This window comes from Triturus cristatus, chromosome 11 (genome assembly GCF_964204655.1).
Source record: "Triturus cristatus chromosome 11, aTriCri1.1, whole genome shotgun sequence".
Classification (NCBI taxonomy): Eukaryota; Metazoa; Chordata; class Amphibia; order Caudata; family Salamandridae; genus Triturus; species Triturus cristatus.
This window is the reverse complement of record NC_140594.1, coordinates 433,500,220-433,571,794: the sequence shown is the minus strand read 5'-3', so window position 1 is coordinate 433,571,794 and position 71,575 is coordinate 433,500,220. Positions and strand designations below refer to the sequence as shown.

Below are 71,575 nucleotides of genomic sequence, written 5' to 3'. Positions count from 1 at the left end.
ACATTGCCATCTGCCGTCAACTTCCTACTGAAGCCGCAAGTGATCACCAAACTGGCAAAATGTTTGGAGAGTATTGAGAAACAACTAAGAATTAACCCAGAAGCCCAAAATGAAGAAGGGGAGGAACCTTGAATTTCAGAAGCCTCAAATACTGCCTTCAAATAGACAGACAGTACTGCTTTTAAAAAAAAATATATATTAAGTACTGTTTTTTATCGGAACAGGCAGAACAGTAATAGCAAGCTAGACACAGCGAAATTTTAACCAAAGACTATTTTACCAAGTTATTAGTTGTCTATCGAATTGTATTTAAAAAAATGTAACCATTGAGGAAACCTGCGGATGAACTATGGGTTATCTATTGCATTATTGACACTCATGAAAAATTGTGACACTATCCATCATTTTTAATCTATTTGACACTAATGCACATTGACAGACTTAATTATCTAAATAAAGTTTTTTCGAATGAATGTATAGGTTTGCTAGGTTTCCCTGGGTGCCGGCTGAGCTAGGGTCCAAAGTACACGGCCAGGCAGATTGCAAAAAAAGGCTCAGTTTTCACTGGAAAAATGTGATGTGTCCATGCTGCGTGTTGGGTCGTTTCCTGTTGCAGGTGCTAGGCCTACCCCCACACAAGTGACGTACCATTTTTATTAGGTGACATAGAGGAACATAGAATAGTAGAACAAGTGTTATTACCAGTTGACTTCCTTTGCATTGCTGCCTTCCAAATATAAGACAATGTGTAAAAAAGAAGTCATTTTGAAAAATGTCCTCTAATTCACATGCGTGTATGGGTACCCACAATTTTGGAGATGTGCAAATAACCACTGCTTCTGTACGCTATAGTTTGTTCCTATTTCGGAAATATATAGGTGTCCTTGGTTCCTATTTTTCACTCTTTATATTTCACCAAATGAATTGCTATATACCCGGTAAACAATGAAAAACCATTGCTATATGCAGCTCAGTTATTGGCTCTGGGTACCATGGGGTTCTTGGTGAACCTACAAATCCTATATATCCCCTCCACCAGAAGGGGCCAACAGAGGTAATGTTATATTGCTTTAAAAAATCTGCCATGTTTAGAAGTTACAGGTGAAAATGTTGGCACAAATGGCTGTTTTTTCCAACTCAATTTCAATATTTTTCTATTTCAATTGTTAGTTTCTATAGAAAAACTTTGAACGACCTACACAAATGACCCCTTGCTGAATTCAGAATTTTGTCTACTTTTAGAAATGTATAGTTCTCCGGGGTCCATTATTGGTTTCAGATCCATTTCTACCACTAACTGAAAGGAGGTTGAAAGCACAAAAAATAGGAAAAATAGGCAATGCCCCAGTAAAATGCCAAAACTGTGTAGAATTTTGGTTTTCTGACAAAAGTCTGCCTGTTCCTGAAAGCTGTGAAGATGGTGATTTTAGTACCATAAACCCTTTGTTGATACCGTATGCAGGGGAGAAACAGATATTTTTTTCTGCAGCACTTTTCCCCATTTATTCTAAAAAACCAAAAATTTGCTGTATTTTGGCTAATTTCTTGGCCCCTCTGGGGAAATCCACAAACCCTGCACACCTTAAAATCCTCACGATGTTGGAAGAAAAGGATGCAAATTTGGCATGGATATCCTATGCGGACAAAAATTTAAAGGCGCCTAAGCATGAACTACCCCAAATAGCTTAATAAGAACCCAACCCAAAATTGTACTTATCATCCTGGACGCCCTGAAATAATTGCTGTTTCTTTAAAATTAAGTCCTTAGCCTGATGGCAGCTACTGATCTTTGCCTACAGAGAAGATTCAGATGTCGTTGGCAAATTACAAATACCAAGATTAATATGATCATCACTTTATAATCTATTTGGCACTAATGCACTTTGACAGACTTCATTATCTAAATAAAGTTTTTGGGAATGAATGTATAGGTTTGCTAAGTTTCCCTGGGTGCCGGCTGAGCTAGGGTCCAAAGTTCACAGCTAGGCAGATTGCAAAAAAAAAGGCCCAGTTTTCACTGGAAAAATGTGATGTGTCCATGCTGTGTGTTGGGCCGTTTCTTGTTGCAGGCGCTAGGCCTACCCCCACACAAGTGACGTTCCATTTTTATTAGGAGACATGGAGGAACATAGAATAGTAGAACAAGTGTTATTACCAATTGACTTCCTTTGCATTTCTGCCTTCCAAATATAAGACAATGTGTAAAAAAGAAGTCATTTTGAAACATTTCCTCTAATTCACATGCGTGTATGGGAACCCACAATTTTGGAGATGTGCAAATAACCACTGCTTCTGAACTCTATATTTTGTTCCCATTTCGGAAATATATAGGTTTACTTGGTTCCTATTTTTTACTCTTTATATTTTACCAAATGACTTGCTATATACCCGGTAAACAATGAAAATCCATTGCTAGATGCAGCTCCGTTATTGGCTCTGGGTACAATGGGGTTCTTGGTGAACCTACAAGTCCTATATATCCCCTCCACCAGAAGGGGCCAATAGACGTAATGTTATATTGCTTTAAAAAATCTGCCATGCTTAGAAGTTACAGGTGAAAATGTTGGCACAAATGGCTGTTGTTTCCAACTCAATTTCAATATTTTTCTATTTCAATTGTTAGTTTCTATAGAAAAACTTTGAAGGATCTACACAAATGACCCCCTGCTAAATTTACAATTTTATCTTCTTTCAGAAATGTATAGTTCTCCAGGATCCATTATTGGTTTCCCACCCATTACTACCACTAACTGAAAGGAGGTTGAAAGCACAAAAAATAGGCAAAATAGGCAATGCCCCAGTAAAATGCCCAAACTGTGTAGAATTTTGGTATTCTGACAAAAGTCTGCCTGGTCCTGAAAGCTGTGAAGATAGTGATTTTAGCACCATATAACCTTTGTTGATACCTTATGCAGGGGCAAAACAGACTCTTTCTCATGTCATACTTAGAATCTTCCCAAGTACCATAAGAGTACGCAATGTTAAGAAATAATATGTGTGTTAATAAGATGATGTGAATGTGCAATTTGACATCAGGCCATTTTCAGATCTCGTCTAAGACAGAGCATATACCGTCGCTTGTGCGATCTTTCATTTTTTCTATAGTGGACTTAAAGTCCCCCCATCGCTTCCATTGGTTGGCTAATTGTCACTCGTATTGCCTTGCTTCTTATTGGTCAATGGCTGTAGGCTTCCTTTCTCTTCATGTGTTTGTCCCTCCCTTGGAGCATAGAGGCATTACTTGTGTCCTTCCACTGCTCGCTTTTTTAGGTGATAATTACTTTCTTCTTTGTGTTTGTATACTCTACCAGAGTGAGTCTCTTTTTTAGCTGGCTCCCTTGTGTTCTTCTCCCCACTCTGTGTTCCCCACCTCTCTGTGTTGGCTTGCCCACACCAGTCCTCCCTCCTCCTGTCATTCATGTTTGCTTTGCCCCCCTCCTCCCACTGCCCATGCTGCCTTTGACCCCTCCCTCCTTCCCTTCGACTGTCCATACTACCTTTGCCTCCTCCCTCCCACTGTTTGTGCTGCCTTTGTCCCCTCCCTGCCTACCTCTCTTCGAATGCTCTCTGCCTCCATCTGTCTGTGTTGCTTTCTTCCTCCCTCCCAATGTGTGTGTTGCCACCCACCCACCATAGTAAAGTGCTATGACGCGAACAAGACTGGCGACGTGATAATGCTCCTCCCAACCCTCCATGTCGCCTTTTGCCTCACTCCGTGTTGCCTCCGCCTGCCCTCCCACCTGCAATAAAGAAAAAATGCAATTCAATACAGACATGAATGAGCTATTGAAAAATCATCATCTGGTATTCCAGAGACAATCTGATAGACATTATGTATTTGTTTTACCCTAAAAACATCATATATATTGTAACAACAAATAACAATGTATACCTTGTCAGTTAATAGGTGCTACATTTGCACCCCTTTTCCCTTCTCCCTTTCTCCTGTTGTCTGTGTTGCTCTCACCCCTTCATCCCTCCCACTGCGTTACCTTTGATCTTCCTCCTCTCCCTCCCTCGTACTGTACGTGTTGCTTTACCCCCTTCGTCCCTCCCGCTATCCATGTTCCCTTGCCCCATCCATTCTCTCTCCCACACATTCGCATTGCACCCCACCCGTCTTTAAAAGAGTGCTATGGTGTAGACGCTGCTAGCTTATTTCCCCAGTTCTCTCAGTCCATGTTGCCTCCTGCCTCACCCTCCCTCATTAAGGAAAAAAAACACTATGACATTTCCAGCGGTGCCCATGTCATAGCGCTTTTTATTTTTCTAACCCTCAGCTCTGCTACACAGCAGCAGTGCTGCTCTACAACATGGCTACAAAAAAACATTGACAAAGCCAATACTTCACATAGACCTATTGGCTTTTGCCAATGCTTTTTGAGATTGGAGTCAGATGACTGTGATCTCCAGGTGGTAAGAGAAGGCTCAGGGGGGGGCATGGCTTGCCGGGCCACGATGGTGGACGCACTTTAAGAGTGCTCTGGGACCCCTCCACCATCCACCCGTAATCCTTACCTGAACCGAGCCATCTGGTGGTGAATCTTGCTGTGTGTGTGGCGGATTGGCCCTGGCTGTGCCCTCTGGACTCCTGGGCCTTCTCAGAGCCATCCAGCCACTGCGAGCCAGAGCATCTCACCTCGCCCGCAAAATGGCGGCCCCTCTCCGGTGACTGCAGCGCTAGCAGCCCCCATGGTGCCCTTCCTGGCTCTGCGTGCGCTCTGCTGTGAGAGGGGGGGGCCTGGCCACACGTCCGGACAAGGAGCGGCTGCCAGCCTGAAAGACTCTTCCCCTCGCCGCCTGGCTCTCCCTCATTGGTGCTGGCGGAGGCGGGCCTGGAGTGTGTGGAGCCTTGGCGGCCCAGATACGACACGCGGCCGGAGGCCCTCCTATCAAAACTGCTGCTGCCACAGCTGCCACATCAGGCAGCGTGGACGAGAAACAAAGGCTGCACTCCCATCGAGGCCGGGAGATCAGAGGAGGACTCGGAGGTCACTGTTTGAGAGGCTATGGAGCGGGTGAGTCCCAGTAGCGGTGGGGGTCTGGGACGGTTGCTGGGGGCCCCCATGTGCCTCTTCTCCCTGTCTCCTGGCTTTCCCCCCCACTGGCGCTGGTGGAGGTGTGCCGAGTGCGTGGCGTCCGAGCGACCGGGCCTTGAATCGTGCCCCTGTGATCCTCCAAGGGGGGGGCGCCCGCAACGGCGGCTGCCACATCGGGCAGCAGAGGAGGCTTTAATCGCTTTGGCGCTGGAGGGGCCTGGGAGAGTCCTGGGGTCGCTGAGCAGGGGACGGCAGTGCGAGTGAGTCCCGCCGGCAGCAGTGGGGGTCCGGGACAGTGGCTGGGGGCCCCCCTGCGTGCGCACGAAGCCAGCGGGGGTGGGGCCGGCCTCGTGGGGCTGTATACTGTGCTTGAGATCCCGCCTGACTGGGGGAGGCATGGGCTGGCCCCCCCTTTTGACATTGCCGGAAGCGGAGGGAGTCGCTGGGGCAGCGCAGCGCTCCCTGGGCTGGGGTGTCCTGGTGGAAATTCTCGGCTGCATTTGTCGAGCGGCAGGGGGGTCTTTTGTGGGCCCCTAGCCCCCCCTGGTTGGCCCCGGCCTCTCCCCTCTGCAGATTGTACTGGAGCGGGGACGATTGGGGGTCCCTCCAGAGTTCAGTATTCAATGTGGTTTCCACCCATCGCCGCGCCATCATCCGGCGAGTTATCACCTGGGGCTGTCAGCAGCGCACATTGAGCAGCGCCCGGTGGTGTTTAAGGACCTCTGCCGGGGGTTCCACTGTCTCTCCCGCAGGGCCGGGGCTTGGGACGCTCCCCCCTTCCCAGCCAGTGTCTTTGCCTGCTGCATTGTTGGCCTGGAGGGAGTGGGGCCTCGTGCTGAGTTACCGGGGTGTGGCACTGCCAGGGGCATGGGGGCATGGGGGCCTTTGTGGGTGGGGGCCCACTCGCTGTCCTGGTGCTGAAATTTCTTCCCTCCTGCTTCCCATCACCTGCTCCTCTGGGGCCGCCTCGGCTGGCGCAGGGTCTCGGCTGCACATACCGGGCAGAGGCGAACTGGTTCGAGCCTTGTCTGAGCACTGGTAGTGTTACCCACCTAAACCCGGCCTGCCTGTCTGCATTTGCTGGTCCTCTGCTGTGGGATCCACCTCTGGCTCCCCGGGTGCCATCATGGGCAGAACGGACAGGTCAGCAAAGCCCCCTGTCACCCAGACAAAAATGGATCGTTTCACTACCTCGGAAGGTGGGGCGACCGGGGGAACCGCAGAGCAAGAGCCTCCCTCATCCGCGGACCTGTCCACTATTCTACAGGCCATCCAGGCCTCACAAACCTCGGTCGAAGGAAAGATTGCGGAGGTACGCGCAGACATGACCCTCAACCGGCAGGACCTCTGGAACGCCGCGGCCCGGATCAAGGAAACTGAGAGCCGGATCTCCACCGTTGTGGACGAGGTCCAACAACTCAAGGGGCAGGTGGCCAGTCCCCAGTCGCGTACGCAAGAACTGCATCGCCGGGCGGAGGACGCAAAAAACAGGTCCCGGCGCAACAATCTCCGCCTGGTGGGCTTCCCGGAGGGGGCGGAGCGGGGTCACCCGGCGGATTTCCTGGAGAGGTGGTTAAGATTGTGGGTCCCCGAGGGCTCTCTTTCTCCATGGTTCGCAATTGAGCGGGCCCACCGGTCTCTCACTCCCAAACCACCGTCAGGCGCGGCCCCCCGACTAGTCATAATGAGGGTCCTTCATTTCAGAGAACGTGATGCCATCCTGTCTGAAGCTCGTAAACAGCAGCGGCTCCACTATGAAAACCATACAATCATGATCTTCCCGGACTACACCCGCGATGTCCAGGGTCAACGAGGTTCCTTTGGCGAAGTTAAACAAAAGCTGAGGACCCTCAACATCCAGTATAGGCTCCTTTTCCTGTCACGCCTGCGAGTGGTGTTCTCTAATAAGATCACGTTCTTTGACAATCCTATGGAGGCTTGGGCCTGGGTGAGGGAGGAGAGCCCTCTGCGTATTGCTGACCAGCCATTCCTTGGGGGGGGGGGGGGGGGGGGGTGGGCGAGGAACCTATTCGGCCTGCACTCTTCACTCCCCAACCTCAGTGTCACCGCTCACGCAGCCAATACTGCTCTCTGATGGAACCTCAGTTGGGAGGTGCTGTGGCTCTTCTGGACACCTGGACCGGGGTGGTGCCTTGCCTCGGCCTTCTCTGATCGATCTCCCAGACACAGATCTCTCCCGCAGCCCGATGCTCTTGAAGGACCTTGCTTGAGGGGGTCTCTGCCTGCCGGGCTTGGCTCTGCGCCCGGAGACTGTGCTCACAAATTTGAAACATTTCTTCTTTCCCGATGGACTCGTTCAAGCACATCCTGACAAGAGCTGGGGTCCTCCACGCTTTCCCATTTCGAAGCGTTGTAGTTTGGGTGTTCATTCACTAGTTTATTGTTGGGGCGACAGCTGCTTCCAATCCTGAAGTGTAGGGTGGGGGGCGGGGCCATTGTCCCGAATTTTTTCCTTACCTTTTTTTTTCTTGTTTTTTGGTTTTGTCACACCACCACTCGCACAGCACTCTAATTGGCGCATACTGGGACATGCAGAATCCACTCCTGACACCTTGTTAAACCCAGTGATGTCCGTCTCGACTGCCACACTCCCCCCTTGGAGGCTCACTACCACACAACTAGGGGTGGGCGGAATTTGCAAAATTCACTTTCGCAAATTATCGCGAAAATGTAAAAAATCTACGCAAACACGGGGAATTATCGCGAAGATGCGGAAGTTTTTTTCCCGCCCGTTTGCGGTATTTTCTGCGTGGTCGCGGCTCGCCAACTTACCCATGCGGTTGCTCGCGGGCACGGCCATCTTGTTTTCACTTGTCTCGCGGTGCATGATAGCGAGAAGAAAGACATGGTCACGCGACGAATGACGTTACTGCGGGCGCAAACTGTCGCGAGACAGCGCAAATGGCTACCGACAATCCAATATCTCGTGGGGAACGTGACCAGATCGGGAAAACTTGTCGGCGAACGCGGGGATTCAGGTAAGGAAATCGCGCGCACGCGAGAATGTATTATTTTACAGCGCGAGCAAGCAAAACATTTCCGGTAAAATGCGGATTGCGGAAATTTTGACATTTTTGCGCTCTCCGCGGAACGCAAAAATGTCAAATTATCGCAATTTCTGCGAGCGTAACGGAATTTTAGCCCAGGCCTACACACAACTACAACCGTGATGCCTGACATGCTATCGTTAAGCAACTCCCTGTGCATCATGTCTTGGAATGTTAACGGTCTCTTGGATCGTTTCAAATGCATGGCTGTCTTACGATACGCACAGCGCTTAGGGGTGGACATTTTGTTGCTGCAGGAAACACATTTGCTGGGGAATCTTTGCCCCTTTTTGGTGCGATACGGGTACGATAGAGCTTGGCATTCGGGGTTCACTCGGGGCTCCCACGGGGTGGCGATTATGGTGAAGCGCTCCCTTCCCTTTGTGACAGTCCAGACGACCCTCGATGCCCACGGCACCTTGGTGGCCCTTAGTGGCACGCTGAATGGTCATCCCCTCAACCTCATATCACTCTATTCTTCCCCCTCACAGCTGACGGCTACCCTAACCAAATCTGCCGACCTTATGGCATCCTTGCCTCTGGGTCCCACTTTCCTTGGGGGCGACTTTAATGCAGTCTCGCACCTGATCTTGACACAACCGGCACACCTTCCCCTAGTAGGATTGCGTAAGCAAAACAGCTGGAGGCTTGGGCTGAATCCCTGGGTATATGTGATGCTTGGCGTGTTTGGCACCCACACTCTAAAAAATTTACACACACCTCAGCGGCGCACCACACTCAGGCACACATCAACGCCATCTTCGTTCCTTTGACGGACTGCCTCCTGATTCAAGACGTCTCACTTCTCCCAAGAGGCATCTCTGATCATTCGCCAGTGAAGCTCCGTACGGGTCCCCCCCACTTTTGCTCGACAGACATGGAGGCTAAACGCCTGGTTCCTTCAGGAGAAAGAATTTCGGAAGGTGGTGGGCGGGAACTCAAGCACTACTTCCTTGCTAACAAAGGGTCTGTTTCCTCACCAGGTACCCTATTGGAGGCGGGCAAGGCCACGATTAGAGGGGTCGCCAAGGGCCAGCTCAAGATCCAATGGCAGGCCCAAATAGAACAAATTACGACACGGGAGGAGCAGGCTGTACGCCTGGAGTGTACCCCGGCCCGATCCCTTGACGTTTCCGACACAAGACTTCTAGCCCGGCTTTGCTCGGAGATCAGGCAGTTGTCGCTGGACGCAGCCAAACTCCTTTGGCGCTCATCCGTGGCCAGGGTGTACGGTTGGGGTGACAAGAATGGGTCACTCCTTCACAGCCTTGCTACGTACCCCAGGGCGAATCGCATAATTCATGAGATTGTTGCACGGGACGACTCGCTGTGCCGCTCCCCATTGGATATGGCCCAGGCCTTTGCCTTCTATTATCGTCAGCTCTATGAGGCCAGACCTCCCACCCTCTCTCTCTCTGAGCTGCTGCTGGATGGAGGTGGCAGCCTCTCATGTATAGACCCCACCACTCAAGCTGACCTTGATCGCCCTATCACCCGTGAGGAGATCGGGGAAGCGATCGGCCTTATTTCTTCCGGCAAGACACCGGGACCAGACTGTCTTCCCAGGAATACTATGCACACTATTGGGACATGCTGGTACCACACCTGGTGGGAGTGTATCAGGAGGTGGTGGAGAAGGGCTCCTTCCCTCATGAGACAGACATGGCACCATTGTGGTTCTGCCTAAATCCCAGCCGCCCTCGTCCTGTTGTGCCGATTACTGCCCGATCTCACTCATTAACTCCGAGATCAAAGTGTATGCCAGAATACTCGCCCAGCGGCTTAAACCCCACTTGTCCACGCTGGTTCATCCCCACCAGTGTGGGTTCATGCCCTCATGCAGAACCCGACACTGTCTTCATAGATTGCAATCCGCTCTGGCTCACCGTCACCTCCTAACCCCGTATCTGGCGAGTCTCCTTGCAAACTTCGAGAAGGCCTTTGACTCGGTGGATTGGGGGTTTCTGGGAGACGTTTTGGAGAGGATGGGCCTCGGTTCCCAGTTCCGAGCCATGGTCAAGGTTCTGTACGCCTTCTTGAGAGCTCGAGTCCTTGTAAATGGGGTCCTATCGGAACCCTTCTCTATTCGCAGGGGAACGAGGCAGGGCTGTCCACTCTCCCCTCTGCTCTTCGCTTTAGTGATGGAACCCTTGGCATGCCTGATGTGGTCGTGTGAGCACGTGCAGGGGTCGGAATGGCCCAACACCGAGCCAGACAAAATTGCCCTATATGCGGACGACGTCCTCGTCTACTTAGCAGACCCTGCCCAGTCAGGTCCACATTGTCTTCGCATTTTGCATTCCTTCGAACGGGCCTTCGGCCTCCGGCTGAACCCTGATAAATTGGTTCTGGTCCCCTTCCATTTGTCTAGAGAATGCTTTGACTGGCAATCTCAAATACCCCTTCACCGTCAATCCTTTAAATATATGGGGATGGTCGGACGCGGCCTATAGGCTTGAGCTGGGAGAGTTAGGCCTTGCTAAGATTCAGTCTATGCCATACGGGGCCCCTATTTCCACTTGCCTTCCCGAGGTGACGCGCTCGGTGTTGCTGGCCTGGCGGGCTGCACTGCGGCACACCAAGTGGACACACACATTGACTCAGTGTACTCCATTGGGGAATGGGACCTGGCTGAAAGAAGTGAACGAGCTGCAGGGCTTCAGGGCTTGGGACCTCATAGATATCTCACAGCTGGGAGACGTATGGGTGGGGGACCATATGCGTTCCTTTGGAGACCTCCAAAACAGATTCTCACTGCACCAATCACAATTCTATAGGTACCTGCAACTGCGACATGCCCTCCGCTCACACCTTGCAATGGGTACACCGCTTCCCGATCACAGCCCACCTGAAGCCCAGATAATGTTTGGGGACCTGGGGAAGGGTGGCATGTCACGTATCTATCGTACACTGATTAACAATACTCCCACCTCCTTAGATCGATTGCGGGCTCAGTGGGAGGACTGGGTTGGCCCACTAGAGGAACAGGACTGGCGTCATGCTCTTATGGCTCCGAGAACAGTCACTGCATCCACTAGGCTGCACCTGGTCCTGCTATATTTCTTACACGCAGCATATCTCACCTCGGCGCGCCTCCATCGGACGGGGTTTAGTCCAGCCCCAACCTGTACTAGATGCGGTCATGACCCGGCTGACTTCCTTCACATGGTGTGGGCCTGTCCCGAACTGGCGCGGTTCTGAAGGGGAATAGATGAAGAGCTTACTGAACTCTTGGGGTGGGAGGTCCCTCATGACCCGAAGCACACACTCCTGGGCATTAATGACGGGTTAGATGGGTCTAGGAACGAGAATGTATTTCTAACTACAGCACTGGTGGTCGCTAAGAGAGACATCACGGCCTCATGGAAATGCCCTGAGTCCCCGAGCGTTGGACGATGGCGGGCTGGGGTGGACTGGTGCGCTACGCAGGAGAAAGTTATGTATGAAGCGCGTGGGTGCCCCAAGAAATATCACAGAGTGTGGGGGAAATGTTTGGGAGAGGTGGGGTGATCATTGGGGGGACTGTCCATTTGTCAAATAATTGTATTTTAATAGTATCTGTCTGGTGGGTTGCGCAGAGTCTTATATGTAATCCAAGACTTTCATGGGTTTGTGATGCAATGCTGGTGTAGTGTCTTTGTAAAATCAATAAAAAATTGTTTATAAAAAAAAAGAGAAGGCTCAGGGCCTAATTCACAAATGGCCTACATGCTCGTGTTGACGCCCCCTCAACTCCCTTGTGGCAGGGGCTGCGCCCTTGTGGCAGGACCTCCACAACCAGTAACTGCAGTGCTGAGGTCTGCCAGGAGTGGGTCCCCATGCAGCGACTGCAAGGCCTCCGCAGGGCCAGACTCGGAACAGCAACCAGCCCTGGCAGGTTGCTGCTCGCCGTCCCTGTGAGCCGCAGTGGGGGTGGTGCTGGGAGGGTGGTGGTAACAAGAAGGACTCCTCCCGCTTTTCTTACAGGGGGCCTATATTTCAGCCCTGTAAGAAAAGCGGCCCTCCGGCCACAAAACTGCCCTCCAGCCCAACGGGGGAAATTCCGGGTTCCGCTACAGGCAGTCCGGGCCCTGGGCCTCTCCACGAGCTCAGAGGCCCTTTGTGAGTCGGCCCTCAATAATTTAGTGCTCTACTCCTGACCTGCTTAAATGATTGCTGAGGTCGTTGATCCCAAGCTAAATGTTGAGTCAAGTTTCTACAGCAATAGATGCCGGTTGTGGCCTGTGATGCAGGAGTCTTCCTCCCAGCTGGCATCAAGCAGGTGATTGGTCGCTGCTCGCCAGTTTGCCCCGTCCAATCACAAGGCCTGTTCTCATGGAGGGCAGGGAGGACATGTTAATCCTTGGCCATAACTTATGGACTTGTCATAATATCCCACTGAATCAGCAGTTCGCAAACACTGGGACTGATAAGCCGAATCAATACCGCAACTTGACATGTCCTGACAATATTTATGGCTATTTCGTCATTAAAGGCCGATTATAATCTTACTTTATAGAAACGTGCCGACTTTCCGAGACATTCTCTGTGCGTGGCAGCCGGTTCTCAGAGCAGTCCTTCCTTCGGCGTAGTGTTCATCCCAGAGTCTAAAATGACGGCCCCTGTAAGTATATCTACATGTATTAATCTATCAATGTAATGTGAATTAAACCAGGGAATATGTATCAGTAGTGAAGGCTGCTATATTTTTGCGCCTCTAGCCCTCGGGAGGAGACCTCTGTGCAGAGATGTTTTAAGGCATGGGCAAAGTGGGCTCTGGCCCAGGGCCCCAGCCTTTCAGTAGGGCCCCCTAATAGAGCCAGCTCTGTTCTGCAGAGAGCCTTGCCCTAATGACCTTGAGTAATTCTTAAACAGATTTTTTAAAATACCATTTTCCTTTAATGTGGGTGATATGTGTGAGTCTCTTGCAAACAGAATGTTGTGTTTATGTTTCATGCAATATACATTTTTTACTTAGATCAAAACAGGACCTCGCATATGAGAAATTGGAGGATGTCTCAGAGATTATTTTCAGTAACATTAGTGAGCTGCTGCTGAGTTACAATATTGAAAACAAACATCACTAGCGCTGAATATTAGTTGGAAACACATTTATAAATTGGACAAGTGTTCTTGTGCACTATCAGTGACCTGGCAAAGAGGGTATGAAAGAGCTGAAATTGGATCATTAAATCAAAGCTCTTTGGAACAGGGGCCCCCAAAATACGTTTGGCCCAGGGCCCCCAAAATCCTTAAAATGTCCCTGCCTCTGTGTGCTCTGCTCCATAGCCTGCGGTTTGCAGCAGTGTTTTGGTTGCATCGAGGGTGCGGGATGGGGTTGTGCACTGTCACCGGGGGCATCCGTCCTCGCATTGCTGTCAGTCTGAGCTCAGGGTTACCACTAAAAGCACCTCAATGAATGCCCAAACTTGGCTGACACCACAGTAGTGTTTTCTGTTTCTTTTCCATAATTTTGGCTTCTTGTTGTCCTTATGCTCTTTTCTGTCACTGTACTTCCTGTGATGTCATAAGGTTCCATTTCAGGATCCTTAGGGGCATGAGTAAGCATCCGATCAAGCGCTTGTAGGGGAACATTAATCCTAGCATCTCAACTGCCTATCTTGGTGTCATCCGATGCTCCAATAACCATTTTACTAAGTCTATCTGCCCAATTTCTTACTTGTGGCTACGATCACTTTGTCACATTGTTGTTCTCAGCAGAATTAGAAGAGAGTTGGTGGTTTGCTGTTCCTAATTGATGGTGATGTTGTAGCTGTCCACAGTCTCGTCACACACAGTGCTGGTCACATGTGTGTTGCTATATAAAGGGAAGTGGAAACTTAGAAATGGAAGCACAGAAGTTAATATATCCTTCGCGGGCAGTGAGAGGGAGTGTTGAAGGAGTCTGGTATTCTTTATGGAACATCAGGGTGACTGGTGTTAAATGTTAAAACTGTTTTGGCCCTTAATTTTTAATTGGTGTAATTATTTTTAACACCATCCAACCAAGCGATAAAATTAATTTGTTTACACTGGAAGAGGGGCTGGGCACCTTCCATCAAGAGATTTACTTTCAAGTGACACAGTGAACATATTGGAAGAATGGATAGCAAAGGAAGAAGTAAGAGAAGAAAGACGTATTTATGTATTGAAAATTGATGATTTCAAGACTTGCGTCGTTATATTTAGAAGATAATTGCGCATTGTAGTTATGTGTAGTCACAATAAAAAATATTTAGTTAGGGGGTGTAGTTAGGTAACACAGTTGTTGAACTTATATAATGGAAACCCCAACTCTATTGTCCAATCCCGGCTTCCCGTTACACTAATTTATGTGATCCTGAGTAAATCTCTGAAACACCCATGCTTCAATTGCCTTGTCCGCCAAAATTATAAGCACCTACAAATGGTTGGAAATCTACTGTTAGATGGTACATGAAAAAGAACTCCATATTGAAGTAAGTTTATATAACTTAAAGAATTGGGGAACAACACGTTGCCATACCGAATTAATAAGGTAGTGTAAATGCCTGAAACAATAAAATATTATAAAACCAGAGACAAATACGTTGCTTTAAAAAAAATAATAATCTGCAAGTAACATAGATCGTACCCATTTGCCACCACGGTCTGCTTAGTCACTTTCCTGTTTGCTAATGGGGACGTCAACAAGTCGGCAGATCACCTTGTGTCACCATATCTAACAGTGTCTCATTTTATCGCTTTCTTCGCAGATGTTGGTTGCAGCCCTGCTGGGTATCTGCCTGACCCAAGCATTCGCTGTTCAGGTAAGGGGTACTTCAATTCAACATTTATATATGGCATCATCCACGTTCATTAAATTGCTTTCCTAAAGTGGGTGCTAAGTAATCCAGCACTGGAGTACCTGACATAGCAAACAATCATTGGTAAATGCTTTAGGTTTCACCTATGTGATTAATAATAAGCTGTTTTTTGTTGTAAGTTATAGCATGCGGATTAGTTGCACAATATAAGTTACAAAAAGTCTGCTAAAGTGTTTATGTACAATAAGGCAATATATTGTGCTGTTACTAGTGGTATAGTGTGGGTAAGTAATAGCAACATTAAAAAAAATTAAATGAAAGAGAGAAATAATAGGATTAATTGATGTAATAGCAATATTATATGTTTACAGGAATTCTGACAACTTTTGGGCCTGGTGCCAGTGCACCTGCTGCACCATTTCAATCATGACCCTATTGTCTGTAAGGTAACTGCACTTGTTACTGCCTGTTTAGTAGTAAAATATTGCAATATTTGGTGTTTAGAGGGGTTCCTAAAGCTTTTGGCCCCAGTGCCACTGCACCTGCTGCACCATTCAAATCATGCCCCTTTTAACTGCAACAACAAACAAATGATGGACGGAATGCTGACAATGCAGACATTCTCCCCCAGTCAAGAGATCTGGGTTAAATCCATCGTTCTTTTGCCCACTACGCCACCCCAGTTCAGACATGGCCATATGCAAATCAGTCTTGACCCTGTGCCTCATGGGAACAGTCCAGCCCGAACTGCCAAGCCATGTCTTCCCTGGACCGGAATCAAGCATCCTAGGACCGGTTTCTGGCTATCAGCCGTCATCAGCCAGGATAGCTTGACTCCAGTGGCGTAGTGAGCATGGGTCCCACGTCTGGGAATACCCATCCCACTTAGGGCGAAAAGCGGTACAACAAACAAATGATGGACGGAATGCTGACAATGCAGACATTCTCCCCCAGTCAAGAGATCTGGGTTAAATCCATCGTTCTTTTGCCCACTACGCCACCCCAGTTCAGACATGGCCATATGCAAATCAGTCTTGACCCTGTGCCTCATGGGAACAGTCCAGCCCGAACTGCCAAGCCATGTCTTCCCTGGACCGGAATCAAGCATCCTAGGACCGGTTTCTGGCTATCAGCCGTCATCAGCCAGGATAGCTTGACTCCAGTGGCGTAGTGAGCACGGGTCCCACGTCTGGGAATACCCATCCCACTTAGGGCGAAAAGCGTTACAACAAACAAATGATGGACGGAATGCTGACAATGCAGACATTCTCCCCCAGTCAAGAGATCTGGGTTAAATCCATCGTTCTTTTGCCCACTCCGTCCATCATTTCCTTTGGTTTTTGCTTTGTCCGCCATAAGTTGGCAGGGTATGCTCAGACGTGAGTCCCTTGCTCACTTTGCCACTGGATTCAAGCAAGCCTGGCTGATGACGGCTGAAATGCCAGAAACCGGTCCTAGGAAGCTTGTTTCCGGTCCAGGGAAGACATGGCTTGGCAGTTCGGGCTGGACTGTTCCCATGAGGCACAGGGTCAGACTGATTTGCATATGGCCATGTCTGAACTGGGGTGGCAGAGTGGGCTAAAGAACGGTGATGGATTAAACCCAGATCAGTTGACTGGGGGTGAGTGCTTGCAATGTTCAACACTCCGTCCATCATTTCCTTTGGTTTTTGCTTTGTCCGCCATAAGTTGGCAGGGTATGCTCAGACGTGAGTCCCTTGCTCACTTTGCCACTGGATTCAAGCAAGCCTGGCTGATGACGGCTGAAATGCCAGAAACCGGTCCTAGGAAGCTTGTTTCCGGTCCAGGGAAGACATGGCTTGGCAGTTCGGGCTGGACTGTTCCCATGAGGCACAGGGTCAGACTGATTTGCATATGGCCATGTCTGAACTGGGGTGGCAGAGTGGGCTAAAGAACGGTGATGGATTAAACCCAGATCAGTTGACTGGGGGTGAGTGCTTGCAATGTTCAACACTCCGTCCATCATTTCCTTTGGTTTTTGCTTTGTCCGCCATAAGTTGGCAGGGTATGCTCAGACGTGAGTCCCTTGCTCACTTTGCCACTGGATTCAAGCAAGCCTGGCTGATGACGGCTGAAATGCCAGAAACCGGTCCTAGGATGCTTGTTTCCGGTCCAGGGAAGACATGGCTTGGCAGTTCGGGCTGGACTGTTCCCATGAGGCACAGGGTCAGACTGATTTGCATATGGCCATGTCTGAACTGGGGTGGCAGAGTGGGCTAAAGAACGGTGATGGATTAAACCCAGATCAGTTGACTGGGGGTGAGTGCATGCAATGTTCAACACTCCGTCCATCATTTCCTTTGGTTTTTGCTTTGTCCGCCATAAGTTGGCAGGGTATGCTCAGACGTGAGTCCCTTGCTCACTTTGCCACTGGATTCAAGCAAGCCTGGCTGATGACGGCTGAAATGCCAGAAACCGGTCCTAGGAAGCTTGTTTCCGGTCCAGGGAAGACATGGCTTGGCAGTTCGGGCTGGACTGTTCCCATGAGGCACAGGGTCAGACTGATTTGCATATGGCCATGTCTGAACTGGGGTGGCAGAGTGGGCTAAAGAACGGTGATGGATTAAACCCAGATCAGTTGACTGGGGGTGAGTGCTTGCAATGTTCAACACTCCGTCCATCATTTCCTTTGGTTTTTGCTTTGTCCGCCATAAGTTGGCAGGGTATGCTCAGACGTGAGTCCCTTGCTCACTTTGCCACTGGATTCAAGCAAGCCTGGCTGATGACGGCTGAAATGCCAGAGACCGGTCCTAGGAAGCTTGTTTCCGGTCCAGGGAAGACATGGCTTGGCAGTTCGGGCTGGACTGTTCCCATGAGGCACAGGGTCAGACTGATTTGCATATGGCCATGTCTGAACTGGGGTGGCAGAGTGGGCTAAAGAACGGTGATGGATTAAACCCAGATCAGTTGACTGGGGGTGAGTGCTTGCAATGTCCAACACTCCGTCCATCATTTCCTTTGGATTTTGCTTTGTCCGCCATAAGTTGGCAGGGTATGCTCAGACGTGAGTCCCTTGCTCACTTTGCCACTGGATTCAAGCAAGCCTGGCTGATGACGGCTGAAATGCCAGAAACCGGTCCTAGGAAGCTTGTTTCCGGTCCAGGGAAGACATGGCTTGGCAGTTCGGGCTGGACTGTTCCCATGAGGCACAGGGTCAGACTGATTTGCATATGGCCATGTCTGAACTGGGGTGGCAGAGTGGGCTAAAGAACGGTGATGGATTAAACCCAGATCAGTTGACTGGGGGTGAGTGCTTGCAATGTTCAACACTCCGTCCATCATTTCCTTTGGTTTTTGCTTTGTCCGCCATAAGTTGGCAGGGTATGCTCAGACGTGAGTCCCTTGCTCACTTTGCCACTGGATTCAAGCAAGCCTGGCTGATGACGGCTGAAATGCCAGAAACCGGTCCTAGGAAGCTTGTTTCCGGTCCAGGGAAGACATGGCTTGGCAGTTCGGGCTGGACTGTTCCCATGAGGCACAGGGTCAGACTGATTTGCATATGGCCATGTCTGAACTGGGGTGGCAGAGTGGGCTAAAGAACGGTGATGGATTAAACCCAGATCAGTTGACTGGGGGTGAGTGCTTGCAATGTTCAACACTCCGTCCATCATTTCCTTTGGTTTTTGCTTTGTCCGCCATAAGTTGGCAGGGTATGCTCAGACGTGAGTCCCTTGCTCACTTTGCCACTGGATTCAAGCAAGCCTGGCTGATGACGGCTGAAATGCCAGAAACCGGTCCTAGGATGCTTGTTTCCGGTCCAGGGAAGACATGGCTTGGCAGTTCGGGCTGGACTGTTCCCATGAGGCACAGGGTCAGACTGATTTGCATATGGCCATGTCTGAACTGGGGTGGCAGAGTGGGCTAAAGAACGGTGATGGATTAAACCCAGATCAGTTGACTGGGGGTGAGTGCATGCAATGTTCAACACTCCGTCCATCATTTCCTTTGGTTTTTGCTTTGTCCGCCATAAGTTGGCAGGGTATGCTCAGACGTGAGTCCCTTGCTCACTTTGCCACTGGATTCAAGCAAGCCTGGCTGATGACGGCTGAAATGCCAGAAACCGGTCCTAGGAAGCTTGTTTCCGGTCCAGGGAAGACATGGCTTGGCAGTTCGGGCTGGACTGTTCCCATGAGGCACAGGGTCAGACTGATTTGCATATGGCCATGTCTGAACTGGGGTGGCAGAGTGGGCTAAAGAACGGTGATGGATTAAACCCAGATCAGTTGACTGGGGGTGAGTGCTTGCAATGTTCAACACTCCGTCCATCATTTCCTTTGGTTTTTGCTTTGTCCGCCATAAGTTGGCAGGGTATGCTCAGACGTGAGTCCCTTGCTCACTTTGCCACTGGATTCAAGCAAGCCTGGCTGATGACGGCTGAAATGCCAGAGACCGGTCCTAGGAAGCTTGTTTCCGGTCCAGGGAAGACATGGCTTGGCAGTTCGGGCTGGACTGTTCCCATGAGGCACAGGGTCAGACTGATTTGCATATGGCCATGTCTGAACTGGGGTGGCAGAGTGGGCTAAAGAACGGTGATGGATTAAACCCAGATCAGTTGACTGGGGGTGAGTGCTTGCAATGTCCAACACTCCGTCCATCATTTCCTTTGGATTTTGCTTTGTCCGCCATAAGTTGGCAGGGTATGCTCAGACGTGAGTCCCTTGCTCACTTTGCCACTGGATTCAAGCAAGCCTGGCTGATGACGGCTGAAATGCCAGAAACCGGTCCTAGGAAGCTTGTTTCCGGTCCAGGGAAGACATGGCTTGGCAGTTCGGGCTGGACTGTTCCCATGAGGCACAGGGTCAGACTGATTTGCATATGGCCATGTCTGAACTGGGGTGGCAGAGTGGGCTAAAGAACGGTGATGGATTAAACCCAGATCAGTTGACTGGGGGTGAGTGCTTGCAATGTTCAACACTCCGTCCATCATTTCCTTTGGTTTTTGCCTTTTAACTGCAAGACAACTGTCTGTTTAGTAGTTAGATATTTCAATATTTGGTGTTTAGAGAGGCTTCTCGAGCTTTTGGCCCCGGTGTCACTGCACCTGCTTCACCATTGAATTCATGACCCTGGTGCCTACAAGGTAACTGCACTTGTGCATTCATATTTAGTAGTTAAATATAGCAATATTTGTTGCTTAGAGGAGTTCTGACAACCTTTGACCACAGTACCACTGCACCTGCAGCAGCATTAAAATCATGGCCCTAGTGCCTGCCTGCTAGAATACTGCACTTGCGACTACCTGTTAAGTAGTAAAGCTTAGCAATATTCTGCGTTTAGTGGGGTCCCCAGAGCTTTTGGCCCCGGTGCCACTGCACCTGCTGCACCATTCAAATCATGGTGTCTGCAAGGTAAATGCACTTGTGACTGTTTGGTAGTAACAGATAGCAATATAATCTGTTTCGTGGGGTGCCTAGAGCTTTTGGTCTTGGTGCTACTACACCTGCTGCACCATTTAAATTATGACCCTATTGCCTGCTAGATAAATGCACTTGTGATTGTCTTGTTTAGTAATAACATTTTGCAATAATCTGGGTTTAGTGGGGTCCTGGGAGCTTTTGGCCCCAGTGTCACTGCACCTGTGCCCCATTCAGATCAAGTCCCTTTTAGCTGCAGGGTAACTACAATTGTGACTGCCTGTATAGTAGTAAAATATAGAAATATTACATGTTTAGAGAAGTTCTGACAACTTTTTGGCCTGATGCTACTGCATCTGCTGCACCATTCAAATGGTGACCCTGTTGACTGCAAAGAAACTGCACTTGTGGTTGCCTGTTTAAGAATAAAATATAGCAATATTAGGTATTTAGTGGAGTGCTGGGGCTTTTTGTCCCGGTGCCACTGCACCTGCTGCACTATTGAAATCATGACTCCAGTGCTCACTAGATAACTGCTCTTATGACTGCCTGTTTAGTAGTAAAATATAGCAATATTATGTGTACAGAGGATTTCTGACAACTTTTGGCCCCGGTGCCACTGCACCTGCTGCACAATTTCAATCACACCTCTTTCAACGGCAAGGTAACTGCAATTGTGACTACCTGTATAGTAGTAAAATATAGCAATATTAGGTCTTTAGAGTCAGTCTGGGCGGTGAACTCCGCTCAGCTCTTTGAGTTTGCAGAGTTTTCTGCACTTCGCGTTACGCGGAGCTCGCTGAGTTCTGAAAAACTCTGCTTTGCATTACGGAGCGGAGTTTTTTTCCTCGCTCGCATTCATCAACGTCAAGTTGGCAAGCAAGGAAAATCCACCTGCGGGCGAGACTTTTCCTTTTTCGCGATCATCAACATCAAGTTGGCCAGCGCGAGCATGGAAAATTTACCTCCCTGTGAGATTTCTCAATTAAGGCAGTCAGATTTCTCATTGTGAGTGGTTGGGTATGCTTGTGACTGCTCATGTTGAAAAACCGTCCGTTGGCATTGAGAAAGCTGCCACTTCGAGTAAAAATATAGTCGAGCGGCAGAAAGGAAGCAGCGCCTGCTTGCGCTGTGCATGGTGCAGTTTGTGATGATTGCACAGTGCGAACAAGCACCTTGAACTGAAAATCAACGCAAACGGCATTTATACAACGCACTCCGCTGCTTGCAGAGCTCCGTAAAGCACGGCAGAGGTTTTTTTGGCACCGCGGAACTCCGCAAACTCCGCCTAGGCTTAGTTTAGAGGAGTTTTGACAACTTTTTGGCCCTGTGCCACTGTACTTTCTGAACCATTCAAATCATTACCCTGTTGTCTGCAAGGTAACTGCATTTGTGACTGCCTGTTTAGAAGTAAAATAGAGCAACATTAAGTGTTTATTGGGGTGCCTGGAGCTTTTGGTCCCTGTGCCACTGCACCTGCTGCCCTATTGTAATCATGACCATAGTGCTTAGAAGAGTTCTGACAACTTTTTGGCCCGGTACCACTGCATTTGCTGCACCATTCAATTCATGACCCTGTTGTCTGCAAGGTAACTGCACTTGTGACTGCCTGTTTGGTAGTAAAATATAGCAATAATGTGGGTTTAGTGGGGTCCCTGGAGCTATTTTCCCCAGTACCACTGCACCTGCTGCACCATTTAAATCATCTGTTTTACTGCATGGTAACTGCAATTGTGACTGCCTGTTTAGTAGTCAAATATAGCAATATTATGTGTTCAGAGGAGTTCTGACTTATGGGGCTGGTGCTACTGCACCTGCTGCACCATTTAGGTCATGACCCTGCACTTGTGGCTACTTGTTTAGTTGTAAAATATAGCATAGCTCTTGTATATAACTTTATTTTTATCATGCAATATTTATCACATCATTTAGAATTTGATCATACTGACCAAATAAATTAAATTGAAAAAATCAATCCGATTATGCCTACAAAGTTCAAAGAAGTGTACTGAGGCATGTATAGGAAATGCCACAAATATTCTAAGGCTAAAACATTTGCTTTACACAACTAAGTAATAAAAAGCCAGCATACTCTTTGAAACTGTCTGCCTTTTCTGTGGGAAGAGGTCTTATAATGACAGAAGAGATCTTATCAGGACTGTGAATGGGGCTTAAACTGTGTGATTAGCTTTAGTAGAAGTATCGTAAATGTGCGCAGCCAGGGAAAGTTAAAAAAAAAGTTCCACACGAAAGCGACTGAACACAGTAATTCGCCATTGGGAACTGATAAACGCCCCCTTTTAAGATATATGAAATACAAGAGATTTCACAAGCGCTGTGCAGGCAAAACCTAAAAACTGGCATTGCCCCAGCAAATCCGGGACCCTCGGTCTCCCTGTCACAAGGGGGTCTATGAGTACTTGTACAGAGGGAGTGAACTTACGGATACATTCCTTGTCACTTCCTGGCAGACTGCTTCACCTGAAAGGCTAATAAGGCTGGGGCCAAGTCAGTCACAGGTCAAGCTAATGCCTGACCTGCGAGTGACTCTTCTCAGAATACACGCTTTTCATGTCAGTGCCTAAGAAACAGAACCAAGAAGCTGTAGAGAAGAGGCCAATGTGCGCTTACACCTGGAATGTGGAGAAGCACTAGATTCACATTTCCTAATGCATGTTCTTTTCAGGTACTGTGAGGAGACCAGGGAAAACTCAACGGCAGGGGATGTCCAAAGTAGGTTGAGAAGCGGTGCATCCAAGATGGATTGTGAGGTCAGCTGCTGACTATTCTAAGGAGTTCACTTAAATTAATGTAATTGTTGTAGATGCATATTATGTGCACATTGTCACTAAACCCTGCCCATGGGTCTGACATTTTCTGACATGTGTTGCTCCCTCCCCCCCACTCTACAATACTTTGATCCTAGTGTTTGACAAATGAAAATAACTCTATGGTAATTAAATTATAATTGCAGTGTTTCCATTCTAAATAATGAAAGAAGGATTACCATTTGGATGCATGGGGCGGGGCAAGGGGTGCATACAGATCCTACACAAATTTAGGATAACAAGGTCAATGATGTTGATGATTTCGGAATATGCCTTTAGAAACTTGATTTGCATTTCAACCCAAAAATTAGCATGATCATGGAAAGGCACAATTTTTACATTCCTTTTATTTCAAATGCAGAAGTTTGGCAAAAGAGAAAGTTACTTCAGGGAGCAAACCACGTTGGCCAGAGGTGGAAACTGGGCATCAATTGAAAGGGACCATCAACGCATATAATTGTGCATTGCTGTTACAGGTCTAAATCATGAATGGTGGGTCTTTTGGGACCCCTAGGGTCTCATTACAAAGACCACAATATTTTTCTCAGCATTCCCACTTCTTAGATTACCCAGTACTAGAGGCATGGGTAACTTTCCTGAGGGGGGTTGATGGGCCTTACAAGTGGTACCCTGGGTGTTCCCTTAGAAATATGAATTACTGCAAGAATCAGTAACACCACTCGTATTACTCCTGGTAATTAATCATAATTCACTGGTATTTCAGCTGAAGACTCCCAGTGAAACACCACAGATCCGGTGAGCTGCTCATCCACCCTCTCCAATAAACCAGACTCAGTACTCTTAATTTGGGATTACTCGTATGGCTTACTGTGATATCTGTTAAAGATGCTACCTGCTTAGGAAGTAAATTTCTCACACTTTTAAGATGGCCGTGTCATTTTTGTATAGTACCAGGAGTTTGTGGCCTAAACATTGTACAATAAAAACATAGGGAAAATTTAGCAAAGAACTCATGCAACTCAGCACAGCGCATCAGCCAGAGTTGATTCACTGCATGAAAGGGAGAGAGCAGGACAGCACACGCATATCTTGCGGGCATGGTGCTGTATTCCCACTGCACTGGCACATTTTAGGCTGCCCTGCGTTACACACATACCCATGCATCATAGTGAAAAGGTGTGAGCATGATGTCTAGAATATAGGTTTTGTACTGGAAGGGTATCCTTCCATTACAAAATACTATGCTTTGAAATAGTATTCACATGTAAAGGCAAAAAAGTTTTGAGAAAAGAAAACGTATCTCAAATGTTACACCTGCCTTGAGTAGGCATGCATTTTTGGTACAAAGCATCTACCTTTAGCAGATAGGCCTTTGCATCAAAAACAATGGATGGTTGTATGGGAAAACCCATGTACTACACATGAGATGCACCCTTGATGCAAGGTACTGTAAAGTAGTGCGGAGCATCGCATAGCGCTTCTTGGCATTACTTCAGGGACACTTTCCAGTGGTAGATAGTGAATAGTTTACAAAAACTGTGTAACACTTTGTATCACATTTTCTCACTTTGGGCAAATGCAAAGCCTTGACAAACCTGGCTCATAGTGTCCTAAATATCATACACAAAGTTGTCGCTTATTTGGCGTTAGCAATAGAAAATCTACACCAATTATAGCAGTATTTTTATAAAGTATATGCATTTTTATTATCGATCCTTGTACTTACAAATGTCATTTTGCCCTTTACTCCTTTTGTTGCTGACCCTGTCTGGTGCCCCCTGCCCCCCGGTGAAATCAACATTTTCATTCCCACTGGAGTAGCTCTGTCTGTTTTGTTATTGTAAACTAGCAGAGCACAAAGGTCCACTGGATTATGCACATTCACAGTGCATATGCAACCACAGTAATGGTGACTACTAATCCATACCAGGGTATTGGGAGAAATGATGGACAGTGAGTGGTGTGCGAATGGTGTTCTCTGAGGGGACTCAATATGTGTGGTATTAGACGCCGGTTCTCTGCGTTGGGGTTAAGGCTACTGCATCATCTTTGTACTTCAAACAAGCTCTGCAGGCTCCATTTTGGATACCCCTTAGTAGTTTTGGCCATGTCTAGATTCCAGACTAAAACTTAGATTCAGTCCAGATATCTACTGTGCAACATGAGCTGGTTAACACTCATCTGGGTGTCTTCAAAAGCAAGTTCCGAAGCACCAACTCCAATAATGACACACCATTAACAGGAGACCTCCTTGCTCCTTCTCCCAGACTGAAACTAAGCCAATTAACAGCAGATAAATCCCAAGTAGCTGCTCTTGCATGTGGGAGGAGTAGTTGGACTACCTGGTATGGAAAGTACTTATCCTAACCACCAGGAAGATGTAGTCAAGATATAGCTGGCTAAGGCAGGCATGGAGCTCCAACTCATGGAAGGACCTTACCCTGGCCCAACCAGGTTCTGCAGCCTAGCTGGACTGGACCAAATCTAAAGCAAGATCAACACCTGCATTAGGACAGGTCCCAAACATCCTATAGACACTAAAGGACTGCTCCAGCTGTTGAACCTGCCCTACCTCTCAAGAAGCAGTTTCTTGGTCCATGGTTTCTACAGTCCATTAGTGTGCACTGGTGACCCTATGATGGACTGAGAGTCTAGCATAAAGAAGGCTGCCACACCACTATGATTTCGTAGATTCACTGTGTTTCAATGTCTGCGGAACAGTAGGGTTTCATTTCTTATCTAGCATGCAACTAATCTTGGTGGGAATCATCCCGTCTAGTAGGTGCCCTCAGCCTAGTCACTCAGATTTGTGGACTTTATTAAAAACATTAGCTACAGCCAACCACTTCCAAGATATATCTTTAAATATTTTGAATACCTTTTTGAGATAAAAGACAAGACACATTTAGTTTTGTGAGGCTCGACAATAATTTGGAGACCATAACACGGATAAACCCCTGTTACAGTCCACTAAGATACTGGATACTACATTATTGGGAAATGTCATCCAGATTTTTAACCAGGAGTTGCCCTTTCAGTAGATTTTGTATCCACAGTTAACTTTTGGAGTATGGATCTTTGAAAATTGGCACAGATACCACAGTATTTTCTCAGACCCACCAGAGTATCCTTCAGTAGCCCAACATTATGGATGAAACTAAAGCAAAAGAGAGATGTATTATATCCACTTCATTTCAACTCCACATCTACCTACGTTGAAGACATATATCATCAAGTTACTTTGAAGTATAAATAAGATTAATATAAGTAATCTTACCAACTTGACCTTACCTTGATGATGGTAGTTGATATTCTGTAGATGATAGTTTTAGAGGATGATAATAAAACTTGATACTTAGGTAGTACACTAAAACCTCTCACCTATTCAATATTCAATATTTAGGTCCCTTAGCTGTGCAAGTCTCTAGGTTCCATGAACATATTTATTCTATGCCAATTGTGAAGAAATGAAAAGTTCACGTCTCCCATCACGTACAAACTGCTCTTTTCAGATACATTTTCAGATGTTTACACCTCATTGGTCATGGGATTACTTATATGTACTTTAGATAAATGTAAAATTTCAGTCGCATTTTATTTTCGTCAGTAGAGTATTTACTACAGTGAACCTGCAACCTCAAAGAAGCTAAATATGCTATCCTATTTTCTCCCTTTATTGGTGTCATTGCTTTGGATAGGATCGGTGATGTCATAAAAAGTGTCTTCACTTGGAGAAACTAGTTGATGTGGCTAAGTGAAAGTTTTTAAATTAATAATATGAAGATCAAAGTAAGAGTGACTTGAAGCACTTTACTATGATAGCGCCCTCAGGACATTGTCTTGCCTGAACAAGTAATCAAATACGTCTATCAAAATAAGGAATTTTAGGTTTTTTCGAAAGAACAGGTGCATTTTCCATATGAATGTCTACAGAGAATGTGTTCCTTGTTCCGGGACCATAGATTGGAAATCAGCTGACACTTTTTGAACTCCACTATTCAGTGAGGATGTATAGTAGCGTTTAGGGCTTTGAGTGTGAGTTTGATTCTCTGGTGTTTAGGGGATCTTTCTTTTATGGTGTGATTGGGGAGGTTTTTCAATTGAAGGGTAGTTTTTGACCAAACACTGTTGTTTGGAAGTTGAAGCCCCAGTACTTTGCTTCTCAACTACTAGCTTTGGCTTGGGCCATTTAGGAAATTTATAGGTGAGGAGGATGGATTGAATGGCTAAACAGAGGGAGCTGACTTAGTCAATATGGGTTTTGTTGAACATAGAGACTAATACTCGTTGGTCTGTTAAGGGAGGGAGAATTTATTAGAAGGAGACATAATATGCAGAGGGGATATAGTTATGGGCAGTGGTGATTATTCATCCAATGTTGGCATTAGTGTACAGAGTGAAATGTCTTGACCTTTGTCTTACTTTCTTGAAGTGGATTTATGTTCTTGTAGGAGTGGTAGAGGTACCACCATGAGGAGGTTAATGGAGGAGATACTGTTGAGCGACGTTTAATCTCTTTATAAAGGGTTCAAAGCAGCATGTGCCCTTAAGAAGAGGTATGCTCTTAACAGTCACTGCCTCCAGCATATTGTTTAACTTATGTTTCAGTTCTTCCTCTCTTGTCAACACTCATTTTCTACATTGACTTGTCTTAATGCATGTGGTGTTTCTGCAGACAGTGGACATTGATGCATTGCAGAAAGTGGCCTACTTGAAGACCGAAGATGGCTTGAACTCTAGGGTTACTGTTTTGGACTACAACTTGGTAAGCAGTTTTATGTAAACTATTTGTGTGTACAATTTTTATCTTTGGTTCTTCTGTTCTTTTCTTACGGAAAAGTTGACTTCATACTGATTCTCAGGTGGTTAGAATGACTAAATTTGATTGAAGACTAGAAAGGCCAATATTTTGTACTCAGTTTCATTGAATCACATGAACTACATGTCTTTGAAGGATGGTTGGAACTTGCAAAGTTACTATAAATAGGGTGCAGTTTACCTTCTCCTCCCTAGCCCCAGCCCTAATTTATTTAAAGACTCCCTACCATTTGTTTTAAAACCCGCATCTCTGGAACATTCATTGTAACATTCTGTTTTTGTGTGTGTTTTTTAAAAAATTGTAAACACATATGGTAATTACATTCCCAAGAAAAGCAAAACAACAATTTTATTCCAGTCAGATGCAAGAAACTGTCAAAAAGAAAGAATCACACTAAAATTACTATTTGTGAAAATACTACAATACACCAGAGGTCTTTGGAGGGTATACTACTTGATTCTTATGAAATCTTGAATATTTCTAAACAAAAAGTAGAAGATAACTGTATCAAAATATCCAACTTTACGTTCTCTATAAAGTCTCTTTACATAATCACCAAATGCATGGTTCAGTGAGGTTGGCCTTTAAGTAGAAAGTGCAAGGCAGACCAGTGATTTTAGTGCATCTATGCTTGGCCGTAAAGAAAATGAAGACAGCTCTGCACCTGCCTAGCCCAGTTAGCCAACTGGAGCTGAGGAGACACTTGCATTTTAAGCAACCCAGGGTTTGAATGAACACTTTGTGCATCAGGATCATATATATATATATATATATATATATATATATATATATATATATATATATATATATATATATATGCGTCTCATGATAACGCAGCACTCCTCTTGGCAACAATGTTGTTTTATTTCATTTCAAGTCGTAATCCTTCCTATGCGTTTCGAACCGTAGTTCCTGGTCACGGTAGATTATTACATCGATCGCATGCTTCAATTTATAAAATTGTATTTAATGCCCTCCTGTCACTAATGACCGGCGCGATGAACAGGCATTTATTTAGGATCATAACACATTATCCGTGAAGCATGCTGCTGCAAATTAAAACACTCACAAAGTAAAAACTAATAAAGTTTTGTGACCTTGAAAGAAGACCAAACTACTATACCCACAATGCACCATAATAATGACATACATGTATATAAGTAAAAATTGAAGTAGGACCAATGTAATAATCTACCGTGACCAGGAACTACGGTTCGAAACGCGTAGGAAGGATTACGACTTGAAATGAAATAAAACAACATTGTTGCCAAGAGGAGTGCCGCGTTATCATTACTTTGAGACGGATTTAAGTACGAGACCTGTCCTGATCTCGACGCGAGCACCGACTGTGAGAAGTGCTCCCTCCATACCAGGACGTTTGAGGAATGATATATATATATATACATATATATATATATATATATTTTTTTATCTGGAAATATTTTGTGCACTCAAGTAGCGGACTCTCAATATATACCTCAGTCACAAAATTTAATATACAGATATTTATGTCAGTTGATCACATGAAGGCATAAAGCTGCACCACACTGATCGAATCAGTGCTTTACATGAGCCCAGATTGACTAGCTCAATACTTTGCAGATTTATTGTATGCGCCTCCAGTGGTCTATTTGCCAAAACGATAGTGTGTCGTATGGTGGATATGCTACTGATTAAGGTCTTCCAGCTCCGCCATTCAGTCTTTAAAAGTGAAGAAGAAGTAATTTGATCAGGAACGGTGGCTGATCAACCACCCTATCTAGAGCAACTGATTCAACCCCATGTCTGGCAAAGATTTGCAGCCGAGGAGGAAACCCCTCTTCAATATTGAATGGAAAATTCACTGTCAGAGCTCCAAAACTGACCCTAAACTTTTGCTGATGGCTCAGCGAAGAGCTGAACGAGAACCATTCCAACTGTTAATGTTGTTCACTTTTTTCTGTCTTGATGGAATTTTCCTTTTTTAGTTAAAAAAAATTAGGTTACAGGTGCACAGCGACAATACATAAATAATATTGGAGAGTGGAATGGGGGAACAAGATAGATACCTTCAACCATCCTAGTTCCAAATCCCAACTCGAGAAACCATGGTTTCTGTGACCATTTTTAATTGTACTCATTTACTAATGCTCGGAAGGGTGAAAGTCTAGGTTACTTATCTAGGTGTTAAGATCTTGGATCTGGCAATGAGAGACAGATCTATGCAGCACGCTAAACCTCTGTGCTTAGTTCCTGAGACTGGAGGTAGTTACAGACAGGTTACAAGTTTATCTATCCACCAGGCACAATAATTCCTTTGAAGTCCTACATTGCCAGGAACTAAACCTGTAATTTATATGTGTGATTTCTTCTGAAGCATCTTTCTGAGGGAGACTCGAGCTGGTTACAGAAAACATGTCCACTGTGGACACTGCCATCCCCTTAATTACCCTAATGCCATTGAAAAGTGCTACCCACAGTTAGTCCAACAACTTGCTAGTCCATTTATCCATCCATGCACTTACCAACTCATTCATATATACACGCCCAGTCCTCCAACTTCCATCCATTCACTCACTTATCCATTCACTCATCTGTTCTTCCATGCACTCAGTCAATTACCCAATAACTATTCATGCACTCTTTCATTCATCCATTTATCCAAGTACTGACACATTTTCTTGTTTATTTACCCATCAACATAAACACACACACACATACACGCACACACATACACACACACACATTCGTCAATCAATGAAGAAACACTTGCACTATGTCAGAGTTTGCTACATTCATTAAACGGATCTCTTTTTTACAGCTATTGTAGAATACACATTAAATTTACGCTGTCAAAGTAGACAAACCAAATACAGATTGCAATTTCTCACGTGAACATTTATTAAGCATTTAAGCATTTGTAAGTAGACGACAAAGCTAGTGTAGTGCTTTGAAATATGTGGTTACATCATAGTGATGATCCAAAAATTCTTATTACAAGTGAAGTAGTGATATCTCACTTAGAATAACATGGAAAATAAGCACAAAGGGTACAGAGGGATTTCAGTCTTATATGTATTTTACATTTTATGATAACACATGTTTTGGTACTACCTGCATGGCCCTGAATGTGCTCAGCAATTAAAGAGTTCAGCTATGCAAGATCACTTTATATATAATTATTTTAAATTTATAAAGGATCTGGGAATGTATCATCTGTTGACTTTACAACACTAGAGCAATGCCATGTCGTGTAGGAAACTTTCCACTAACTTATTGAACCCAGTGCAGAAACACATTCACAATTCACAAACAAATGGTGAAAAATGTATATTCCAGACTTGCAAAGCGGGCAAGGTTGAAATCAGGAGAGAGGTGAAACTATCAAAGTAGCTTTTTTACATTTACATATCTGGACGAGGAGATCTTTCAATGCACAGAAAGTCAATGGGTGATCTGCATCTATTTTATTTCATAGGGAGTGGTTGCGACCCGGCTGCTGTCCAATCAGAACTGCGTTGTGATGATGATGAATAGGGAAGTAGTTCCCACCTTGGAGCAGCTCACAGAGGAGACCCAGGTAAGGTCCTTGGAGGATCAGCTACTTTTCATTTGGATCAGGGGCTGACTAGGACCCAAAAGCAGCCCTTGCAAAAAAATATATAATAGCCCCCTACTGCAGTGAGCAAGTGAGCACGGCGGGCCAGTAAGACCCTCTCAATGGTGCCTTGGGTGGTTCTTCACCCAAAGAAATTAGTGGAAATATTAATGCCACATGGAAATGAAAGACGCGTTCCTATGATTCTCTTATAAACTCTATGAGGGTGAGCATTATATAATGCAGGAAGAGTTGGAACCTATTGACCCTTTGGCTCATTTAAGGTATAAATAGGATAACGAGGAAGCAGCACAGGTCAGTCCTTGTAAACCAGTAACACTAGAAGGACTAAGTGAGGTCATGTGATCAAGCCCCCTCAATAAACCTGCAGAAGATTATGCCATTCCAAAATTAGCTCCATTAGGTGTTATAGGATTTGTTAGATGTGGTTTACTATGAAGTACCCAGAATGTATTTAAATATTCAGTTATTCCGGAATTTTGGTTTTGGACAAACATAAGAGATAAAAAGAACCATACGTCACTCATCCTACAGACATAGTTCTCTTCTCAGTAGCATTTAGCTAACCTTATTACAATATTAGTACTAGATTTGGTGTTTGCTGAGCAGCATGGCACTGGCAGGAAGATCTACTTTTGATCATACTAATCTAATGATGACTCGATTTGACACTGCTGCGACATATAAGACTCCATTAAAGGCCATCTTTCTTGATGTTGAAAAGAAGTTAGATAGAGGAGCATATTTACAAGGGCATTGCGCCACAGGAACGGCGCTTTTAACGAAGTTCTGGTGGCACTATGCCCTGCTTCATATTTACAAAGTGGCATTTTTGGGCTAAATGCCTCTTTGTACATATGGTACCCTTTCACACAGGCGTCTGCGTGAAAGGTGCGTGCAATGGGTGTTGCTGTGGGAGTTTCACCACAGCACTCCTTGCTTTTTGACCCTGCCCCAGGTTTACAGGATATCTAAATCCAAGGCAGTGCCAATAACTAATGCCATGCAAGAGAAGGCATTAGAATGGCGAAATGAGGAGAAATGCTTTTATTTCTTCTAATTTTTGCTTTTTCTACATGTGCTGCATTCTGCAGCACACTAAGAAAGAGCAAAACACCATGAAATATTGCCTGTGTGCAGGAAGGTGTCCATTCCTGCACATAAACAATCATTAAATAATGACGATTTGCTACTTCTATATGGGCTGCATTCTGCAGCACACATAGAGGTAATACATCGCCATTATTGATTGTTTATGTGCAGAAAAAGAACACCTTACTGCACATAAACAATCATTACCTGCAACACAGGCACCCTTGCCTATAGGGCAAGGGTGCCTGTAGGTAATGATTGTTTATGTGCAGGAAGGTGTCCACTAGGCAACTAGCTTTAGTGCCAGCAATAGGGAAAACTCAGTGGTGTACCATATTGTTGTAAATAGAGCGCATCCCTGCGTTTTGGAAATTCCGGAGGGCCTTGCTGCCAAATTTGGCGCAGCTCCGTGCTCCGTCATTTCATTGTGCATATACCCCAGAGTCTTTTGACGTTTCATGAGAAAATCTTTGAAAAGTATGAATTTATGACCAATTGTAAATGCACCATTAAATTGTTTCATTTCAGATGTTATGCAGCGCTGTGCTTGAATTAGTCTCTATCCAAGGCTTTTATGTAAAAGGGAGAACAAGACAGAAATTACCTTTATCTTCGTCCCTCTTCACTCTACATATAGAGTTTTTCTCTGTATTAAGACTCTAAGGCCCATTGTCTATTACAAAGCAGCTGAAATGTGTGTTTATGGGGATAAAATAGTGGTGGTTACAAGCACTCCATATTCCACTATCACTGCATTTGATTCCCCTGCAGAAGACTTTTAGCCCTACCTTGTCCTCTTGCTCTTTTTCAGAAAGCTGAAGAGATGTATTACATTCAAAGTTTTTAAAACCTCAGAGATCCCTGTCTTCCTTACTGAATGCTAAAAAAACTTTCCCAGAGGGCACAGCAGTGCTTCATGGGCAATGAATACTTAAAATCAGTTTTGGACAGCAGAAAGGAGGCTGTGTTCCTACTCATTTCATGTTCAGAAATATCATGGAAGCTGCTGGGAAATTTTAAATACAAAATCTTGAGGAATTCAACAGTCACTCCTGCCTCACTCCTCATCATCGAACATTAAATGAAACACTACCCGAACAACCCATGATTTTCCTCGTAGTCCTGGTTATTTGGGGTGACCCAAGTAAACTCTTAGTATGTTAAGCCTATGACTTGATCTATACCAGAGGAAGGGCAGTACTTAATTTGTGCCGGTGTTTGCCAGCACCTATTTATGAACACCGGCACTTAGTCACGACAGTCCACCATATGATGGGACAGCCTGTGTACTTTGAAGACCACCAAAGTGCTTCAAAGTTCCATGTACTAAAAAACCATAAGGAACTAGTGTGTCTAGTTCATCCTCAGTGTTAGAGAGGCGTGTATTAGTCCAAAATGTCATACTTGTTTCAGTGTGATGGTTAGTAGGTAGCACCCATATTAGCATTTGACAAACCGAGCAGGGGCAGTGGATAGCATGAGCTCCAGTGGCCTCCTGACCAATTATCTGAGTCATGGAACTTCCTTCCTTTTTTGTTTGTTTACAAATTAACAGCTTGGATAGGGTATGGGCAGGAGATTAACAGAGAAACACCAAGAAGAAGATTCTTCGTGGCTTGTTGGACAGTTATTTTAAGACAAGAGAATTTTGAGTTATTTTCTGAAAGTGAAAGGTAATGGGATATGATAGGCCAGGACCAACATGGGCCACAGACAATCCCTGGGTATTTGCATATTGTGAGGCAATTCTGCCGACATCCCTTAGAAGAACTGATGAGTGGCCTGATCAATTAAATCATTGCATTCAGTTTTTGCAGGTCTCATGTGGTGCCTAATGCATCCAACCATGATATGTTTTATCCAAATTTATTTACATTTCTGCACACTTTCATAACGTGATTGCTACCTAAGGCCCGTGGTTTCATAGCTCATGAATAGTAGGGGGAAGAATTACCATAATCAGTGGGACACATTTTGTCAACATCATTGCTGATCTCTACTGCAGATGCATTTACTGCCCAGACTTGATTGCAGTGCCCTCAAAATGATTAGAATGACACTTGCCTTATTTAGTGAATGTGGAAAATTGGGGAGGGAGGTTCTTGCTTGATTAACATGGATTACATGCTATAATTGTTCATTTATTTTCAGAATCCTCCCAGGCCACAGTTGTCCTACTCCCTTATGAATACACCGATGAAAAATGCTGCACTGTTTGGGAGACAAGTAGAACAGTTATGTGCCGGTGTCCCTAGCTACTATGCAGAAGAAACAGAAAGTGAGTGGATTTGACTATTAAATGCTGTAGAAGAAAAAAAGCAGGCTCGATGTGCACACATTTAGCCCTTTGTCAGGGGTTTTCACTGATGATCACAGCAGAAGAATTTGTGAAGAAATCTACAATTGTTTATTGGGGCCTTTGTACTCAGCCCACATTACATTAATATATGAAACATTATCTTGCCAGCATATTTCCTAGCAATAGTATGTGTGAGTAGATCGGAAATACCGGCCCTGTTCTAGTAAAAAATCGAAGGTATGGAAATAACATTTCACTTTACTTTAAAAATATATATAATTCACTGAAAAAAACACAAATGTTAAAGTGATATAGTTATAGTTAGTCACTATAGTTATAGTAAAAATGTTATAGTTAGGCAAGGTAATACGATTTTAGACTGCTTTTAAAAAAACAATCTAGAAATTCAATGAAAAAAACCCATTGAAGTTATAATTAAGTGTTGTAATAATATAAAAACTTACATTTAAAAACAAAAACAAAACATTGAAATTCTCTAGTTATTGTTTACTGAGCGAATTATAATTTGTGCCCCATTGTGCACTGCTTATGACCTCACATATTACATCAATCTTGGCATGTTCCATGACATCATTGATGACTTCACAGATCTCTCTGGGCAGGCCCTGTGTTCAACACCCGATAAATAGCCGATCCGTCCATGGGAGGCCAACTGCCTTTGGACCTCTGTCTAACTTGTTCTTGTGTTTTTGTAATTTTTTGGGCTGTTCTGTGGCTCTCTCACTGAACCAGAGCTGAAGAGCCAACAGTGATACTGTGAGACCACACAAGCTTTATTTGTGGAAATGTGCATGGTCTTGCAGTGTCACAGCACCTGTGGGTGTCCCACAGTACTACACGGGGTGTGGGAGCACAATGTGTCCCGCTCGACCAGCTGCATGAAAGTTTATTATCATTTTTATTTTGCCCCTTGTGAGATCCATCTGAGATCCCTACAATGGCCAGGTGGTCCTTACTTTGCTGTATGTCAATGTATTTGTAAACACAGGACACAGTGTCACAGTACCAGATTCCTGAATTGGTGGCTGCAACATTTCTCTTCATGTTGCAGCCAGCCAATCATATAGCTCGGTCCTGAGGAACTGGTACTGATCATGTGGGACAGAAGGGTCTGACAGGAAGAAACAAAGCAATCTCAGCAAATCAGAACACTGTTAATTAAATTTGTGGGACTCAAAAATGGCTGAATGGATTTACAGCAAATAACAATCAGCACACTTTTCACTCTCTGCCAAATTTGGTGTAATTCAGTTGAGCTGTTTTTTTGCATTGCGTCCTAAAAGTTCCTATAAGAATTAACATTGGGAATAATCCAAAGTTTATGGCTTTATCAGCACCGGGTATATGAAAAACACCAGTTGATAGGGAAGTTTCTTGCTTATACAACTAGAACTAAACAGGAACAACAACAATTAGGGAATTGGTGGAACCTCAGACAGGTACTGTGGTCTTGGAGAAGGATAGGATAGCTAAAATCTTCTTACAGCATTATAACGATTTATATGCGGCAAAATATACAGTCTCAAAGGAGTCTTTATCCTCTTATTTTCATTTGCTAAATCTCCCATAACTAACAACTACACAGACTGAAGAATTAGATACAGATATAACAGCAGCAGAAAGTCAACTTGCCCTCTTTACAATGGCAAGTGGCAAGGCTTCCGACAACAATGGTTATCCAACAGAATTTTATAAAATCTTTATTAAGGAGTTTACACCCTTTTTGGTTGAGCTTTTTAACGCAATAAAAAAAGGAGGAGACATTCCATCTGATTTTAAAGAGTCAACCATAGTTAGCTTTGTCAAGAAAGGAAAGAACCTGAGAGATGTCAATGCATACAGACTGATAAGTTTATTTAATTCCGACTATAAAATCTTAATTAAAGATTGGGCTGGTCATGTGTAGTCCATAGCTCATAATTTAATCCATATGGACCAGAAAGGATTTCTTGTCAATAGAATGATGTCATTGAATACATCGTTTTTAACACAAGCACTTAATTATTTCATAGACTCCGCAGCCATAATGATGCTAGACGCCAAAAAGGGATTTGACCTAGTCAATTGGGATGCCCTTTTTTTTGCCCTTAAGAAGTTTGGTTCCCCTCACAGTTTACTAACATGCTTCACAGAGTATATCAGGGTGCACAGGCAAAGGTCCTTGTAAACTCAAACTTAGCAGGCTTTGGTAAAATAAATAGAGGGACAAGACGGGGATGCCCCCTCTCACCAGTGTTGTTTACCTTTTTATTGAACCTATAGCTGTTAGTATTAGGGCTAACAGGGATGTGGAACCACCAATTTTGGGAAGGTCTAACTTAAAGTTATTTGCGGACGATATAGTGCTATATCTTAAGCCAGAAAGACATAGTATTGAAGAATTATTGGCAGAATTCGATTGTTTTCAAACAATAGGGGGGAGATAAAATCAACCAAAACAAAACAGAAATGCTTGTATATAATGCTTGCCTAGTATATTCCCTCTAAATCTTCAGCAACAGCCATCTAACAACCAACCAATTCGATATCAAGGGGTTAGAGTAACTAACCTATACAAAGAAATTTATAGACTGAATTATGAACCAATGTTGAAAAAATTAAGGAATTATTGGATGGATGGACATTTCTCCCCCTTACATTGATAGGACGCATATCGTTAATTAAGATGTCTATCCTACCCTTGTTGATTTTCCTTTTTTCAAATATCCCGATCAAAATCAATAGGGCATACTTTAAGGAACTGGACACACTTTTTAGGCACTTTATTTGGAATAAAAGGGCTCCTAGAGTCAAATTCCCAATACTTCAGTGGGATATAAGTCAGGGTGGATTGGCTTTACCCACCACGTATTCTTATTATGAAGCAGCCGTTTTGGATAGAACTGTGCAGATTTTGGATGCTCTAGGAACAAGGATGATTTCTTTTTGGAAAAGATGGTGAAGGAGAAGGGGTGTCAGCTGCCGCCTTTTTTAAAGATGGCAAAGCTCTAAAAAAAAACAAGATATAAGATTCTTCAGGAATACTCTACCCAACTGCAAATATTTTATGCCGCAACGGGACAATTTGCGGGCTATTGGTATCTGCAGTATGACGAATGCCAGGTCTTGTGGTTGCAAATCCCTAAAAGTCATTTTAAATATTGGTATATGAATGGATGCAAAGAATTAGAACATTTTATGATAGGAAGCGGTATTATCTCCTGGCAGATTATCGAAGGAAAATTTGGCGATCGTGTCAAGTTATTTTATTTTGGATATCTGCGGATCATACACTTTATGAAAAATTTAAATGTACGAACAAGCTCCATCTCTTTACCAGCAATGATGGCTCTTTTTAAAACAAGAATGAAGGGGATTTGAAATTGGTATATGCTGTTAAGGAGCCAAACGGAATGTCTTTTGATAAATTACTTTTTAGAGAAGATTTCTTTGACAACGCAGTGTACTTTTCAGAAGCGGAATGGCAGATGATCTCAAAACTTGGGAACTCAGCCTTAAGAGCTGCAAACTACAAAAGAATGTCCTTTATAGCTTGGTGGATGGCATACTATATCCCTAGAGCCCTCTCAAAGATGTATTCAGAGGTTTTCGATGTAAGCTGTTTAGGAGCGGAGATTGGCTCCATAACTTTTTCACCTGCCCTGGGATAAAATTATTTTGGGAAAAAGTATTCGATGCCTTAAGAAGGGGGCTAAATATAAAGATAGAATCTGATGTATGTGTGACACTGCTTGGGTTAAGTACTAAAAGGCAATGTCAACTTCTGAGTAAAGACGCTGATGTATTTATAACTATTACGTCTTTAGTTGCACGTTCTTTGATCCTCCAGAACTGGGGAACTAATAAAGGGCCCACTTATCATGAATGGCATAATAAGTTGATCCTAACTCAAATGTTTTTGAAAAAATACACTAGCAGGATCTGGGGTTTTAAAAGATTTACCGCTTCTTGGCATTTTATGACAGAGATCTAGAACTATATGTTAGCTGCTAAATTTCCCATCTTTGCACTTTATCTATAACATATTTAACATTTGCCCTTACACACATCTGCACTTTCTAGAGATATATTTAGGATCAGATGCACTGTTGAAAATATATTGATTAAAAGAATTGTATTTGTTTTTATAATTTACGCATATTTTAATATATCTTCTGACTGATATGTTGGCGTTTTTAAGAAAATATATTTAATGAAAGATTGTTCCATAAATTGAATACTTTATTGTACTTCTTTGTAATTCCAACTCGCTTATTTTCATATATGTATTCTGCTATTTTATAGAAATATCCAGGCAAGCTCTTCGTTTAAACTGAAACAAATATGACTAATCTGATGTATTTTATTCTTTTATCTGGTTAATAAAAAATAAAAAATAAATAGATAATTATGATAGGGAAAACATGTTGTGCTAGCCCCCTTTTTCTCAACCCCTGGTGATGTTTCACTTTGAAACTTATCAGTATGGAGCTGAGGTGGAGAACCTTTTTTGTTTTTTGAAGTTTCATGAATATTTGTCAAAAGATGCCTAAGTTATTAGTAAAACAAAAATGCTCTTCCTATCTAAATTCTGACCTCACTATAACTACACAGTGGTGATGTGATTATGGAATATAACTCAAAAACCTGCCCTCTGTCTGAAACCTTAAAATTAAGCAAGAAACCATAACAAGTTCAGCCTTGAACTGATGATCGAAGCATTAGGCGATTCACAGGGTCTCTATTTTAATACACCAAAATGAGCTAATTACTCAGTCATGTTCAACATTTGTAGTTGCCTACTATTTGCTAGAGCCTAGTAAACCCCTGAAAATTCCTACAAAATATTTCCCAACACCAAAAGTCTCTTTCCTCTAAAAAACATTGAGAAACATCCCTTGCTTTAATATCAAGATGCGCTGTTTTAAAACACCAATTTTCACAAAGTACAGAATGGTACGTGTTAGAGATCGAATTTCTCTTTATCTGCATTCTAGCTATGAGCAATAAGTAGAATATTAAAGTAACCTCTGCATCCATTGACATGCATCCTCAATTCCAAAAATAAAGACTCATTTACTTATCTTTATTCTCCTACCTAGGAGACATTCCAATGCTTTGATCACCTTGCTCTAGAAGATTGATAGAGTTACAAGTCATTAACTTATGACTTAAATGGGCACATGTGGTTTTACATCTGCAATAGCTTTTTGTGACACCCACAATCCTTGTTAGCCTGCATTGGGAAAAATATAGTTGAGAAAAAACAGAAAAATTATGTATTTTTATATTATAGGCATTAAGTAATTTATGCAATACAAAACTTTCAATATATACTCATCCTCTAAAGAGAGGCCTTATTTCCCAACCTCCCTCCCCCCAAAGAATTCATGTATTCCAAACCACCTCATCAGCAGTATGGTGACTACTGTAGGTCCCTGAAATCTCCTTTTAAATCCAGCCTGTGTAGAGCTTCCTCCTACTCTTTAAATCATTTCCTTCCCACCCCATTTGTCTAGATGTTTTTCCACCTTTTTTAATTGGAGCTATTTCAACCATTAGAGGTTAGACACCCCCACCAGTTGCAGTTCTTCAATGGATCTATGCTTTTATTACTCTGACGAAACCGTGCATCAGAAAATCAATAGATGAAACCAGCTGGAAGTAATAGCACAATTATTACGATGTTGGAAGCCAATGGGAAATTCTGTACTTGCTCAGCTGCAAATTAAAATCATATCTTCTTCAGCAGTGCTGACTAATATTATAGTTTTAGGTCGGATTGAGCTCATCCACCCTTCAGCAAAGAGCCGGGAGATTTTTCAATAGTCATTGTGAAGGTTTGAAGAGACAAATACAATTTAAAATGTCAATTTGGGCTTTACTGAAAAAAATGGGATTGAGATAGATAGGGTGGTCCTTTAAAAAGCTGAATTACAGCAGAATTGCATTGTTTATTGGATTTAGGCAGCCAGTCAGAGTCAAGTGAAGTCTATCTCACCTTAGCATCTTGTACAACCCTTTCAAGTAAACATTCGTTGTCAATAGCAATACCAAGTATTTCACAGTCTAAGGAATTCAGTTACAAGTGAGTTATTCAAATGTCTTAAATCACATTTAGATTTATTGACATGGTACCCAGGTAAAGACCCAAGCTCACCTAATAGGTATGAGGCCTTTTGTGTGTGGTTTTATTTTATTGCACAAATGTAGCCTCTTTTGTCGTGGTATTGGGTAAGCACCTTTCAATGAGTGCACCTTTAAAAGAGTGCACAGCATAAAAACATATATAGACAGTCATTGTATCACAGCAAATAAAGTTAAAACAGGTACATAAGAAAATGCATAAAGTGACATGTAAAATAAATAGGTTATTTTCCAGCAACAGACTTATACTTTACTACGAGAATTGTATTCATAAAGTGACTCGTACATAAAAGAGCAGGGGAAATAATATAAAAACTAGGCAGAAAATGGGCCAGACCCATGTTCCATGCTCAGTAACACCTCAGAAAGGCTAAAAACAAATGTAATAATAGATCACCATTAAAACATTACATCCCCACCATAATCCTCAGTCTTACTACAGCTGATATAAATTTATGTAAAGAAATATTTCGTTTGAAACAGTTTTAAAGAAAGTAAGCTGGTCCGCACTTTCCTGATGTTTAAAAACCTGAGTAAAGGAATTAAAAACTGTTTCTTTGGCACGGCATGTAGATTCCAAAAAATGATTTTTTTTTTAATGGATTGCTGTGACCAGGAATCACAGGGACATAGCTCAATGCCTGATTCTCTATAGGTGGCCCTTGGATAAGAGACCAGAAGATGAGTTATATTAAATCTAAACCATAGCAAGTAAACTCTCTGATGGTAATAGGATGGAGAATTGAGGTAGGGCTTCATACAGTCTGTGGTAAGAAACAACTACTCTCTTCTTATTGAGGTCTTGAGATACTCTTCTCCTTCCCCACATAGTGAGACATTATTTTTTTAAAGGCCTTTTGGCCACAGGGGCAATGTCCCGTGGGTTATGAAAACATTCAGGCCAATCAGAGTCAAGGGAAGACTATCACATCTTTAAATAGGGCTTTAGCATCTCCTAAAACCCTTTCAAGTTAACATTCACTGCCAATAGTAACACCAAATATTTAAATGCCTAGGCAATTCAGCCACAAGTGAGTTAATCCACTGCTTTAAATCACAATTAGATGAGATGTATTGACACGAGACCCAGATAAAAACCCAAACTCTCCTAATAGTCCAGAGGCCTCTTCTATGTTGTTTTGGTTGATTGTACAAGTTTAGCCTCTTTTTTTCAGAGTATTGGATAAGCACCTTTTTTAAAAAACAAATATGCATGAAAAGTATTCTGTTCCATAAACCATAAATGCAGGAGCGTTATATTCTACTTATTACCTCGGTTGAAAGATGGAAACGGCATCATGACCCACACAAGCCTTCCCCTCACGTGAGTCATGGCCCCTCTCCACACTCAACATTGGTAATAAATAGCATATTGTGCTTTGCACCTCTCCATATAACTTTTTATAATGCTAGAAATTACCCATTGCTAGCCCATTAACTTTTTAGGGGTAAGTAGCAAAATCTTTTGTTCTGATTCATTTTCCGCGTGAGCAGTTGAAAGGTGCCGAAACATGTTGCCAGTACTGCATGAAAAGGGGGAGTTACACAGACTTTTGTTATTATTGTACTAGGAGTGTCGCTTTGAAAATCACAAATAAAAGGAATGGCTTATGACTTCACACACCTTGGTTTGCTACTTCATAGTGAACTGTCTCCATGAGTAGCTCAGAAGCAGTTGATTACAAGAGCAAAGGTGTGAAATTTTCAGTTGGAATTCCAGCATAAACACAAGTAGAGACAGAGGGAGGTCTTATTGTCAGGTGTGAAACCATTCACAATATGTCTAAACTCACGATATTTAGTGGCACCTATGATGAGGAATATGAAGTGCTATAGAGATGCACTTGGAAATAATAAAAAAAAGAACTTTCGGTGAATTCAATACCCATGTCCAGAGAGTGTCCTTGATGTCCTTGCAGTGTTCTAACAATGGTTTAAGAATATGTGCCAAGTCACAGATGAATGTGTGCTTTATCTTTTTTAAGTTGTTCTCTTCCTTGACCTGCTGTCTTTAAAGCATATGCAGCATTGTGCAAAACAGTTGCACTGTTTGTACATATATGAACTCTTATTCGCCATATGCCCCGAGGTCCTGCTCCGCTCAGTCGTTGAGTGGACATCAGAAGCTCAGCTCCAAAGCAGGAAGTTTCCTGATTGCATGTGAAGGTGGTCGGGGGTTGCACGTGCACAAGCGGCACATGGACGTTAGGTGTGTTTGAGGCATCGATTTAGGAAGGAGATTTTACATGAACTTGGACCTATCCCACCTTCATGAAATGGTCTACGCTATTCTCATCCAAATTTGCACATAAATTCTCCTTCTTCCCACTGTTTCAGTGTAATTTCTTTATGTATTTAATTGCTTTATATAGTGTTACTACTCCAATATGCATTAATGAGGTTTACATAGAGCAATAGTCAAGATCACAGCTACTGGAATTAGGGGATTAGACAACTGCAGTGTTTTCCACCACGTAATTTTGAATTTACCATTTGCCTTCTGCTGCAGAATTTGCACCTTTCATCAATGGAAATTCTAGCACAAATGGATCAAACATTATTAAAAGAAATACTGATCTCATGGTGCAGTAATTCTCCACACTTTGCAATAGTTTCCTGGTCAACTTACATTTGTTCACTAACCACCTGCGGGACTGCCATGTCTTTACCGCTGCTTCTAGACAACAGCCCGTATATAGTACAAATATTTGTATGGCTTCTGAAAGTGTTTCCATGTATGCGTTGACAGTGGTGGTGGGTAAATCCATTTAAGTTTTGGCCAGTTCCGCCAGGCAATACCTAGTTAGAAGTGCAATTTCTCTATTGTAGCTTAATCTAGGTTGTTTGAGGGGTAATAGAATTGTTCACTTGATCAGATTGTGCAAGGGCAGCTCAATGCATGTATGATAGGTACCATGTAGGGCCTCAGAGGTGTGATGCAACTGCCGTAGGGTCCACAAAATGTGGGGCAACCCCAAGTAATTATGGATTTACTGTTGTAAACAGCAGACGAGGGAGAGAGTTGACATTTGTACTTAAGTGCTGTGTTTTTTCTGTTTTTCAGGAACCACATTTTCTGCCCCCTGTGAAACCATCATAACCATCTTGGGTGTCACCATTTGCATGGTTCCAAATGACCTCTGATTACAGATCCAGGAGCGCCCAGTGATGAAGGAAAAAAGCACCTTTTCTTGAGCTTCATTAATGTCACTGTAATAAACTTAAGAGATAACCAGTTCAATTCATTTACAGCTAATTTATATGTCATGTTGTCATTTTTCTCACAAGAATTAATGCCTAGTGTTTATACAAATGAAATACAAATGTAATCAATCAAACATCTTGTACAAGAGGTAGCAACAGAAATAAACATCATTGTCCTTGTGTCAATTCAGTTAGCTTTTGGGCTTCTCTGGCACCCATAATGCTTCTTATGCATTTATTTTTTACTGTGTAACGTTGTATGATTCAATATATGCACTTCATCCTCAAAACATAGTTCAGATTCATATGATTTCAGCATGAAGAGCTGAGTAGTGGCTGTAAATGGTCAGGACTTTTCATTTCAAAATAAAAAAAATTTGAGTCATTTCTTGATCCCACCAGCAAGGATAAACATTATCCTAAAAAACCCCAATGTTTTTACAAACAAAGCATTAGGAATTGTCCCATTACCATGGATGTAACTCTCCAGTGGCCATCTCTAGAATATGCAGTTGCTTCTGTCACAAAGCTCCATATTGTATATGAATGAGGATGTAAGGTGGTCATTGCTTCATTTTTGGCCGTGGTTGCAGGTGACGAGCACCAGCACTCATTTTTGGGGACTCAAACGTATTTTATATCATCAGATTTTAGCACAGAGTAAGAGTGAAGATCAGAAAATGGGAAAGAAGAAAGAAGATAAAGACAGTAAAATAACAGTAAAAAGAGGAAAGCAGAGGTGAAAAAGAACTTGCATGACTGAGATAATAAGATAGGAACTTTAACATGGCGCAAGAAAGAAGCATGAAATGGAATCTAGACCCGGCAACCTTGGTATTCGGCAACCTTGGCATTCAGGAGAGCATATGGTGAGTTCTAAGAAAAACTTTGGTACTCTATACTTATTTTTTTATAAATTAATTACAGGAAAAGACAAAGAAACTCACAAGATTCCAGTGTGTAACGGCAAGGCGGTAGTATATTTTGAATAGTAGGAACTGGCTAATTCCAAATGCTACATCCAAATGGAGCATACAACTTTTAAATTCAAACAGAGCCCTTTGCAGTCAGTGCATGCACATATGAGCTTGTCTGTCAGTGCAAACCTTGAATAGGTCTTTGGTTATCTGGTTTACCGAGAGCCAATAGATTCCTTGACAGGTGATCCCTCTAAAAGGCTGGAGTGTCTGTGGAAGTCAATCACAGGTCAGTCTCATCATACATAAACTTCCATTGAATAGATTAATATATCACGTTTATATAGACCAACAATACCAACCATAGCCTTCGTATTTTAGAAATCGGCAAATTTTGGATGCTTTATATAGCCATATTTCGCTATATGTATGCATCTTATCATACTCAAAATCTGACTCTTTCATGCACATTGAGAAAGCAAAGATATCCTGCTGGCACTCATCCTTACCCATATCCTCCTGATCAATGAGCCACGCTGTCAGGCCCACATGGAGAGTGCAAGGATTTTTCGCCACACTATGTAATTCGTGTGTCAAATTTTGCTTGTTGAAGGAACAATCTAGCTCCCATGGCTAGTGGCAACCTAGGAACTACCCTTCCACCACTGTCTACCACTTAGTTTGCATGAATCCCAGAGCCTGCTGCTGGAACCTCATCTCCTCTCACTCTCTGAACAGCCACGCCAAAGTAGCATTCAAAGAGCCTGATAAAAAGTTTTGCAGACAGGGTTCCTCCATCACAAGCATAACAGATATATCGTCCGTCAAATTACAATTCCATTATATCATATTTGTGATGAAGTATCCCTCTGCCAAATGGGGCCCAAAGTACATATCAAAATGGGGATCCCTGGTTAGCTGAAGCTTGCAGTACAAAAGGGGGTGGTGATGGACGGAGCATCAGAACCAATCAAACACTCACACCCAGTCAACAGATCTGGGTTTGATCCATCACCGTTCTTTAGCCCACTCTGCCACCCCAGTTCAGACATGGCCATATGCAAATCAGTCTGACCCTGTGCCTCATGGGAACAGTCCAGCCCAAACCGCCAAGCCATGCCTTCCCTGGCCTGAAAACAAGCTTCCTAGGACCGGTTTCTGGCATTTCAGCCGTCTTCAGCCAGGCTTGCTTGAATCCAGTGGCAAAGTGAGCAAGGGACTCACGTCTGATCATACCCTGCCAACTTACGGCAAACAAAGCGGTACAAAAGGGGATGGTGATGGACAGAGCATCAGAACCAATCAAACACTCACACCCAGTTAACAGATCTGGGTTTGATCCATCACCGTTCTTTAGCCCAATCTACCACCCCAGTTCAGACATGGGCATATGCAAATCAGTCTTACCCTGTGCCTCATGGGAACAGTCCAGCCCAAATTGCCAAGCCATGCCTTCCCTGGACCGGAAACAAGCTTCCTAAGACCGGTTTCTGGCATTTCAGCCGTCTTCAGCCAGGCTTGCTTGAATCCAGTGGCAAAGTGAGCAAGGGACTCAAGTCTGAGCATACCCTGCCAACTTATGGCGAACAAAGCGGTACAAAAGGGGGTGGTGATGGACGGAGCATCAGAAACAATCAAACACTCACACCCAGTCAACAGATCTGGGTTTAATCCATCACCTTTCTTTAGCCCACTCTGCCACCCCAGTTCAGACATGGCCATATGCAAATCAGTCTGACCCTGTGCCTCATGGGAACAGTCCAGCCCAAATTGCCAAGCCATGCCTTCCCTGGACCGGAAACAAGCTTCCTAAGACCGGTTTCTGGCATTTCAGCCGTCTTCAGCCAGGCTTGCTTGAATCCAATGGCAAAGTGAGCAAGGGACTCACGTCTGAGCATACCCTGCCAACTTATGGTGAACAAAGCGGTACAAAAGGGGGTGGTGATGGACGGAGCATCAGAACCAATCAAACACTCACACCCAGTCAACAGATCTGGGTTTGAACCATCACCGTTCTTTAGCCCACTCTGCCACCCCAGTTCAGACATGGACATATGCAAATCAGTCTGACCCTGTGCCTCATGGGAACAGTCCAGCCCGAATTGCCAAGCCATGCCTTCCCTGGACCGGAAACAAGCTTCCTAGGGCCGGTTTCTGGCATTCCAGCCGTCTTCAGCCAGGCTTGCTTGAATCCAGTAGCAAAGTGAGCAAGGGACTCACGTCTGAGCATACCCTGCCAACTTATGGCGAACAAAGCGGTACAAAAGGGGGTGGTGATGGACGGGCATCAGAACCAATCAAACACTCACACCCAGTCAACAGATGTGGGTTTGATCCATCACCGTTCTTTAGCCCACTCTGCCACCCCAGTTCAGACATGGCCATATGCAAATCAGTCTGACCCTGTGCCTCATGGGAACAGTCCAGCCCAAACCGCCAAGCCATGCCTTCCCTGGCCTGAAAACAAGCTTCCTAGGACCGGTTTCTGGCATTTCAGCCGACTTCAGCCAGGCTTGCTTGAATCCAGTGGCAAAGTGAGCAAGGGACTCACGTCTGATCATACCCTGCCAACTTACGGCAAACAAAGCGGTACAAAAGGGGATGGTGATGGACAGAGCATCAGAACCAATCAAACACTCACACCCAGTTAACAGATCTGGGTTTGATCCATCACCGTTCTTTAGCCCACTCTACCACCCCAGTTCAGACATGGGCATATGCAAATCAGTCTTACCCTGTGCCTCATGGGAACAGTCCAGCCCAAATTGCCAAGCCATGCCTTCCCTGGACCGGAAGCAAGCTTCCTAAGACCAGTTTCTGGCATTTCAGCCGTCTTCAGCCAGGCTTGCTTGAATCCAGTGGCAAAGTGAGCAAGGGACTCAAGTCTGAGCATACCCTGCCAACTTATGGCGAACAAAGCGGTACAAAAGGGGGTGGTGATGGACGGAGCATCAGAAACAATCAAACACTCACACCCAGTCAACAGATCTGGGTTTAATCCATCACCTTTCTTTAGCCCACTCTGCCACCCCAGTTCAGACATGGCCATATGCAAATCAGTCTGACCCTGTGCCTCATGGGAACAGTCCAGCACGAACTGCCAAGCCATGCCTTCCCTGGACCGGAAACAAGCTTCCTAGGACCGGTTTCTGGCATTTCAGCCGTCTTCAGCCAGGCTTGCTTGAATCCAGTGGCAAAGTGAGCAAGGGACTCACGTCTGAGCATACCCTGCCAACTTATGGCGAACAAAGCGGTACAAAAGGGGGTGGTGATGGACGGGCATCAGAACCAATCAAACACTCACACCCAGTCAACAGATGTGGGTTTGATCCATCACCGTTCTTTAGCCCACTCTGCCACCCCAGTTCAGACATGGCCATATGCAAATCAGTCTGACCCTGTGCCTCATGGGAACAGTCCAGCCCGAACCGCCAAGCCATGCCTTCCCTGGCCTGAGAACAAGCTTCCTAGGACCGGTTTCTGGCATTTCAGCCGTCTTCAGCCAGGCTTGCTTGAATCCAGTGGCAAAGTGAGCAAGGGACTCACGTCTATTCATACCCTGCCAACTTATTGCGAACAAAGTGGTACAAAAGGGGGTGGTGATGGACGGAGCATCAGAACCAATCAAACACTCACACCCAGTCAACAGATCTGGGTTTGATCCATCACCGTTCTTTAGCCCACTCTGCCCCCCCAGTTCAGACATGGCCATATGCAAACCAGTCTGACCCTGTGCCTCATGGAAACAGTCCAGCCCGAACTGCCATGCCATGCCTTCAGTGGTCCGGAAACAAGCTTCCTAGGACCGGTTTCTGGCATTTCAGCCGTCTTCAGCCAGGCTTGCTTGAATCCAGTGGCAAAGCGAGCAAGGGGCTCACGTCTGAGCATACCCTGCCAACTTAAGGCGAACAAAGCGGTACAAAAGGGGGTGGTGATGGACGGAGCAACAGAAACAATCAAACACTCACACCCAGTCAACAGATCTGGGTTTGATCCATCACCTTTCTTTAGCCCACTCTGCCACCCCAGTTCAGACATGGCCATATGCAAATCAGTCTGACCCTGTGCCTCATGGGAACAGTCCAGCCCGAACCGCCAAGCCATGCCTTCCCTGGACCGGAAACAAGCTTCCTAGGCCCGGTTTCTGGCATTTCAGCCGTCTTCAGCCAGGCTTGCTTGAATCCAGTGGCAAAGTGAGCAAGGGACTCACGTCTGAGCATACCCTGCCAACTTATGGCGAACAAAGCGGTACAAAAGGGGGTGGTGATGGACGGGCATCAGAACCAATCAAACACTCACACCCAGTCAACAGATGTGGGTTTGATCCATCACCGTTCTTTAGCCCACTCTGCCACCCCAGTTCAGACATGGCCATATGCAAATCAGTCTGATCCTGTGCCTCATGGGAACAGTCCAGCCCGAACCGCCAAGCCATGCCTTCCCTGGCCTGAAAACAAGCTTCCTAGGACCGGTTTCTGGCATTTCAGCCGTCTTCAGCCAGGCTTGCTTGAATCCAGTGGCAAAGTGAGCAAGGGACTCACGTCTGATCATACCCTGCCAACTTATTGCGAACAAAGCGGTACAAAAGGGGGTGGTGATGGACGGAGCATCAGAACCAATCAAACACTCACACCCAGTCAACAGATCTGGGTTTGATCCATCACCGTTCTTTAGCCCACTCTGCCCCCCCAGTTCAGACATGGCCATATGCAAACCAGTCTGACCCTGTGCCTCATGGAAACAGTCCAGCCCGAACTGCCAAGCCATGCCTTCCGTGGACCGGAAACAAGCTTCCTAGGACCGGTTTCTGGCATTTCAGCCGTCTTCAGCCAGGCTTGCTTGCATCCAGTGGCAAAGTGGGCAAGGGACTCACGTCTGAGCATACCCTGCCAACTTATGGCGAACAAAGCGGTACAAAAGGGGGTGGTGATGGACGGAGCATCAGAACCAATCAAACACTCACACCCAGTCAACAGATCTGGGTTTGATCCATCACCGTTCTTTAGCCCACTCTGCCACCCCAGTTCAGACATGGCCATATGCAAATCAGTCTGACCCTGTGCCTCATGGAAACAGTCCAGCCCGAACTGCCAAGCCATGCCTTCCCTGGACCGGAAACATGCTTCCTAGGACCGGTTTTTGGCATTTCAGCCGTATTCAGCCAGGCTTGCTTGAATCCAGTGGCAAAGCGAGCAAGGGACTCACGTCTGAGCATACCCTGCCAACTTATGGCAAACAAAGCGGTACAAAAGGGGGTGGTGATGGACGGAGCATCAGAACCAATCAAACACTCACACCCAGTCAACAGATCTGGGTTTGATCCATCACCGTTCTTTAGCCCTCTCTGCCACCCCAGTTCAGACATGGCCATATGCAAACCAGTCTGACCCTGTGCCTCATGGGAACAGTCCAGCCCGAACTGCCAAGCCATGCCTTCCCTGGACCGGAAACAAGCTTCCTAGGACCGGTTTCTGGCATTTCAGCCGTCTTCAGCCAGGCTTGCTTGAATCCAGTGGCAAAGTGAGCAAGGGACTCACGTCTGAGCATACCCTGCCAACTTATGGCGAACAAAGCGGTACAAAAGGGGGTGGTGATGGACGGAGCATCAGAACCAAACACTCACACCCAGTCAACAGATCTGGGTTTGATCCATCACCGTTCTTTAGCCCACTCTGCCACCCCAGTTCAGACATGGCCATATGCAAATCAGTCTGACCCTGTGCCTCATGGGAACAGTCCAGCCCGAAGTGCCAAGCCATGCCTTCCCTGGACCGGAAACAAGCTTCCTAGGACCGGTTTCTGGCATTTCAGCCGTCTTCAGCCAGGCTTGCTTGAATCCAGTGGCAAAGTGAGCAAGGGACTCACGTCTGAGCATACCCTGCCAACTTATGGCAAACAAAGTGGTACAAAAGGAGGTGCTGATGGACGGAGCATCAGAACCAATCAAACACTCACACCCAGTCAACAGATCTGGGTTTGATCCATCACCGTTCTTTAGCCCACTCGGCCACCCCAGTTCAGACATGGCAATATGCAAATCAGTCTGACCCTGTGCCTCATGGGAACAGTCCAGCCCGACCTGCCAAGCCATGCCTTCCCTGGACCGGAAACAAGTTTCCTAGGACCGATTCCTGGCATTTCAGCCGTCTTCAGCCATGCTTGCTTGAATCCAGTGGCAAAGTGAGCAAGGGACTCACGTCTGAGCATACCCTGCCAAGTTACGGCGAACAAAGCGGTACAAAAGGGGATGGTGATGGACGGAGCATCAGAACCAATCAAACACTCACACCCAGTCAACAGATCTGGGTTTGATCCATCACCGTTCTTTAGCCCACTCTACCACCCCAGTTCAGACATGGGCATATGCAAATCAGTCTGACCCTGTGCCTCATGGGAACAGTCCAGCCCAAATTGCCAAGCCATGCCTTCCCTGGACCGGAAACAAGCTTCCTAAGACCGGTTTCTGGCATTTCAGCCGTCTTCAGCCAGGCTTGCTTGAATCCAGTGGCAAAGTGAGCAAGGGACTCAAGTCTGAGCATACCCTGCCAACTTATGGCGAACAAAGCGGTACAAAAGGGGGTGGTGATGGACGGAGCATCAGAACCAATCAAACACTCACACCCAGTCAACAGATCTGGGTTTGAACCATCACCGTTCTTTAGCCCACTCTGCCACCCCAGTTCAGACATGGACATATGCAAATCAGTCTGACCCTGTGCCTCATGGGAATAGTCCAGCCCGAACTGCCAAGCCATGTCTTCCCTGGACCGGAAACAAGCTTCCTAGGGCCGGTTTCTGGCATTCCAGCCGTCTTCAGCCAGGCTTGCTTGAATCCAGTGGCAAAGAGAGCAAGGGACTCACGTCTGAGCATACCCTGCCAACTTATGGCGAACAAAGCGGTACAAAAGGGGGTGGTGATGGACGGAGCATCAGAACCAATCAAACACTCACACCCAGTCAACAGATCTGGGTTTGATCCATCACCGTTCTTTAGCCCACTCTGCCACCCCAGTTCAGACATGGCCATATGCAAATCAGTCTGACCCTGTGCCTCATGGGAACAGTCCAGCCCGAACTGCCAAGCCATGCCTTCCCTGGACCGGAAACATGCTTCCTAGGACCGGTTTCTGGCATTTCAGCCGTCTTCAGCCAGGCTTGCTTGAATCCAGTGGCAAAGCGAGCAAGGGACTCACGTCTGAGCATACCCTGCCAACTTATGGCGAACAAAGCGGTACAAAAGGGGGTGGTGATGGACGGAGCATCAGAACCAATCAAACACTCACACCCAGTCAACAGATCTGGGTTTGATCCATCACCGTTCTTTAGCCCACTCTGCCACCCCAGTTCAGACATGGCCATATGCAAACCAGTCTGACCCTGTGCCTCATGGGAACAGTCCAGCCCGAACTGCCAAGCCATGCCTTCCCTGGACCGGAAACAAGCTTCCTAGGACCGGTTTCTGGCATTTCAGCCGTCTTCAGCCAGGCTTGCTTGAATCCAGTGGCAAAGTGAGCAAGGGACTCACGTCTGAGCATACCCTGCCAACTTATGGCGAACAAAGCGGTACAAAAGGGGGTGGTGATGGACGGGCATCAGAACCAATCAAACACTCACACCCAGTCAACAGATGTGGGTTTGATCCATCACCGTTCTTTAGCTCACTCTGCCACCCCAGTTCAGACATGGCCATATGCAAATCAGTCTGACCCTGTGCCTCATGGGAACAGTCCTGCCCGAACTGCCAAGCCATGCCTTCCCTGGACCGGAAACAAGCTTCCTAGGACCGGTTTCTGGCATTTCAGCCATCTTCAGCCAGGCTTGCTTGAATCCAGTGGTAAAGTGAGCAAGGGACTCACGTCTGAACATACCCTGCCAACTTATGGAGAACAAAGCGGTACAACAGGGGGTGGTGATGGACGGAGCATCAGAACCAATCAAACACTCACACCCAGTCAACAGATCTGGGTTTGATCCATCACCGTTCTTTAGCCCACTCTGCCACCCCAGTTCAGACATGGCCATATGCAAATCAGTCTGACCATGTGCCTCATGGGAACAGTCCAGCCCGAACTGCCAAGCCATGCCTTCCCTGGACCGGAAACAAGCTTCCTAGGACCGGTTTCTGGCATTTCAGCTGTCTTCAGCTAGGCTTGCTTGAATCCAGTGGCAAAGTGAGCAAGGGGCTCACGTCTGTGCATACCCTGCCAACTTATGGTGAACAAAGCGGTACAAAAGGGGGTGGTGATGGACGGAGCATCAGAACCAATCAAACACTCACACCCAGTCAACAGATCTGGGTTTGATCCATCACCGTTCTTTAGCCCACTCTGCCACCCCACTTCAGACATGGCCATATGCAAATCAGTCTGACCCTGTGCCTCATGGGAACAGTCCAGCCCGAAGTGCCAAGCCATGCCTTCCCTGGACCGGAAACAAGCTTCCTAGGACCGGTTTCTGGCATTTCAGCCGTCTTCAGTCATGCTTGCTTGAATCCAGTGGCAAAGTGAGCCCTGGTTAGCTGAAGCTTGCAAACAAAACATATTTCTAGTTTTAGATGCTCAAGACAGCAGAATAAGGGCCATAACCCTGTAAGGAGCCCTTCGAAGATTTGTGTAATTACAATTAAAGCACCCATTTAACGTTCATTGTAGGACACGGCATCCTGCAGGTTGAGTACACGCACCTCTGTGATGAAACATGCCACTTAGTATGGGTGAAAGGTTCTTGTCCTTTAAATTTGAAAGACTTTTTTCAAAAATATTTTTCTACTGTATTGCAAGAGGCAACTCTGGAAGTTAAGAAGCAATTTTTCTTTGCACAAAAATAGGTTGTCAGTCTGTTTGTTCTGAGTAATAAAACAAAGACAATGGAACAGGTGTCAATGGGCTCTAAATGTAAATTAAGCAGCAAAACAAGCATTGGGAATGCCAGTGGGTCTGGTTTTCATCTACTGGCACACCACTCACCCTGCACTCATTTACCTCTGGTGCACTGGGAATAGGAGCCAGAACCAGTAAAGAGTGTCTGCATGCTCTGGTGCAATGGAGCATGGGCACAGCCAAGTGTACATGAGAAGAGTAACCAAATATGTCAGAGGGCACGCAGTGCTGAAGAAGAGAGGTGAGCTACTCAGGACATGAACTGGCAAATGCCTTTTGCACAATGGAAGGTGTCTTCAACAAGATCTGTTAATTCACTGGTTACCTGAGGAGGAAATTAATCTGGGATTTAAGAGAAGTATGCGGAGAAACATTAAGTAACATTCCACAGCTACTTATTGCTCAATCTGCAGGAGACAGATAGATATTTAGGTACGCCAAGCAAGTCTGAAATTCTATAATCCAAAGTGGATGAGACCCCTGCTTCAATCATCAATCTTCACCCTTGACCTCAGAGGCAAGGAAGCATTTTCCTTAAGCCTTGGAAAACAGAGTAATGTACCATCAATCTTGTTTACATTCTGACAAAAGGTAAGATTAGAATTGACAGTAACACCAACTTTTCTGGTGATATAAGCAGGAGCTGGGGATGGACCAAGATTCACTGACTACCAAATGTATATCCAGGTCTAAGGATGGTTCTCTAACCCTAAGACCTCAGCTATATTAACATTCAACTTGAAAAGTTTATTGGTCATCAAACACCCAACAGAAGCAAGATATTCCTGAAGTGTAAGGGGACAGTCAGCATTATTACTACCTCGTTGTATCAGGAATCGAATATTAACAACATAGCAAAAAAAAAAGTAAAGGCCAAATTAACTAATTAAAGCAATTAAAGAGGGTAAATAAACATCATAGAACAAATACCAAGAGATTTTTACTTTTGAAAATAAAAAGTGCTTTAATTCACACACAACCAACTACTAAACATAAAAATTACAAATGTACTCAATGAAAACAATACCTCTGTAGCACCACCTTATCTAGGGATCTGTGTCTGAAGGTTTCTTGATGTTAAACAATGTATAGCCCCCCCGTACAATGTTTAACAAGTAGCTGCCCGTGTAAAAAGGCCTTCCTGGTGCATTTATCAAAGAGTTCATAATGAAAAGCCTGAATCTGGGGCAGAGTTACAGAGCAGTCTCAGACTGAGTCTAGGAGTTGCTGCATGCTCAGAAATGAGCAGCACACAAAATTAACACACAGCAAATCAAAATCCAACCAATGATTTTTCTTTAAAAAGCTAAAGAATTTTATTGCAAACACAATTAAATCCTGTTCTTGAAATGACACATATTGACAAGATTTTACGTGGAATTACAAATTGGAACTCTCCTTTTGCAGGTTCACAGATTAACCAGGTTGCAAATAGGCCTGGGCGGTAAATTTCGTTCCGCTCGCGGAATTTGCGATATTTTGACATTTTCGCGTTCCGTGGAGAGCGCGAAAATGTCAAAACTTTCGCAACCTGACGCGAAACGGAATTTTTTTCTTGTTCGCACTTTAAAAATGCATTCTTGCGGTCACAACTTACCGGGTCCCTGTGTTCGCCGACGAGTTTTCCTATCCGTTCGCGCGTGCCACAAGATGTTGGATTGTTGATAGCCAGTCGCGCTATCCCGCGAGAGTTTGCGATCACGAACACGTCATTGCGATCGCAAACAGGAAATAAGCATCGCGAGCAAGATGGCCCGCCCATTAGAGACCGCATGGGCAAGTTGGAGATATATTTTCCGGCGAGCACGCAAAAACACATCGCGAACGGGCGGAAAAAGCAATCTCCACATCTTCACGAAAGTTTTGCATGCTCGCGGAGATTTTGCGCAATTTCGCGATAATTTGTTAAAGTCAATTTAGCAAATTCCGCCCACCCTTAGTTGCAAATCACAGACCCTAAAGAAACATCACAGAGGGACTAAACCTGTAATTGTAGTCTGTTCCTCTTAACTGTACGGTCCCATGTGGAAGGCTTTAATCCTAAAAACAGGCAATTCTGCTATAAGGGCCTGTGGAAAATATTTCGCTTTTCACAAACTAAAAAGGTAAAATCTGCAGGCTTTGTCAGGCATTTCACAATGTAAAAAGAGTGGGCCTTTGTAACCACATTTAATAAAGCAATCATGCTGGCTTTTGATGTGAAAATAAATAAACATGACTGTGTAATTCCTGTCCAGGGAAGACAATTGAACATTTTAGAAAGACTCTAAGTGTACATTGAAACGAACATAAAATCTCCCTCTCAAGATACGAAGCATTTACCAGAGCCAGACCAAGAAAAGGGATGTATGTATTAAAGCCCTTCTTACTGCATTTGTCAGACAGTTTGCAATGTAAATACCCTTCCTAATGTATTTGCCAGACAGTTCACTTTGTAAACCCAATTCTGTGTGCCATTTGTTGGAGTTCACAATGTGATATCCATTCCTATTATTTATGTTGCAGAGTTCGCAATGTAACATTTCTTCCTATTGAAGTTGCCAGAGAATTCACATTGTAAAACCCCCTTCTACTATATATCTCAGAGTAGTCACAGTGCAAAACCTCTATCTGTATCATATGTGAAATCTTGGATGAGGATGTCCCAGTGCAGTTGATAGTTACTGTGCCTCACTTGTGTCAATGAGAGTCCTTTTCCTTTCATGCCCTGCAGCCTCTGCACCTCATTTCCTCACAATGAGGACCAAATTCCCTTTTTAGCATTTAAATATCTAGGGAGTAAGGCTAAGCAGTCCAGGGCTGACTCTGGGAGGTGATGTGGGCTGGAAATTCAAAATTCAGCATTGCACAGAAGTATCAATAAATCAATTTAAGAATGCTTCTTTAAAAATGAAAAACACTGTAAACTCATACAACTAAATATACCATACTAATTGCAAATATTTACTTTTCAAGTTGACTTGTCAGTTGAAACCCATCCCAAATGGGTCTCACTGAATCTCAGGGTGGAGATCACATACTCCAAAGAAATATCACAGGGACAAATAACCCAACACATTCACTCTATTCCTGTTATTGGTGTGGTACCAAGAAAACAATTTATGTACCCATGGACTCTAACCCTAAAACCACAAATGCTCCTAAAATGCAACACCTAACAGTTTTTCATGACCAGCAGGCTATGGTCTATTAGCTTTGTCACAATGTAAAATTAGAAGCCAATGGGTTTTATCACCTCATTTAAAATTCCATAAAGTAAGCCTGTTGGCTTTAGCATGAACATAAACATGACTATTTGGTCTGTGCCTAATACGATCTGTCAGACATTTTAGGTAGACAACTAATACCTATTGACATGAGTATAACGTCTTCCTCTATAGACACCATGCAGTCAATGTGTCTGGAAAAAGGGACCTAAATACTAATTGCCTTTCATAATTGCCTTTGTCAGAGAGCTGTCAATGTAAACCTCCTTCCCATTAAGAGATTGCCAGGCTCCGTAACCACAGCTGACATTCCACACAATTTTAATCCTGCCAAGGGGACCCCTAATTAAAATATCTTCTGGTACCCCTTAGGTAGTTCTAGGTCACTTTATTTCACCACTTCATCTGCACTCATCATCACGGTTACTTATAAAAGATCTCCACCAAAGAGCCCTCTCGCGAGGGCTGTGGGGAATTGCAGCATCGGCCCCATGAGTAGCTAAGCTTAATGATGAAGCGTGACACCCACACCGGTGTGTGAGGGCACTACCTTCCAATAAGGAAGATTCCCTAACTCCCACCATGGTCCAACCAGACATCTCTTTCTCAGGAACAGTTATCCTCCTTGTGCACTAATATTCCTTCTTGGGAGCACAGGTACTGGACCTTTTATTACTCCCTGTCCCTTTCTCTTGTGTGATTGAGTTTTTTAGTGGTATTCATAATGAAAAATCCCATCCTATTGTATTTGACACAGGGCTCTCAATGTAAAACCCATTGCTATTGCCTTCGTCATAGAGTTCACAAAGTAAAATACCTGCCTGTTGCACTTTATAGACACCATTTACATCACTCAAGACATGAAATGTGCCAATGCACTAAAGCCCTTTCTATTGCATTTGTGAGAGGGTTCACAATGTAATCCCCCTTTTTAAGGTGTTCAAAAAGGTAGCTCCTTCCTATTGTGTTTTTATCAGAGATCACACAATGTGAAACCCCTTCCTATTGTATTTGAGAAACCCAGTTCAGGAGGTCCCAAGGCAGCCAGAAATTACTAGTCTCAATTGCGCAGATGAAGTCTATTGTCTCTGTTGCCTGGAACATCATGCCCCAGACCCTCAAATGGAGCACTAAGCGCCACTAAGGGTACCTAGGTAGAGCAGTCCAGGCCTGACACAATGAGGTGCTGTGGCTAGAACCTCGGAATATGACAAAACATAACATTAACAAGCAATATAATCAAAGTTCCCCCATTGCCTTTGGAGGAGCCAGGTTCCACTTTCTAGACTTACTCTGGAACCCCTAGCCGATGTCTCTTCGCTGTCTGCTTTGAAGTGTGGAGAGGAGATTATTGTTAGCCAATTATAAATTCCAGTTCCAATAAACCATGACTCAAAAGTATCACAGACTCCTGACTCAAAGTTTAATTAGTTCATTACAAGGCCAAGAACAACTCCACATACAGACACCTCAAGATGAGGGTGTAGAAATACAAAGCCAAACCTACGGGTGAAGTTAAGACGATGCAGCAGACATAGAATGACCAATTCCAGAATCAGCGCTGCACCGATGTCAAGAGTCCCCTTCATCGTAAGTTCGTAAGTAAAGAGCATTGGTCTGTCCCTACACTATCACTAAAGTGACATCTCTACTTAGCATTTCCCAGGCCAGTTCTGAAAAGGTGTCAGCACGTGAAGGTTTCCTAAGAAGACCATTTACTTTGAATGGGTCAGGTAGCATAAAGCTACAGAGCTCGTTCTAAGATGCTCCCTTCCTCAAGGCAAGGCAGAATCCCCTGACTCTCCCCCTAACTTCAGTTCGAGAATCAGTGGGAGACTTCCCACAATGCCATGTAACATCACCCCATTCACAAAAGACACCTCCTCATAGGTAACTTTCCATGTTGGAAACAATGCTCCCAAGGCTTAACTCAATGACCTTGATTCCCAAGCTCTCTCCGGTGAGAAAGAACACCATCCCACACTATCAGCATCACCGTTGAATGTATCTTCTCCTTCCTAAGCCTAACTCCTAAAACAAAGACATTATTCTAAATAACAAAGGTTTGTTTCTCCACCTGCAACAGAAAACGTGAGAGAAAAGAAATCTGCATACACATGAATTCTACTAGCAAACTTAACTCGAGTGCACTCAGGGTGAAATACACGTTAGGCCTACAGAATTCGGCCAACATAAGAAACAGCACGTAAATTCATAAACAAACATGCACAAACGTAACCATTATTACTGAGAACATTTGTCAATACATTACATAGCAAACAAATTATTTTGTTTATTAGTCACATGTAGAATTCTTCACATTAAGGTTTAAGTCTAATCATACATAATTGGAAGGCGGATTTCTCCACGTTATACTGAAATAGGTCTATCACTTCACCCTACACGTTATTACAGTACACATCATAATAACACAAATGTTAACACGATAAAAGATTATATGCGGGTGCAAACTAGCCATGATTATTATGCACCCCTACAAACAACAGAACAATTTCAGCTCTATCACCTTTTTCTATAAAATGGGAAAGTTTTTGATGTACACACAAGTAAATACCATAATAAAAATAACAACTATTTCCAAGATTTCAAGTGGTACTTCAAATTTGGGGCCTCTTTGGTAGGGGCCTTGTAGATTTACAAGGAAGTAAGTTATGTGCCCTAAGGCAATATATATAAACCACTTGCTATTCAGGTTCTCATTATTCACAGTGCAAAATCCCTCTTTACCACATTTGTCAGATTTCAAAATTGGAAACCTCTTCCTGTTGCCAATTTCACAGTCCATGACGTGCATGAACGGGTTTGGCGTTCCCATGTGGTGCCTTTTGAATAGTCACCGCCATGGAAACGCCAAAGGACCACTCGCCAGACCATGAGAAAACTTCTAATCTGGCGGACAGCAGGTGAGTTGGATTGGCTGAACTCCAAACCTGTAGACAGGCACCTAGTCTGGAAAAAAGGTTTGTCTCATACGAGCACATAATAAAGCAAGGACATCGCGCTCTCATATATGTGTTTTACTGGAACTACTAGTGCAGACTATAGAACAACAATGTCTACCAAAAATAATTGCGTGCATGGCATTGTCCTGTGTTAGTGAAAAAACGTATTCAAACCACCATCTTAAAAAGATGCTAAATTAGAGGGGGAAAGCTAAAATGAAGACTAAATGTAATCCCTACACCACCCTCCCTTTGATCAGAAGATGCAACTTTATAAAGATATAGCAATAGCATTATATGTGTATAGAAATCTTTATTTTCATAGAAACATTTTAGTAATAATAGCAGACTCCAAGCAAATAAAAAATGGCGATTAAAAACTTTGTATACTACAATTTCTATGTTTTAAAAACACCAATTAAGGAAACTTAAGTGGCATCCGAAATGAAGGGCAGCGCCTCTGAAGCTTCCATAGCAATCATGTGCATATTGTCATTAGGGGCCAGAAGGGAACCCCCATCCATAGGCACCATGTCGAATTAGGCCTGAATAGCAAGATACAAAGAAAAAAGATAGTCATCAGCAGCCCATACAGCAGATGCCAAAGGCAACAGTGCCAGGACTGCAACACCAGAAGAGAGCACAGATGCTAGGAAACCTGAAGTCGAAGGAGCAGCTGGCATTGGTGAAGGTGGCTCTTATTAAGCAACTTGCAGGAAATTAAGCAGCATTATTTGACAACTCAGCTGATGGGACTGCAAAGGACGCACAAGCAGATTAATATGGGGAGACTGCAACAATTGCGTAGCAAGACATAAATATAGTGCACACTTGAATGAGGACCATCGACAGCGAAACACAGGCTGCACTCTCTGAAACCATATGGGCCGGAAGGACAGAGACTTATAATAGTGACTTTCCAAAATACTGTATCATTCGTTCATGACACAGAATTATGTGTGGTCATTCCATTTCCATTTGCCCCCATTGTGGGATATCCATTTCGGAGCAATAAAAACAGAATCAATACAGCAACAAGAATAAATAATACTATTAGAATACTTCCATAAATAATTGAGAATAAGGAATACAAAAAAGGATGGAACAACTTAAAGTACAATCCGAAATTTAAATTTCAAGTCAGGTCCCAATTACTTTAAAAAAGTGTGCTACTACATCTGTGTCAGAAGCTTAAAAATAAGATGCACAACTCACTGAAATGCTGTGGCAATTAAGTGTGTAAAAGTGATTGCACCTCCAGCGAGGAACGTGCTATTTGGAGATCAACATTTTCTTGGGGGGATGTAAGAGCCACATCTCTTTGAAACAATCAGGCTTTCAGTTTGCTCAGCTTATCAAAGCCTATTTTATCTATGTCGACCTTCGGTCACAAAGTTACTTCACTAGCAGTACGTGTGGGAGAATATAAAATATGCATACAGCAAGTTACAATCTTGGAAATAGTGACCACGTAAGGGACACGTGGCTTTATACCACGACAACCTTGATCATTCAAAATAAATAGCTTCCTCTAAAGAGTAAACTTCATTCAGTTTTGAGCAATCATACAGGAATGTCTTTCAATTAACATGCTAAATTGGTAATTGACGCATTACAAACTCCATGAAGTGTAATTTCATCCAATCCACGGAGTGACCCAAACTAGTTACACAGTCACTTAAACTAACAAAGGTTTCTTTGTTCTTGGGTATGCGTTTGTATTGAAATGGGAGAAAGCAAGGCTTGTGTTAAAAATGTGCCCTCATATCTGCTTACTTGAAAATTCCTGAGCCAAGATGCGAAATAAAACATGAAAATTGGGAGAGAAATAAAACCATGAATAAGCCAAACATCAGATTGTGTTACAGCCACTGAAAAAGGAACTTCTTCTAAACGTTCGATTTTAAGCATAGTACAGTTGGCTTCTTTTTTATCCGTTATTTTTGGCATGGTTATCAAATTATAAGGCAAAAACGATTCACTTGCATTCAAATAATCCCATGGCACTCAAATCAATTTTAAAACTTGCTAAATCCAACTCATGGCCTCATTAGGATGTCGGTCGGAAAGCCTCCGACCGCTGGTCGGAGGCTTTCCGACTGACATCCATGGTTTAAAGTCCAACTGCCTTGTTACAAAGAAGGCGGTCGGAGTTTAAACCAGCCGATCAATCGGACTTACTTCCAACAAGCCCGTCGCCCAGTCGAAAACCGATCATAATATCTAATGAACGGCTTTTCCACCGCTGGGATTATGATGCCGGTTTCCGACAGGCTTTCCATGCCGGGCTTTATGACATGGAAAGCCTGTTGGAAAGTGACTTTGGGGGCCCCTAGTAGGGCCCTCCTCCTTCCGCAGCCACCGGTTGTGGGCAAGGACATCCCTGCATCGTGTGCCTGCCACAAGGTTCAGGGATTTACAGTAACTCCCATTTCTCCATGGGAGCTTGTACTGCGGCAGGTTTTCGACCACCACATAAGCTCCCATAGAGAAATGGAAGTGTGCTGTTGCATCGTAATTGCAGTTTCAGACCGACGACCCGAGGCCGGTTGTTTAAGAAACCATAGAGATGCCGGTCGGAGGTAACTCGGCCACACATCCATAACATCACTAATCTATACGCACATCGCAAGGCTGTTTTCTTTTATAAAATATTAGCATACCAATATATTAGTAGAGGAGGCACTTCCTCAGATACCGAGGTTCTTGCATGCTGAGAAATCACCATGCAGCGGTTTGACATCTCGTGAGGGGTGTCCAGTTCATGACCAAGATGGGGTCCTTCACTCTTTTCCATCAGGTAATGGAGTTATCTCGTCCCTTGGTTGGATTCTTGGCTTTACGCCTACACACACTCTAGGTACACTTAGAGTAGGGTTTGCATTATAGGAGTACGCTCAATTGCTGCCTTGTTTTATGTGCCTGCATATATTCACTGTTTTAGCACCATGGTAGAACTATATCTACTATTTACACTTTTTGTACTTGTAATCACATTTATCTGCTTCTGTCCACTAATCATTGCAGCACATGTATTTTATGCAAGAATAACGGTTCAATAAATATTATTGGAAATGTCCCTCTGTGTATTCTCTGTATAATTCTCTGAGAACAAGTGAGCAAAGTACTGTACTGTTTCCACGATCCCTGAGGGGACAGGGTCGTCATGTTCAGTGGTTGCCAGATACCATTTGCTTCCTGGTAGGTTAGGGGGGCTTACAGTGGCACTGTGAGCTAGCTGGTCTACAGGCCAACATATCCTGCGGAGGTGTCAGGAATCAGTCTTGACACAAAGTCCCTCGTTTATGTTGGTCAAACAATGCCCAGATCCTACAGATTAGTATAAAATACACAACAGAATGTATTGACCGAGGTAATCAACCTTTACAATGCAACTTTTACCCCGTAACCCGTCACCACGCTTACAATATTAACGCAAGTACCATTACCCCGCAATACCATTATAACGCATGGGATTACATTTTATATGCTTTTACCATGCATGCTTTTACAACAAAATTCGTTGTAAATGCATGAATGGTAAAAGTATATGTTTTTTATATTTAAGTTTAAGGTAAGTATATGGTTTTGGTTTTGGGGTGTAGGGGTATATGTTTTGGGGTTCAGGGTAATTTTAGGATTTAGGCTGGGTTTTGGTTTTTGGGGTGCTGGGGTATTTTTAGGGTTTAGAGGGTATTAATGTTTTGGGGTACAGGGGCATTTTTAGGGTTTAGGGTGGGTTTGGGTTTTGGCATGAAGGAGATATTTTTAGAGTTTAGGGGGTATTTAGGTTTTGGGGTACAGGGGAATTTTTTGGGTTTAGGGTGGGTTTGGGTTTTGGGGCAAAGGAGATATTTTTAGCGCTCAGGATGGGTTTGGGTTTGGGGTGCTGAGGTATTTTTAGGGTTTAGGGGGTATTAAGGTTTTGAGGTACAGTCGCATTTTTAGGGTTTAGGGTGGGTATGGGTTTTGTGGTGAAGGAGATATTTTTAGGGTTTCAGGGTTATTGAGGTTTTGGGGTACAGGGAACTTTTTAGGGTGTAGGGTGGGTTTGGATTTTGGGTGCTGGGGTATTTTTAGGTTTCAGGTTGGGTTTTGGATTTGTGGTACAGGGGTATTTTTAGGGTTTAGGGTGGGTTTGGGTTTTTGGGTGCTGGGGTACTTTTAGGGGTCAGGGTGGGTTTAGGTTTTTGGGGTACAGGGGCATTTGTAGGGTTCAGGGTTGTTTGGGTTTTGGGGTTCAGGTGTATTTTTAGGGGTAAGGGTGGGTTAGGATTTTGGGGTGCAGGGGAATTTTAGGGGATCAGGGTGGGTTTGGTTTTTAGGGTGCAAAGGGTAATAAAAAAATTATATATATATATATATTCAATGAAAAAACCAAAGGTTTCACACATGTTATAGTTAGCTGGACATTTCACTCGTAAAAAACCAATGAAATTCCCCCGTTATAGTTAGTTCAGCTAACTATAACTCGCGCGCCCGCAATGCACTGCTGATGACGTCACATATTACATCACTCATGACATGGTCAGTGACATCACTCATGACATCACTGATGACATCTCAAATGACATCACTGATGACATCACTGATGACATCATCCAGAGAATGTGTGTTTTTCTGAAAATTACATATGTTTTATATATGTATATCTCAAGGTCGATGGAAGAATAAATGGGTATATAAGTGTCTAAATGGATGAATTGTTTTTGAAAAATTGATTGTATAACTGACTGATTAAGTGTATCTTAGTGAATACATGGCTTAGTGAGTAATGTTTAAATATGTAAATATCTGTATCAGTCTCTCACTTTGTGTATAAGTGGCTGCATGGGTTGGTGAGTAGCTACATGAGTGTCTATATAGGTTATTAGTTGGTTTTTTGAGTATCAGTGTCTGATGTCTGTATGGTTCGGTGGGGGGTATTACGTAGTGCATAGGTGCATGAATGAATGACTCACTCTTTGTATGTGTTGAAGACAGCATGTGTGCAGGACTCTATGGGTGGATGAGTGTGTGCATGGGTGTGTTAGTGAGTGAATGACTGTCTCAATAGTGTCTCTATGAGTAACTACATATGTTTTAAACTAGTATATGTCACTATTGGTGTATATAAGTGAGTATATGTGAGAGTGAGAGATTGGAAGAGTTCCTGTATGAATAAGTATGTGTTTCTATAAGTGATTGTTTAAAAGACTAAGTATGTGTAAGTTTCTGTAGAAGTAAGTGTGGCGGTGTGTGTATAACTGTATATGCAAGTAAATGTATGTTTGATTCTTTATTAGCATGAGTGACTATGTGTGTGAGTACCTCTATGGATGAGTGGCATTGTGTAACAGGATGTATACGTGTATGAGTACATATGATGAGTGAGTACATGTATGAGTGACTGTATAGGACTGTTGGTGAATGAGTGGATGTGTATTTGGATCTTAGAATTACTGTATAGGTTGTTGTAACTGGTATTGGTATGTCCATTGTTTTTAACATTTTAATTTCTATTTTTGAATGTGTGTATCAAAGGTTATATTAGGGGAAGAGGAGGTCTGCCACTCTATCACAAGGATGATGTCATCAGTGATGTCATCAGTGATGTCATTTGAGATGTCATCAGTGATGTCATGAGTGATGTCACTGACCATGTCATGAGTGATGTAATATGTGACGTCATCAGCAGTGCATTGCGGGCGCGCGAGTTATAGTTAGCTGAACTAACTATAACGGGGGAATTTCATTGGTTTTTTACGAGTGAAATGTCCAGCTAACTATAACATGTGTGAAACCTTTGGTTTTTTCATTGAATTTCTAAGGTTTTTTAAATGCTAATTCCTAACTATAACGTGTGTGAAACCCATGTTTTTTTCAGTGAATTTGCAAGGTTTTTTAAATGCTAATTCCTAACTATAACGTGTGTGAAACCCATGGTTTTTTCAGTGAATTTGCAAGGTTTTTTAAATGCTAATTTTTTTTTTTCTTCTATTTTTTTAAACATATTTTTATTTTAATTTTCTATCCTTTTATAAAGACTATGGTTAAATTTTTAAAATTCTATAATATGTTTTTTTTAATATATTTTATAAAATAAACATGTAAAATTTATTTGCAGTACATTTTTTCCTTTTTTTTATTTTTTTTTTAGTACGCGTACCGTAAGCTTACGGTAAGCGTACGGTTTACGCAACGTCCGTAATTTATCTACGCTGTTTGCGTATATTTACGCAATTTGCGTAGCCGCGCGTACTCTGCGTGGGATGTGTACGCGTGTACGCTACACGCGCACGTTACGCGGAAGTGTCGGGGAGTGACTGTTAAGCGCATGCGCGCAAGCGCGTGTCTTTTTTACGCGCATGCGTACTTTTGCCGTAAGCGTACCGTAAGCGTACGGTAGGTCATGTGATCATGAAACACAACTTTTGATTGGTTGAAACTACTTTCAGTTCTGGAACTCTCCTACACCACACCCATTCCCCTCATTTCTGCTTGTGATCCCTTAGGAGAAGGAGCTGGGTTGTCTTTGTGATACGATGGCAGAACAGCAGAGCCCTTCTGAGAGTGAGGCTAGCACTAGCAGCACTACCTTGAGGCAGAGAGCGAGGAAACAAAAGACCTCTTATGTATGGGATTATTTTACTTTTCCTGAAGGCCAGCAAAAGGTAAATGCACCCTTAGTAACTTGTAAGCTGTGTAAGCATGTACTTTCAAGAGGTAATCCTGACAGGAAGTATTCCTTTGGGAATCATACCATGATGAGACACCTCAAGGATGTACACAGAAGGACACATGCTCGACTTACTGGAGGAAACCCTTCAGTAAGTCAACCAAGCACTTCCACAGCAGCTCAGCCTGGACCATCATCTGCAGGGCCGAGTCCTTCTTCTGCAGGTCAGGTGAGCCCTTCATCTGTGGGGGGAGCATCTCCTTTTTCTGGCCCTCTGGAAATTAACCCTCGGTTTGCGAGGGTTGAAGTACGGTGCGCCCATTGTCATGATCTAATTACTTATAGGGAGACCAGTGTTTCCCTGGTGAACAGTAAAATAGATCAGCACACTTGTCGTACCGTCTAATATTCCCAATCTTTCTTTCCTCTGTCCCTGCATGAACACAACGGCTCTTTTAAGAGCCAACCTTATCTTTCATCTTTTTTTTATATATGTTTTTAAAAACTTTTTTTTTTTTTTTTTTTTACCGTACGCGTACGGTGCGCGTAATTTTTTTTTTTTTTTTTTTAAAAACACTAAAAATCAATTATCACATTACAAGGTCCTTGAGAGACTACAATTATTATTATTGACTTACCATACCCACTCAAAAAAATATTTATTCATTTGTTTTTTAAAAAAATTGCTTTAAAAATGGTTCTAGTTTTCGAAAATTTTCTATATCAATCTGAAAAAAAAGAAAAAAGTATTAATATTTTTAAAACATTTTATAATACAGTACACATATTTACATATTTATCAAAAAATATTTTTGCCTTATTTTTTGCTGTTTTCAGAATATATTGCATTTCACTATAAATTGTGAAAGCAATTGCATTCATCATTTAACAGCGGGCAAAAAAAAAATAACAATCTCAAAGATTGTATTAAAAAAGCCCAGAACCTCTTTTTACTTAAACTTAACATTATAGAAATGCATAATATTCTAAAAAAATATCATCTAATATCAATACTTATTTCTTTAAAATACCGTCTGATATTTTTGTTTCAGAAGTATAATCACAATATTATATCTCAAATAACTCCACAATACATCTGGTTCCATTTTCTTTAGGCCAAATAGTAATTTTAAAATTCTTTTTTGATTAAATTTCCAATGGTAATCCAATAAAATTCTAAAGTTTTATTTGTACAGATCTCACCGATTCTCTGTAACATATTGGTTCCCGAAAGATTTATTAATAATTTATTAAGTCCACAATAGAATTGGTTACCTTTCCGCATGGCCAAATAGTAATTTAAAAAATCTTTTTTGAAAAAATTTCCAATGGCACTCCAATAACATTCCAAAATTTAAATTGTGCAGATGTTACCGATTTTCTCTAAATTTTTGGTTTTCGAAAGTTTCATTAAAAATTAAAAAAGTCCACATTACAATTGGTTATCTTTCCATTAGGCCAAATGATAATTTAAAAAATCTTTATTTTTGAAAATTCCAATGGTAATCCAATAAAATGGTAAAATTGTTTTGTCCAGATCTTGCCAAGTCTCTCTAAAATTTAGGTTTCAGGAAGATTAGATAGGAATTTGCTAAATCAAAAGGCAAACGTTGCTTAAAAACCAATTGGGAATCATTACACAGTGTCCAGCCTTTTTCACATTTAAGATAAACTGTGTAATGTCCAGAAGTAACAGTAGGTCCTTCATGGAAAATTATTGCAACAGTTACAAAAGTTTTTCCTGAAATTGATAATTGCTGTCCTGTAAACTTCTTTATTAAAGTATCCAATTTTGAACCATCAGCTCTACATCGTTGCATCATTAAAATTACATACTGTCCGTATTCCTTTAAAATTAATGTTGAAAACATGTCAGATTGACACTCACCGCATTGCATGCTATGATTAGCATCTTTAACTAATTTAGCAAAAGTGACTGTTTTACTCTCTGGCAATGTCAAAAAAATAAACCTTTCATTATCAACATTAGAGCCACATATATTATAACAGTTTTCACAACTATGTTCCCATTTATAAGAGAGACCAAATAAATTATCAATTGCAACTTCTTCTTCTTCCAGTACCTGAAGAAAAAACATCAAAAATTCGTGTGCATCTTGCTGTTCATTTTGAGAAAACTGTGTTCGTCCTGAACATACATCTAAAAGTTTTCTAATTTCAGTAGCACTTTCTATTTGAGTTTTATCATTACTCAGCTTTTGAAAAAGGAGACTCAGCTCAGAACAGAATCTTTTTCCCTGATTTACTATTATCTGCTCTTGCAAACTTTCCAGATAAAATGCAACATTCAGCACTACATTAGCGTAGCAGTTGACACCAGAGCTATTTTCAAAATGACATCCTACAACCTGTTCTTCTTTTTCCTTACTCTTTTTGCTTGCAATTACATCACTCCTCTTTTTTTTCCTCCTCTCTACATCTTCATTACAGATATTCTCATTTCTCCTTTTACGAGAAACTACACGTTTCTCCAACACAGGATACTGACCTAAATGAGGAGCATAGCTTCTTCTTAATCTATTATACTCCTTTACACAATTTGTATCAGCACTAACTTTTGAGTCATCAAAGTCTATCATGAATAAACCTGATAATGTTTTCACTCGTGACAAAGCAACATATGCCATACCTTCTTTGAACACAGTTGAACCAATGTTCACAAATGCACAATCTACAGTCAATCCTTGAGACTTGTGAATAGTTACAGCATATGCTAGCGAAAACGGAAACTGCTTCCTACGTACATATAAGTCTTTCACAAGCATGAAACGAACTGTACAACGACAAATGTCTTTAACTTCTTCTATCTGATCAAATTTTATTTTTAAACATTCAATTCCATCTTTTTTCTGATAATTAATAAAACCCACAACTCTTCCCGTAGCTCCATTAACTAAACCTTTTTCAACATCCAAATTTCTCCTTAAAAATACTCTACAGTTCATGCAAACATATAGACTTTTTTCTAATCCAGCTGTTTTGGAAATGTTCTTCTCTAGTGAATCCAATTTATTTTTCAGTGTGCCTGTTACTGTGACAGTAATTCTTCCATCCTCAATTTTGTCCACTGCTTCCAATTTCCTGATCTCTTCCTTTTCCAATTTCAAAAGCTCCTCATTGAATATTGAGCATTCACGTAGAGTTGGCATTAAGCGGATGACACTTTTGTTTTCTGCAATGTTCTTGTATATCTTCTCTGCAACTATTTCTTCCTTTGGAAATAAATTATATAGCAGCCGACTCTGTAATGCTTTTTTGCCAACTTCTGTGAGTAGTCCAATTCTGATATCTTTCAGAATACTTCCATATTCTTCATCGCTTGCTTGCCTCATATTAGTAGTAAGTTCCTTGTACTCAAAGAAGGACCAAATATTTGTATTTCCGATGCTTCCCAATGACTTCTTCGTGTCTTCATGTGTGACAGTATTAAACACTGGTTGTCCTTTAACTGGAGTAAGTTGCAAAAGATCTCCAAAAACTATGACGTGTTTTCCACCAAATAACATGTCATAGTCTGTCTTCAAAATTTGCTGCATTCTTAAATGCACAAAGGCAAGCATTAAGTTTGAAACCATGCTCACCTCATCAATAATGAGAACTTGCATCTTCTTCAATACTCTTGAAACTTCCAAGGATGCTTCTCCAGTTAGCTTGTTGTATTGTATTTTGTTCTCATGCTCCACTGGTAACATTAGCAAACGATGTAAAGTGATTCCTTTTATGTTATATGCTGATAACCCAGTTGGAGCAGTAACCACACAAGACAAAGTAGAATCCGTTTTTTGCTGTAGGTAGCTTCTGATGACTTTAATTAGGAAACTTTTTCCAGTTCCAGCTTGTCCGCTTACATACATCCTGATTGGATAAAATGATGTGCATGAGCACTCTTTTTTTTCATGTAGAAATCCGTGATCAATTTTTTTTCTGATCTCTTCATAAATTTGTTGCTGCTCTTCATTCAGTTGTCTTTCCAAATTTTGTAAGTGTATAAATTCTTCTTGAGCTTGATTCATAGCCGTTTCCACTTCATTCATGGCTATTGATGCTTCATTTTCAACGATTGGTTGTCCTAGGGGATCTTGACTGAGTGTTTCTGAACTTTGGCTGTCCTGAGAACTGTCTCTAGCTATTTCTGCTGCAATTGTAGTTTCCTGTTCAATTTCTTCATTTAACATTTGCAGATAACTTGAGAATGTACTGCATTGTATGCTGTCTTTGCAAGCATTAAAAGAATCTTCATAGCTTTGAAATTCTCCCAGTAGTTCATCCTCTGTACGCCATGGTTTAAACAACTGTAAAAGAGCCAAGTAGTAAAATTCCTTCTTGTCAGTAGTGTCGCAACTCAGCTTCCTGTGATTTATCAAACTTCCTTTTGTTTGCTTCACCAAACATCCTTCCTCACCAATGACTTTATATTTTCCATTGTTGATGTCTTCTGCGGCTTTCCGTGAATAAATGTAGTTCTGCAGCACTTCATAGAGACACATGTTCTCCAGATGTTGACTTCTCTTGGGATAATATGTGTCCAACATGTTTGATTTCAAAATATCTGTACTTTCTGGGTCATTCTCGGCCAAATATTCAATTTCTCCAACAGATTTTAGTACCCGATTTCTCATTGCTGCAAGGCCTAAACTTGCCCAAATTATTCTTCTTGATTTCGAGTAGAGACTTGCAGAAGATAACCTATCTGAACATTCGTAGGATCCAATTTCTCGATGCGATAACATCTTCAAAC

At 43.5% G+C, this 71,575-nt stretch overlaps 1 protein-coding gene across 2 annotated transcripts; it reads left to right on the top strand.

The window, feature by feature from the left end:
* The first annotated feature begins 12,593 nt into the window (after positions 1-12,593).
* LOC146784393 (gastrokine-1-like) lies at positions 12,594-44,379 on the top strand. 2 transcript variants are annotated; one of them, XM_085634554.1, is made up of 7 exons: positions 12,631-12,710; positions 14,821-14,874; positions 22,932-23,016; positions 27,710-27,799; positions 31,311-31,412; positions 34,695-34,821; positions 44,054-44,379. In XM_085634554.1, the coding sequence occupies exons 3-7, from the start codon at positions 23,005-23,007 to the stop codon at positions 44,131-44,133; spliced, it is 411 nt and encodes a 136-aa protein (XP_085490680.1). In that variant the 5' UTR covers positions 12,631-12,710; positions 14,821-14,874; positions 22,932-23,004; the 3' UTR covers positions 44,134-44,379. The 2 variants fall into 2 exon arrangements, with proteins under 2 accessions (XP_085490679.1, XP_085490680.1); XM_085634553.1 differs by lacking the exon at positions 22,932-23,016 and having other exon boundaries at positions 12,594-12,710.
* Positions 44,380-71,575: the final 27,196 nt, after the last annotated feature.

Coding starts and splice junctions, on each gene's coding strand:
- LOC146784393 (XM_085634553.1), top strand. Junction 31,413..34,694: donor AGCTCACAGAGGAGACCCAG/GTAAGGTCCTTG, acceptor ATTTATTTTCAG/AATCCTCCCAGGCCACAGTT. Junction 34,822..44,053: donor CTATGCAGAAGAAACAGAAA/GTGAGTGGATTT, acceptor TCTGTTTTTCAG/GAACCACATTTTCTGCCCCC.